The 62973-nt window shown below is 32.1% G+C and overlaps 5 protein-coding genes across 6 annotated transcripts; 4 read left to right on the forward strand and 1 right to left on the reverse strand.

Moving 5' to 3' along the window:
• Positions 1-6007: 6007 nt before the first annotated feature.
• LOC129305223 (NAC domain-containing protein 35) lies at positions 6008-11220 on the forward strand. Its single transcript, XM_054945210.1, has 3 exons — positions 6008-6431; positions 6533-6804; positions 10476-11220. The coding sequence occupies exons 1-3, from the start codon at positions 6095-6097 to the stop codon at positions 11079-11081; spliced, it is 1215 nt and encodes a 404-aa protein (XP_054801185.1). The 5' UTR covers positions 6008-6094; the 3' UTR covers positions 11082-11220.
• A 5883-nt stretch (positions 11221-17103) lies between these two features.
• Positions 17104-22733, forward strand: LOC129305802 (pentatricopeptide repeat-containing protein At3g62890-like). Of its 2 annotated transcripts, none has more exons than XM_054945901.1 (3): positions 17104-17266; positions 18401-18490; positions 19477-22733. In XM_054945901.1, exon 3 carries the CDS (start codon positions 19519-19521, stop codon positions 21871-21873), a length of 2355 nt encoding a protein of 784 aa, XP_054801876.1. In that variant the 5' UTR covers positions 17104-17266; positions 18401-18490; positions 19477-19518; the 3' UTR covers positions 21874-22733. The 2 variants fall into 2 exon arrangements, with proteins under 2 accessions (XP_054801876.1, XP_054801878.1); XM_054945903.1 differs by having other exon boundaries at positions 17105-17229.
• Positions 22734-27245: 4512 nt separating this feature from the next.
• Positions 27246-31534, forward strand: LOC129305804 (bifunctional UDP-glucose 4-epimerase and UDP-xylose 4-epimerase 1-like). The gene is made up of 9 exons (XM_054945905.1): positions 27246-27606; positions 27837-27886; positions 27996-28131; positions 28438-28539; positions 28659-28886; positions 29554-29635; positions 30302-30384; positions 30462-30553; positions 31283-31534. Exons 1-9 carry the CDS (start codon positions 27409-27411, stop codon positions 31368-31370), a joined length of 1059 nt encoding a protein of 352 aa, XP_054801880.1. The 5' UTR covers positions 27246-27408; the 3' UTR covers positions 31371-31534.
• Positions 31535-32306: 772 nt separating this feature from the next.
• On the forward strand, positions 32307-35126 carry LOC129305803 (pentatricopeptide repeat-containing protein At1g14470-like). The gene is given in 2 exon segments (XM_054945904.1): positions 32307-33670; positions 33673-35126. Coding segments are annotated over 2 exon segments (2289 nt in total). The 5' UTR covers positions 32307-32718; the 3' UTR covers positions 35010-35126.
• A 1718-nt stretch (positions 35127-36844) lies between these two features.
• Positions 36845-42558, reverse strand: LOC129305805 (PHD finger protein Alfin1). Its single transcript, XM_054945906.1, is given in 6 exon segments — positions 36845-37335; positions 37429-37555; positions 40794-41022; positions 41895-41927; positions 42029-42080; positions 42082-42558. Coding segments are annotated over 6 exon segments (759 nt in total). The 5' UTR covers positions 42127-42558; the 3' UTR covers positions 36845-37062.
• Positions 42559-62973: the final 20415 nt, after the last annotated feature.

The raw sequence follows: 62973 nt of genomic DNA on the forward strand, positions 1-62973 counted from the left end.
TAAATTTTTAGAATGTAAGGATTCATAGCAAGTACATATAGAAAAAATAATTATCATTATCGATCACTTAAGAACCAATTTTTCATTCAAAATTCCATAATATTAAAAATAAAGCCATTAAATTTTTTTTTGGTAACACACGTGAACGATCATTTTAAGCACAAAATAAAGCACAGACGTACACACACCATCTAGAGAACTCGGATTTTGACATGAGATAAAAATATATTAACTCATGATTCACAAGTGAAGAAAAAAGCATGAAAGTGATACTAAAGAAATTACAAAATACAAATTGGACCGTTGTCATTTTCTCGAGCGGTCACGGGTTTCCCTTGACTCTTTTAAATATTATAATATAATATTATATATATATATATATATTCAATTTCCTAACCAATCACTTCAATACACACATAAAGATGGATGCACCCAATTTTGTTTTAAGTGATCACAATAAATTTTTTCGTCTTAACTTAAAACATGCATTATTGTTATTGATATATATAGGACTGAATTACAATAGATTTTTATTTGATTACTTTAAAGTAAAAGGTCCACTTTATAGTGTAATCCCGCTATTCATAAATGTTGTAAGTAGTTTTTCTTAGATAATTAATTGTTGCATTAATTCCCTTCTAAATAGCTTTTTTTTTATTGATTTTTATGAGAAGATTCCATCTAAGTACCCCATCTTGTTTTAGAATAAATATTTTTATAAAGATTATAATTATTTTCAATGTCTAAAATTACTATTTAGTTTTATAAAACACACACACACATTAATTAATGAAAACTAGTCACACAAGATAAACTATGTCATATAATGTCCCCTGATATTAAAAAAAATATTACTTCCGTAGTAAAATATTCCAAAGCACGATTTCACAATTTAGTAGTTATACTCATCCTCACACGTGTTAGTGATAAGCTATATCACTGGTCAATATTTATCAATTTTTGTATTAAAAAAACATGAGATCTTGGTTTAAGTTAATGTGAATAGGAGTGAGCAAAATTAAATCAAAATCACAGATCAAATCAAATTAAATTTGGTCTATTTGATTATACAATTTGATTTGATTTTTTTAATAAAAATTTTGATTGATCGATTCGATTCAATCTAAAAATTCTTGTGTTAAATAAACTGAACCAACTCAATTATATATATTTTTCTTTTTATATTTTTAAAAAGGTAAATAAATTTTCATGTAGGTAAGTAAGAAACATCTTTTTACCACTTGCAATAGTAGTATTTTTTTTAATGTGATGTTCTGTTTTTTACTTCTATAATTTAATTTTTAATACAATAGTATTGAGTTTTATTGCTATATTTTTGTTGGGCCTTCAACATCAAGGAAAAAATGGATAAAAATATATATAAATAATTAGACTTCAAGACCCAAATTAAAGTCTATAAATTGAATAGACCAATTAAATCAAACCATTACAATTTAATTTAATTTTAATTCAGTTTGATCAACTATTTCAATTCGATCTGATTCAAATTTTTTGTATAATTCAATCGATTGGTTTTGAAGAAATTAAAACTGAATCAATCGAATGCTCACTCTTAAATGTGAATGCAAAAAAAAAAAAAGGCTTTGGAAGAGTTATCCTCTTCGAGACAGACAAGGGTTGAGTCTGATATTTATTTTTATAAATATATAATTTTTACATCCAAGAAGATTTCATTAATTGGTTTTGTAATTTTTAGATCCAAGAAGACTTGGAGTCTCCCACTTTGAATTTTCAATCACTTAAAGCCACCCTAATTGTCCTAATGCTAGGCCACTAATGACTTAGTAGGCACCAGCTATGTAATTTTCATGCAGCACACGTTACGTTAAATTTATTTTTATTTTATTATACATAATTAAAAATTTACATGGCCATTTATTATATTCTGTGTTATTATTACAAGTCTTGATTATTTTGCACATTCTTGAAATTGTATAGGGAGAATTAAATTATTTTATTTAGATTGTGTTGTTCGAAATTGATTTTCATGACGTTATTAGTTTTTTTAAATATACTTGTAAATATATTTTTTATTTCATTTTTGATTTTATTATATTTTCCTCGAAAAAAGTTTGGATCAAAATCATCTGTATTCATCGTACCAAAAAAAAAATTGATATATATATATATATATATATATATGATATGCATGCAAATTTTTCAACGCAAGTTGTTATCTGTATTTGTTTTATTATTACAACTAGCACGCGTATTTATATATCAATCACATATCTAAGGCTGTCAATCAATCTTGCTTGATAAAAAAAATATTATATAACAAGGAAAAATTGAAATCAGAGGTTATATTTGTATCATTGATAATGATCATAATTAATAGGGATGGTTTCACACACACACACACACACACACACAAAGGCATATTGTAGCTATGAGTTAAGATTTCAATATCACATAACATGATCCTTAATTTAATTTCTTCGAATGTGCGCTAAAATATATATTCCTTTTTTTTTCAAAAAGCAAAAAAAAAAAATCTTGGAAATCAAATGATCATCATCATCATGAGTTTGTTAATTCACTAGACCGTGAAAGAAAAATATGGATTAAATAACATAATTTGATGAATAAGTCCACTAATTATATTGGTCTAAGGTTTCATATAGGAAGTAGAAGAAGAATCCCACAGTGACATGTTATTAACAAATTGATAGTCTTGCCCAATATTTTGATGAACATTGGACTTTATTCAATTTTCCCAACCACTGGTATGATAATAGGGTATTTTTGCTGTTAGACTATATAGTCAGTAACATCTGGAATCATAATTTTTTTATATGTGATTTTATCTTTCAATATTTAAAAACATTGCAATATGTTCCCTCCCTTAATTACAAGAACATTGCGTCAAGTCATCATATATGAGAGAAAATATAAGCCCCACAACACTAAACTAACGGACCTTATATTGTAATTAATGGGAGGGGGGTTATATTGTGATTAATTTTTTTTTTAATGTTGAGGGACAAAATTGCGTAAAAAAGTTCATGATCCTAAATTGGATCTATAATTTTATGATAAAATTATTCTTTTACCCAAAAAACTATCTACTCCAGGTTCTTAACATTGCTTCAAAAACAACCAATATACAAAGTAGAACTGGTTATATATTTTTGTAAATAAGTTGTATAATAAAATGATTTTCAACACCGGTCATAAAAGTTTTAGAATAGTCTATGAAAGTCCTAAATTATCAAGTAACTAGTGGCGTGTGGGCGTACATAGGTTCCCCACCCTACTTATAAATTATTGTTAGAGAATAAAGGCATATAGTAATTACTTTTTGGTTAATGAGTCGATTTTGTAGGCCTAAGATATCAATAGAAAGGAGATGAAGATTACCACCATTATATATATATATATATATATCTCATCAATAACTATGTTATATTAGTTTTATCAAATAAAATGTTATGTGTCATTATTTTTTAATGATTTTAATTAAGTTTATATTTAATTTAAATTTATAAGCAAACTGATACGGTTTTATAAGTTAAAGATATAAAAATGATAAACTTAAATAATTAACTAATGAATTTAGTTTGAATATATGAGTAAATCGATATGATTTTAAAGGTTTTGTAAGTGAAATCGTGAGTTTGACAAAAATAGATAACTATGATGACATTAATAATTTTATAATCAGAATGACCACACTCCCGGGAGCATAACTTTCTTCTTATACAAGTATTATTATTATACGAGTGCACATCGTGTGAACACACATCATTTTTAAATGTAAAACGAAAATATGAAAGGAAAATTGAATAAAAAAACAAAATTAAAGTCTTTTTGTTTCTTATTCATTTGTTTGGAAGAGAAAAATGGATCGATGATTGAATAACGGTCCAAAGCCACCGCTATACCCTGTCCCATACATCGTTGGATCACCGTCGCTACCTCATACATGGTCGTTTGGTCATTGTCGCTTCATAAAATAACCTCAAGGCATCTTAATCCCATGTAGGGCATGAAAGCCATGTACATCCTTCTATTAATTCTACTATTTTTTTAATTTATTAAAATACTCAATTTTATAAATTTTTAATAAAAGTTTTAATGTATATAATTAATTTTTGAAATAAAAATTAATGTTAATTTTTGAGATATTTATTGTAACTTTTGACAAAAATTATTACTGAATTTAATAAAAAAATATAAATATTAATTTACTAAACTAGATGAAAATAGTAAAATTTAAACTACTAATACCATAGTTGTGTAAAAAATATTGAGTAAATCCTTTCTAAAATATAGCAAAAATATATATTTAAATTAACTATAACCTAATTAAAACTCGATTACTTTCACATCGAGAAACAATTATTATTTTAAAATAAAAGATATAAAATCCGGGTCTTAGATGCTGCCTATGGTCTATAATATAAAATATTTTTTCCAAGTTATTATCGGTATAAAAATAACAAAGATATTTTTTTTTTATTTTTACCTTGTGTTGCTTAACGAGCGTTGATTAGTTTTTGCATGGGAAACTATGGATGTTAGTTGTGGGCAAGAAAAAACTGAAAAAATAAATAAACTTTTAACAATACTCAGAAAAAAAATTATTTTCTTATATATATATATATCTGTATCTGTAATACATATATTTTGGCCGAAAGCTGTAATATATATATATATATATATATATATTCAAAGTATCGTGGACCCAATGTTATATGATTTTTTTCTCTCATCTCATCTCTATCCCTCTCACGCTAACTGCAACTTGGGAGAAAAATTTACTGTCATTGAATGTTACCAAAAGTGATAATTATACACAACTTATCAATATATACTTAAAAAGACTGTTTAAGGATCAAAATAATCTACACTAAAGAAACCCATAAACTTAATTTTCAAGTCATATACACATACTCCCTCCGCAATGAATGAAATATTATACTCTTATTAAATTAAAAAGAAAAAAAGATAAATACTCTCATTAATTTACTTTAAAAAAAGATTTATTTTTTATTTACAATAATTAGGGATAAATTTAAAATATTACTATGCTTTTAATTAAATAATATACTTTTATTAGTTTTCATAATTCACTTAAAAATGTTTTATATATAGGGATGGAGGAAGTATGTTTACTCCCTCCAAATCACAATACTCCATCAATTCTAAATTATAACATACTTTTAGGGAGATTTGGTATACCAAAATATAAAATATTTTAAGAAGATTAAAATTTTATTAAATTAAATAAATTTATTTCAATATTATCACTTCTTTATCTATTTAATTTTCATTCTCTCTTTTTAATATATTAAATAAAAGGTATTTTTAAAATTTTATATTTTTATTTTAAAAAAATAAGGTTATTAAAGTATATTTAATGAGATTTATTTATCCAAAAGTATTTTATAATTTATGAGGGAGAAAGTACAATTAATTATTAATTAATAATTTATATATTTTTAAAAAAATTGGTTAGAATGTTGATTTTCCAAAAAAAAATTTGTATCATTATGATCTTACCTTGAGTAGAATAAATATGATAATTAACTTAATTAGTCAAAACACCATCTCTTTAATTACTACTTTAGTGGAGTATAATAAATTAAAGGTATAATATTTGAAAAAATATACTCTCTCCATTCAAAAATGTAAGATATTTTTTAAAGAGTTAGATATTAAAAAATATAAGTTATTTTTAATCTTTCAAAATATAATCATGGCCTTTTTTTAAAAAGTATTCTTATTGATGAATGACTTTATATTTATTGTAAAGTATTTAATAAGAATAAATATAAAAAAATAGGGTTAATTAAAAAATAAATAACTATTTTATTAAAAAATAAAATTTAGTTAAAAATATAAATGAAAAAAGTATTATATATTTAGAATTAAACAGGACTTCAAGAAAACGCACAACATGTACGACTTACAGCGGTGCAGAGGAGTAATTTTAACCACGTATATCTCTCTCCCCCTCTCTTATCAATTTATAAAGAGGGAAAGAGAAGATAGGCCAGAGGCAACACCAAAAAGAGTAGTTGAATTCTTTATAGTGACAATTCACTGATATAACTTGGTCTCTTAGCTTATGGCAATTGCAGCAACCTCTTCATCCCCCACCATGAGCCTCATCAGCCACAGCCACAGCCACGACGACACGACCACAACCGCCGCCACCTCCTCTGCCACTAATGACTGCGGCGGTGCCCTCAGGCATCCCGACGACGATGAAGACGAAGATGAAAACGGCATCAACAACGACGACCACCACCAGCAAGATATGGTCATGCCGGGCTTCCGCTTCCACCCAACGGAAGAAGAACTGGTCGAGTTCTACCTCCGCCGGAAAGTCGAAGGCAAGCGTTTCAACGTCGAGCTCATCACCTTCCTCGATCTCTATCGTTACGATCCATGGGAGCTTCCTGGTACGTATCAATCAATCTATTGATAGCTAGCTTCAATCAATTGACGAATTGGCTGGAATATGTGAGTGAGAATGTAAGTGATAGTGATGAGTGATGATCAGCTATGGCGGCGATCGGAGAGAAGGAGTGGTACTTCTACGTCCCGAGAGACAGGAAGTATCGGAACGGAGATAGGCCGAACAGGGTGACGACGTCGGGGTACTGGAAGGCGACAGGAGCTGATAGAATGATTCGAGCGGCGGAGAGTTCAAGGTCGATCGGGTTGAAGAAAACCCTAGTTTTCTACTCTGGAAAAGCTCCCAAAGGGATTCGAACCAGTTGGATTATGAATGAGTATCGCTTGCCTCACCATGAAACCCAACGCTTGCAAAAGGTACCATTTATTATTATTATTAAAAAACTCTGCAGCTAATTATAAGTGTCACTGTTTACTTAACTCACAGACACAGCTTAATTGTATGAGGAAGAAATTAAAACCAGTGGGGCAGAGAAGGGGATTGTAGTTGGCCATGACTCTCACCAAAGGTTTCATTTTGTTTTGGATAAAAGGAAAAATTCAGTCACAAATTATTTCTTAAGAATTACCAAATATCCTATACTTCTCGCGTGAAGAGGGAGAAAAATGTTTTATGGGTCCTCTCCCTCCTCCCTCCCTCTCTCCTACCCATCTTGCTCCTCCACCTCTACTTTTATATCCTAGCTTTTCACCTTCGATCTCATCACCATCGCTGCCAACCTCTCCCTGATCTCCCACCAGATCACCCATGTTTTTTGGGTCACCTTCTAGATCCGAGACAACGAAGAAACCTTCATCTAGTGGCTGCAATGTGCCTGGGTCAGGTTTCATGGGGTCCAGGATGCACAGCCTAAAGCTGATAAAATTTGGGTAGTTTCTTAGCTATCATTATGAGGGCAGCATTAGTCATCTATTGGCAGAAGTAAAGCGATGAGTGAAGCTTGGGGCAACCCGTTGATATGTATAGCAATAAGTCTGTTTTTCGTTACAAACCCAGACCCAGCCCTAAAGGGATCACTTGGAAAAACTCTCAATTCTTGCAAATCTTTGCAGGTAGCAGCTAGAACACCTAGACCTTTGTCTTCAATGCAATCCAGTCCCTGTATACAGAAATCATTGGCATTCACTGAAAGAGTTTAGTTAACAAAAGGAAAAAGATTTTGTAGCTTATTAGATTCACCCATAATCACTGACGTTTTCCGCTGTGGTGGATTATTGGTTTTCTCAGATCTTGACCCCCAATCCCTGCTGCATAGCTCAGATTCAAGGATGTTAAGTTCGAGTGAATAGGATACATAGTAGGCAGGCAGCAAGGGTGTTTAAAATTGATCCAAATTGAAAGGATCGAACCAAACCAATCCAAACTGAAAGAAACCGACCAAATTAAAACCGAACAACAATCAAGTCTGCTTTGATTTTTATGAGATGGGAACTGACTGGTTTGATTCAAGTTTCGGTTTTGAATACTAGAAACCAAACCGAACCAAACCAGAGTTGGTTAAAAAAGATACTATTTATTTAGTTATAAATATAAAACCATTTATATTCAAGAAGCATTTTGTTTTGAATTTTTTATAGCAATAGATGAACATTTTTAAAGGACTTGAATGGAAATGCATAATGTTAAATAATTATAATAATCATGCTATGACCATCATGTAATTATTTAAAACTTGAAAGCCTCACGTACTCAATTTATCTACAATAAGTATTTTGTTTTGAATTTTATATAATAATTTTTTCATTATTATTAAAATATAGATACATAGAGAAATATTTTTAAAGGACTTGAATGAAAATACATAATATTAAATAATTTTAATCTTATAAAATGATATGAATTTTTATGATTAATTATTGTTAACTCATTGAAATTTTATTATATTTTTATATCTCTATTTATAAAAAAAGAGCCAAAAAGAATTAGATTTAATCTTAATACATTGCACTATTATGAAGATGGAAAAAATAAAAAAAAATCAAATAAGTGCGTCGAAACTTGATCCAAACCTTAACCAAATTGAATCAAACTGAAAATAAAATTGAATCATACCAGGTTTCATAAAAACTGATCAGGTTCTAGATATGTGTAAATCGAATGGTTCGGTTCAGTTTGATTTTTGCCCAAAACCAAACTAAATTGAGCCTATAAACACCCTTAATGAGGAGCAATCTCCAAAACCCCTTGACAAAATGGTTATTGATGTACAAGTAATAGAAAAGCAACTTAGCGGATTAGAGGGAGAAGTTGAAGAGTTGAGATTGAAGATAAGGTTAGAGAGAGAAGATGAAATCTAGGAAGAGTGTGTGTATGTGCGAAGTAGATGGAAGGTGTTGGATGTTTGAATGGGTCTTACTAGTTTGAAAATAAACACCCATTTGTGGAAAATAAATGAGAGATACTAGATGCTTCATTTTTCATAATTGATGATTTTCTTTGCACCATTTTATAGTATAGTATATTCAATGGTCTTTGTAAAATAATTCATGATTGAATTTGTACTTTTATCCTATTTTTTATTTTTATTTGTATTTTTATATACATATTTGGCTTGCCAAAATCCTTGCCATTCCATTGATTCCTACCCTCCCCTTGACCCAACTCTTGTTGAGGTTATACCTTCTTCTTTCTTATTTATAAGTTATCTCCCACTAATTTGTACGAATTATTAAAAATTAGTTAAAAGTATTGTTCAATAATTTTTTTAGCATTCTCTTTCGTATTCCTCTTCTCCTTTTCAATGGATTCAAGACTATTTATTTCACCCTCTTCAGTGTTACTTTCTCATGACCTACTATACATGTCTAAATTATCTTAAATAATTTTTTATCATTTTCTTCTCAATAGATGTTATATGCCCACTCTTCTCTCATTTTAAATCTTTTAAATAAATGTGCCCACATGTGTCCACACATCTATCTTCATATCCTCATATCTGCTATTCTAACTTTACATTCTTATTATTTCTTTAAAGCCCAACATTTATCATCATATATGACATAACTTGTTTTATAGCAATTCAATGGAACTTTTCATTTATGCTTATAAGATATTTTTTTTATCATAAATAATTTCTGTAGCCTTCCTCTATTTGAACCACCCAAATTTGGTTGTTGATAGAGTATAATAACATTATACAATTTATGTAATTGAACTGGTCTAATAGGATAAGACTTGTTGTTTAGTTTATATATTGTTAAAATTAGTCTATCTTTGCAAAAATATTCTCTTTTTTTCCAATATAGTCTCTCTAGAGTCTCATTTGCTTTATAAATTTTGTTCGTTGACATGAAAAGTTTGTAAAATTAATGTAACTTACAAATAAAAATGGAGGGAGTATTTGTTTTAATAAGCTACTGTTCAATGGTAAATAATGTGCCTTTTAGTATTGCACATATCCCAAGTTATAATTTTGAGTAATGATCAGGGAATGCGATACATATATGTTCTATTTTTCTCCTAATTTGCCTTATGTTAGCCGCTCGTTTTTATGTGGGTTTTTTATGTCCCCATCTCCTTTCAAAATAAATTAAAAAATAATTGTAATATCTTAATGAATTATCCTTTAATAAATCTAAAAATTTATCAACTTCATATATATTTCTATTGTGTAAGAGATACAAGATAGGATTTTTCTTTAAAACCTCCTAAAATCCTAACCAAATTATAATTCAAATAAGACGGGACAATATTCATTACTCACATATAGATCATCATTACATGTGTCTATCTCTTTTCTTATAACACCATATTGTGAGAGATAAATCCAATGCTCAGATCAAGTCTAAAATTTGCAATCTTTATTGAAAAGAACTGTTATATATCACCTAGGCATGCGCATTGAAGCAATTTGTTGATTAAATTTTAAGAGGAGAAAATGTTAACTATGAGCGGAGTCTACTCCTTATACTAATTTTTTTTAATTAGCTTCTTTATATATATATATATATATATATAATATTCCTCAAAGTTTATCAAATGATTGTTTAATTTAGCTTGAAATTTATCTGTGTATATTGTTGTACAGGCTGAGATATCTCTGTGTCGAGTGTACAAGAGACCAGGTGTAGAAGACCACCCTTCTCTTCCTCGCAGTCTTCCAACCAGACTGTCCACTTCATCACCATCAAAACCTTCTTCAGAGAAGAATTATCATAAGCACAACAACGTTGTTCCAGAGATGTTTCATCATCATCATCATGAAAACATGGGATTATTTCTGGAACAACCTCATCATCATCATCATCATCAAGATCAGCAAATTACCAACGAAACTGATCAGGGAAGCAGTAGCAGTACTGCTGCTACAACTACCACCACCACCACTAACAACAACAACAACAGTTCAGTATTAATGATGGATGATCTGAATAGGATAGTGACTTATAATAATAATAACCAACAATATTTACAATACTATAATAGTGGTATGATTAATCCTCCTCCTTCTGAGAATCATCATCATCTTCAGTTCTCTAACCTGCTATTGCAGCAGCAGCCCCAAGTTCAGCAACCAATGGTGGCTCTGAATGCTTCTCTTCCAATTACCTCTTTCTCTGACAGATTGTGGGAGTGGAATCCATTAATCCCTGAAGCTGCAAACCGGGAGTTCAGTAATATGTCCTTCAAGTAATTAATCTTGGTTTATATATATATATATATAAATCCATGTTCAATGTAGCTGATCCTTAATTTTGCTTTCATACTCTGGCATGTAGCGTTTGATTTGAATTATTTAATTACCTAGACTGTTTCTCATGGATTGAAATGTTGATTGTTGGCGCACATGGTGGAGTGTGTGTGTGTGTGTGTGTGTTGCAGAATTTGACATTCACTTGAAAAATCAAAAGGTTTCGCCATTGGTTATTTTGTGATAATTTTGTTATTGTTTAATTTCATATTAAGCTTAAATTAATTATGTCGTTAAATTTTATCATTTTTAGAAATAAATTCAACTTTTAAAATATAATAAAATGAAAGATAATATCTTCATTGTATTAAAAAGAAAGATATTTTTCGCTTACACCCAAAATTCTGTTAAAAAACCAAATTGGTATTTTTTTTTCATGGGGCTTATTTCCCCCTTTCTTGATCAAGATTCATGGGAATGTTAGACATTATCCTGTAAAAGAAACTCTATTTTTCAGCAGAAATTTTAAGTACTTAATCTTATTTACTGTATTCATTTTCAATAAATCAAAGAACAGGATGTTAAGTTTAAATATAAATTAAAAATAATTGGTATAAATATCACATGTTATGATTTGATTGGGAAAAATATAATATTTTTGTGCTGTAAATTTTGGTGTTTTTGGTATAACACGAGAATTAAATTTTTATATAACTTTATATATAACTATTTTCCATTAAGTTGAGGGTGTTAAAAGATATGGAACTTTTTAGTATATTTTTAATTTTAATGTTAAAAAATTAAAAATAAATTTAATAAAGTTAAATAACTAAATTAAATTTAATATGAAATTAAATGATTTAAAAATATATTTTTATCGTTTTAAACAATCAATAATAAAATACTCAAATTAAAGGCTCTATCAAAAGAATGGCAAATAAAATGAAAATCAACAATTAACCCCTTAGGATTATCTCAAATTCAAGCAGCTAGAGAAGAGTTAAATATTAGTTTAGATTCAAACATTTTTTTCACATAATAAAAAATTAATAATCGAAACAAAACATAGGGTCATTTTTGGTTTTTGCATATTCTCACTTTTAGAGTCGGGAATTCAGGCGGGCTGGGCTTATTCGGGCTCGGCCCGAATAGGCCCAGCCCGAATAAGCCCGAACCCAAACAAGCTCGATTTCTCGAAAAGCCCGAATAGTCAAGCCCGGCCCGAATTCCTTCGGGCTTCGGGCGGCCCGAATACCCGAATTTAATTTTTAAAATTATTTTTAATTATTATTTTTTACTTTAAAATTAATTATTTTATTTTATAAAAAATATAAAATATATTTTTTTAATACTTAAATGATGTTTAGGACTCAAATATATGGTATTTTAGTATAAAATGATCTAAAACTTAAATAATTAATTAATATTTATTATATTATATATATTTTTTAAAAATATAATTTTTTTATTCGAGTATTCGGGCCAAGCCCGATCGGGTTCGGGCTTGGCCCGAATAAGCCCGAACATAAAAAAATACCTTTTTTTTAAGCTCGGCCCTAAAATTTTTTAGGTCAATTCGAGCTAGCCCGTCAGGCTTGACCCGAATTACCGGCTCTACTCAGTTTGACAAGGTGCATTTGGCCTCTCAATCTTGTGAAGCCGCATAATCAAGTTATAGTATTTTTTTTTTTTGTCCTTTTGTGGATAGTTTTCAAGTAAGTCTTTGTCATTACTCATACTACTAGGTGTGTTCCAACTAAAGCTGTTAGATTTGCATGCATTTTTCAAATGCTGGGGGCCTTTTCCAGAAGTCTGACTCGAGTATCAGTGAAGTTTAGGTGTAAATCAAAATAATTAGAACAGAAATTTACTTAATGTCATTTTTTTCATATGCAAATATTCACATGTTTTTTTTAATACTTAAGTTAAATTATGGAATTTGGAAAATGACCACCCACACTATACATACATATTCTTTTTCTTTTTTCTTTTTAATTTCTGATGGGGATAACTAATCCATCCCAAGACCAATTATTTTGCATCTCTCTTTTATTTAAATTTTTTATTGTAATTATTTTCTAATTCTTTATTGAAAGTTTATTTTTGTGGTGTTTTATGTTCTTGTCGGTGGATTTCTTCAATTCTTTTTATAAGGTACTTTGAAGAAGATACTTTTGGTCCTCTTTTTTATTAGACAACATGTAGGATGTTTATAGTACATTTTTCTCATATTATCCTTATTCAATGTTGGTTTATATTTTGTAAATTTGGCTCTTTGTTTGTCAAAGGATGGGTTTAATAAGGGTAACATTAGAAACTTCATTAGTTTTTATACAAAAATAATGAGTTCCAAGCCTCTTCTTAATTTTAATGAAATTGTCAGAAATGACTTATAAAATAAAAGAACAAAGTACTTCATATGCATGAAAGAATTCTTGCATTGATCTGGTGCATCACATTATTCATAATTTATCCAATAAAAATATGACATTCTAGCACCAATTAAATCAAATAAAATTTTATGTGTTATTATTTTTATTGAATAAACTATAAATAATGTGATGTATCGGATTTATATAAAATTTTTTTACAAATATAATTCTAAAATCCAAGCTGATTAAATTCTTTTAAATTTAATGTGAAGTCTAAGAAGTTAAATAGTCAAATCTTTTAAAAGAAGAAGTTCAAACATGCATTAAATCCATTGTAAGGTAGAAAGCCCACGTTTAAGATTATAGGTGTGGAGAGAAGGCCCAAGAAAAAAATGGGATATGTTTACCCAAAAATGGAAAAAAAAAAAACACGTGGGATGAAGCTGTGGGTCAATCATCAGAAATAGATTTTTAATTTGTTTTAAGTGATTTTCCTATTTTATTTACTTTAAATAAAACTTGTTAGTCAATAATTTTATCTTGAAGACTAAATTTCGTGTTACTTTCCTATTTCTATTGTAGATAATGATTGGCTAATTCATTTTCTTATGTAATAATGACATTATAGATTAAACTTTAACTTCTTAAGATTTACTGCCTTCAATTTTATTTATAAGGCGGATAGAGAAATTTTTTTATCATATTTAAAATTCACATAATCAATTTTTATTATAATTTCTGATTTACGCTTCATTAAATGTTGGTGAAAGAGAACATGTTATTAAAGAATATATATTTAATAAGAATAAAATTAAAAATTTATTAAATTTTTAGACGAGATAAGATTAATAAGTTTTAAGAGATTTTTTAATTCTAGTAAAATATATTAAAAATAATTTATAAATAAGATCAGGTGAAAACTATTTAATCATTAATAATAAGGCTTTACAGTATTCAATATTTGCTTATTTATAAGCCAACTTTATAAACTGAGGACCGAGTATTTTTTGGTTGAATAGGAACTTGAGTATTTTACTATTAAAAAAAAAGAAGGAATTTGAGTTCTTTTTTTGTAAGTGTTGTTGCGTGCATTGTGGTTACTCTGAATACAAATATGACTTGCCATCAAGAGAAATTAGCCATGTAATTTTTTTTTGCAATAACTTTTGTTTAGTAGTGGCGCCAAACGAGAACAACCAATGGTGATAATTTACGATAATTGTTATTAGCTGGTTAATGGTGACTAATAATGATGATCGGTGGGGGTGGATAGCTAACAATAGCTAATGGTGTTTGGCTAATGGCAATTGATGGTGGTGACATCAGTAATGGCAGCGGAGATAATAGACAATGACCAAATTACCAAAAACTATAAGATAAAACTCAACTGAGCTCATAACACCGATGGTATATATCTTGTATTGATTCAAATTACCGAAAACTATAAGGCAAAACTGCTGTATAAAATATTGTAGTCACCAACCAAAAGTTAAACTATAAATAAGTGGGATCAAGTTATGGATAATATGAAATTGAAAACGGAGTTGTCACCTTAATAATAATTCAAAGGTAACATGAAAGGAATAGTAGAATTAACATCTCGACATAACAAAAGTTTAGAAAAAGTTTGAGAAGTAAATAATGGCGAAAATGACAGAACAATTCTACTAAAATATGTAAATGATAATAAAATATTATGAAATATCTTATTTTTCTCAAGTCTTTAAAGATTCCTACGACGTTAATTATTTTTGGTTAAATAATTAAAATATCCTAATGTTATGTTTGGATGCATGTGGATTTGAATTTGAACCAAATCCAATGTTTGAGTAATTAAAAACATATGGAGTTGGATTTATTTCAAATTTAAATTTAAATCCTACCTCAATTTCTTTTATAATTTTAAATCGTTTTTAAACCTTTATTATTTTAAATTTTAATGGAAGTATCTCTCTTCCTTCATGCTCATTTATCAACTTCGCTACTTTTCTAACTTTAACATCACTGCCTCCAGCTAACTTCTTTTGGGATTAAACTATTGGTGTCGACTTGGATCGAACTATTGGCGTCAACAGGAACCTGACAGCAATGCTGAAACAGACATAATAGGTGACATAGACTAAAATCCAACTACAGGCACCGACTTGGGCCAGACCATGGGCAACAATTGAGTTTAGGAATTTCAAATTTCAATTCACTTTTAACCACTCTTTTCCACCACCAGGTGCCAACTCATAATCATTGTTGTCATTTGATACCAGTCTATTACAGTCATCTAATGTTGGTACGCTACATCTTTCGATGCTGGTCTATCGCATCCAATTGGTGTCAGTCTGCTGCTGCCATCTCTGTCCACGACTCCTATGTGGTCACCATCTTTGATCCGTCCACCTTCGTCATTCAACGCCAAATATCATTGTTAATAGGGAATGGTTTGATGTCATCTTTCAAGTCCAATTTGTAGTCCTCAAATTGTTGTAATTATCTCATGCTAATCCATAAGCGTTGTTTGGGATTGGATTGTCAATGTCGACGAGGCCGAACCCTGGGTTTGGATAGCCATAGTCAACCAAGACTAGGTCACCACCCTTGATTTGGATTGGATCGTCGACTTTTATTAGGATTGAATTGTCAATATCATATGAGTTGCTTTTGAATTCAAACATATAATTTGAAAATTTAAATTTTATTTAAGATCCAAACAAAAAATATTTATATTATAATTTGAAATTGTTTATATCGTCCAAATAAAAAATTTAAAATTTATGAATTTCAAATGTAATATTTTAATTATAAGATTTCAAATTCAAATTTTTAATTTAAATTCACCTATCCAAACACAACCTTAGTTTAAATTAAAGCAATAATTACTTGTTACGTTGTAGTTATTGCTAGAAGAAAAATAATTATTACTTAACCTAAAATAGGCACGGATAGTTATAAGACTTAGATTTCAGTGAACATAAAATTTGCATATGTGAAGTTGTGATTGTTTTTTCCATCTAATTATCACTAAAAAAATAGTTATTATTCATACTAAAGTAATTATAGATATTTGCAACATTTGAACTTTAGTAAATAAAAAAATTTACACAAAAATATTGTAATTACTTATTTCATTTTAGTTATTACTAAAAAAAATAGCAATCATTAATTAAACTAAATGGCTGTTTGGTTGGAGAGAGGAGAAGGGAAAACCTCCCCTCCAAATTGGGGGGATCCATTTCTCTCCTCCCCCTCCCTCCCCTCCTCTTCCCTCACCTTTCTTTCTCTCTATTTCCTCCATTTTTCTTGAACTAAATGCATCCTACGATAGTCACAAATATTTACAATATTTAAATTGCATAGGAAAAGTTGTAACTTGTTGCATTCTAGTCATTATCAATAAAAAAAATTATTACTTAAACTTAGAATAGTGACAAATATTTATCTTTTTTATTTGGCATAAAGATGTTACTTCTTTTTAATTTTAAAATTGAGTATTTTAATCATTTTATTAAAAATTTTTAATGTGATTTTTTTTAGAAACTGGAAAAGAATTATGTCATTTTACTGTGTCATTGATATTTGGATACTTCAACATATTTTTATGTCATGTTCCCATTTTCTTCCGTCCTATGCCAAATTTTTCCTAAAATTAATTATAAACCCGCTAAAACACGTTGTCGTGAGTAGCGGTCCCATTCCTCTTCGTCGACGAACGAGCATTCCACACTCCATCGGACGCCTTCAACCGTTGTCAGTCCTGCGTGGTTGTTCTCGGGCAAGCAGTGAAGAAGGTTCGAACCCTAGGACATTTTCTTTTCCCAGAATCCGGTGAGATTGATTTGTTCAATCTGGCTTTGAATCTTTCTCCGCGTCATCTGTTCCCTGCGTGGCTGTTCTTGCTTCTATTTTAAGCTTTAAATTTTAAATTTTAATTTGGCTTTGAATCTGGTCATGTAATCGTTTGAATATTTTTACATATTGAGTTTATTTTTTGTACTGGTTTTAGCTTGAATGGTGTGTACTTAGCTATCATACTTCTTCCCTCTTCATTTTGATTACTAGCGACTTGTATGATTTGGATTGTGTTTTCTTGCAATGTCGGATTTGTTGTGTATTGGCATTATGTTTATTAATCTTTGTATATTTCATCAATTTTGGAAAATACTTAAGGTATTTGTGATGTATGATCTTGTAAATGGCTTGGCTCGAGCTGTGTCAAAGTGTCTGGAACAAAAATTAAAAGGGTATTATATCAACTATGCATATTTCAAAGATTTCAATGAGTGTAGTATGGGTCCGCCTATGTTTGGCCATAAAAGTTGTTACCACATAACTTTTTGTAAAACCTATGGTTCTATGGTTAGACAAATGGAAGATAATGAAATTTTAGGTTATGATATGGGATAAAATCTATGTTAAATATTTTCTAAGACTGGTGAAAATATGATGCTAAGGGGATAATGCACTTTGATGCTTTGTGCAAGTCTTAAGGATTGAGAGTTGGGGTTAATTATGTTATGTAACAGCTAGTGTGCTATTTTGTGTGAAATTGGTGGCTGTACAAATGGGTTATGTCTCATGATTGTAATGTTATGTCCCATTGTTGTAATGTTGTCCAAATGTTAAGTCTTTGTTAGTTGCTAAATGAGATGGCACCCTAAGTATTGGCATTTGGTGACTGAGTCTGCTTCTTGCTAATATATGGATATTTGGGATACTCATTCATAGACCCATAGATTAGACAAAGTGAGGGAAAATGTGTTTAAAGGAAACTTGAAAAGTCATAGTTTGAAGGTGCAGCAAGTTAGGCTTGGGATTGCTTTGGCACCATTTCTCCATGTGATTTATCACAACATTTTTTTAATTAGGTTTGAACAATTGCATTTAAGTCAAGCTTGGTATTGTCTTTATATAATATTTGTGGGATATTTTTGCTTGATCATTTTGGTGTTTATCTCTCAGGCTTCATTGAGTCATCCTTTTCATCTTGGACATTAATGTCGCCTTCAAAATACCTCAGAGTTATCATTCCTTTCATTGGCAGAAATAAAGGTGTGATCTTCTTCTATCATGATGTCTACTTGACAGATTTGTTGTGTCACATTTTTTGCCCCCTCTTTTATAATGGGTTAAGGCTTTGAATTTGATTTTGTTGTTAACAATTGGATAAGCGTTTTTACTCCCAAGTTCTTGAATTTTTATCTATTTGATGGAAGAAGTATGATAGAATTTTCTGGTTCTTCGTTATTCACTTTTTTTAGGTATTCGTGAATGTTCTGTTTTCTGAATTCCATTCTTTCTTGGATTCCTAATGCTTTTGTCCTCAATTTAAGTTTTAACATCAACTTTTTAGAAATTGTCTCACTATTTGATGCTAGCTTTGGCTAAGGGATTATGTGCTTGTTTTACCTTCTTGTTTGGCTTAATAGAATGGGAAGTTGTTCATATTTTGCATGAGAAATGATGAATTTGAGAGTTAGTGTGTCAATTTCTATTTGAAATTTTTGCAGATAGTAACAACCATTTCATTCGGCATACGTATTCCTAATTCATGGATCTCTCGGTTCAAGAAATCAAAATAAGATGATCAAACCATTTCTCCTGACTCTTTTTCAAGTATTTCGTTACTTTAAAGAAAAAGAAAAAGAACTTCTTTTCTTCTTCCTATCACAGCAAATCCAACAAACCCCTTTAACCTAATAAAAATAAGCAGCTAAATTTGCAAAGAATGATTATTGTTTGAAGTATGTTTTACACACTATTATGTGTGAATACAGAATACATCAAATTATGGGGCATTCAACATATTCTTAGATGTAAGGAAGATATTTACTTGGGAATTTAGGTGGGTGAGGTAATGATAGCAATGAAGATAATTGTAATGTCTGGTCTGACTCATGCATGCTTCTAAATTGTCTGAAGTTCCTTTTGACTTTTTAACTAATGAATTCCGTTTGAACAATGCTAGCATTATTCAGTATTGAGCATTTGAGCATAAATTGTAAGATATGAAAAGCTAATAATGTGTTTTCTTTCAGGCTTCTTATCTGTGGTTCTCTATGAGCTATATTTGATCAGCTATGAAATCGAGTGTGAATCCTGGATTAATGTTCAGGCCAACCATGAACCTCTCTATCTTAGAGACAGTTTTGCACAAATGCCAATTTCTAAAGCAATTGAATCAAATCTTGTCCCAGATGGTACTGACCGGATTTATCAAAGATACATATGCTGCTAGCAGAATCATCACGTTTTCAACGAACTCAAATTTCATTGGCATTGATTACTCTCTCAAAATTTTTAATCACATTGAGAACCCTAATGGGTATATTTGGAACACTATGATGCGCGCATACTTGGAAAGGAACTCTCCTCATGAGGCCTTAACTTTGTACAAATTGTTCCTCATTAATGATCCCATTCCAGATAACTACACCTACCCAATTCTTCTTCAGTCTTGCACTGCTCGGTCTTCAGAATTTGAAGGAAAACAATTGCATAATCACATTTTGAAATTGGGTTTCAATTCAGATATTTATGCTAGGAATACATTGATCAATATGTATGCAGTTTGTGGGAGCATGAGTAGTGCGCGTAAGATTTTTGATGAAAGTCCTGTGTTGGATCAAATTTCTTGGAATTCAATTTTGGCAGGGTACGTTCAGATGGGCGATGTAAAGGAGGCAATATATATATATGATCGGATGCCGGAAAGAAATATTATTGCATCTAATTCTATGATTGTGTTGTTTGGAAAAACTGGTCATGCTGTTGAGGCTTGTCAACTATTTAATGAAATCCCCCAAAAAGATATGGTTTCATGGAGTGCAATGATTTCTTGTTATGAACAAAATGCAATGTATGAGGAGGCATTGGTTTTCTTCACGAAGATGAATAAAAATGAAGTTACAGTGGATGAGGTGGTGGTGGTAAGTGTTCTTTCTGCTTGCACACACTTATCAATTGTCCAGACAGGAAAATCAATGCACGGCTTGGCTGTGAAAATTGGAATTCAATCCTATGTTAACCTTCAAAATGCTTTGATACATTTGTACTCAAGTTGTGGGGAAATATTGGATGCAAAAAAGCTTTTCAATGATGGCATCCACTTGGACAGGATTTCTTGGAACTCTATGATATCCGGGTACCTGAAATGTGATTTAGTTGAAGATGCTGAGTCATTATTCAACTCCATGCCAGAGAAGGATATTGTGTCTTGGAGTGCCATGATATCAGGGTATGCTCAACATGAACGTTTCTCAGAGGCTCTAGCATTGTTTCGAGAAATGCAGTTTCATGGAATCCCACCAGATGAGATCACATTAGTGAGTGTAATCTTGGCATGCACCCATCTCGCTGCATTAGACTTGGGAAAATGGATTCATGCTTATATTAGTAAAAATAATTTAAAGGTTAATGTTGTATTGGGTACAACTCTTATAAGTATGTATGTGAAATGTGGATGTGTGGAAAATGCTTTTGAGATTTTCAATGTGATGGAGGAAAAGGGAGTTTCAACTTGGAATGCTCTTATCCTTGGGCTGGCAATGAATGGTATGGTAGAGAAGGCCCTTGGCATGTTTGCAGATATGAAAACAGTAGGGTTGCTTCCGAATGAGATAACTTTTATTGGAGTTCTTGGTGCATGTCGGCACATGGGCCTAGTGGATGAGGGGCGCCACCACTTTCATTCTATGATTGAAGAACACAAAATAGAGCCAAATGTTAAGCATTACGGATGCATGGTTGATCTCTTAGCACGTGCTGGTATGCTTAAAGAAGCAGAGAAACTTATTGAAAGTATGCCAATGGCACCAGATGTTGCTACTTGGGGTGCTTTGCTTGGGGCTTGTAAGAAATATGGTAACAAGGAAATGGGGGAGAGGGTGGGAAAAAAGCTCATTCAACTTCAACCTGACCATGATGGTTTCCATGTTTTACTATCAAATATATATGCTTCCAAAGGAAATTGGAATGAGGCTCTTGAAATTAGGGGGAAGATGATGGAACATGGGGTGGTGAAGACGCCTGGTTGTAGCATAATTGAAGCAAATGGAGTGGTTCATGAATTCTTTGCTGGAGACAAGACACATTCTAGAATAAATGATATTGAGAATATGTTGGATGTTGTGGCGTTGAAGTTAAAGGATGAAGGATATTCACCAGATACAAATGAGGTTTCACTTGACATTGATGAAGAAGAGAAGGAAACTGCCCTTTTTAGACACAGTGAGAAACTTGCAATAGCATTTGGACTTCTCACCGTTGCCCCATCTACACCAATTAGAATTATCAAGAACTTGAGAATTTGTAATGATTGCCACATTGCAGCAAAATTGATTAGCAAAGCATTTGATCGTGTTATTGTGATTAGGGATCGCCATCGCTTTCACCACTTCAAGCATGGATCTTGTTCTTGCATGGATTTTTGGTAACGTTATTGTTCTTGAAAGTAAAGTGGTGGGGGACATGGGTACATCATTCTTGTCATTGTGTTCTGGAACTTTTTTTTTTGGGGCCAAATTGTGCTCTGGAACTTAAGTTCAACCATTGATGGAGAATTGGAGATTCACAAAAACACGAATTTTGTGCGTGCCCTAACTCCCCAACAATCGAAGTTGAGATTAATGCCTTGCATGCCAAGAGGGCTTAGCGTGTTTCATTTGGCCTTTTCGGCTGGCAATCAGTCAGAATGGAAATATTTTGCTACTAACTACTGGGGACTGGTGGCAAGGCAGTTGAAATAACTTTTAAGTGCATTTTCATTTGTCGAACTTGGGAAGTTTCGACTGAAAGGATTATATGCAGATATCTTAAACTCCATACCATTGTTAGTTACCGGCATAATATTGGATTTGAATTTGCTGAGTGGCTTAAGTCTAGTCACTTAATGAGTGTGTTATATGACACAATAACAGTTATTCAATTTAATTGAATGGTTGTAAGAGATTTTATTATATAATTTTAAAAAGAAAATCAAACATTACATTTTTGGAGAGAACAATGTATGTGAGGTGTGCTTTAATTGTTAGGATTGTTTTAAATTTTTGGAGGGAAATGTATTTTTATAATTTTTAAGTATTAATAAAATTTAATAATCGTAATTGAGACACTTATTAAGTGAGTAAATTTAAGCCATTCATCGAATCTAAATCTCACAATATTTATATGTTGGTGGTACGACTACTCACTAATTGGATTGTCTAGAATGCCAGAAATGAGGTAGGAAATAGGTAGCAGTAGACTACCATGGCAAAAGATCTTTCCTAATACTTGCAGGCTTTTTAAAGTGTTGGGTTGTTCAAACGCGAGTAGATTTAAGATGATAGAGGTTATCCCATATCAAATAAAGTTGTGTTTAATAATTAATATATAATAAAGAGGAATGATTTATAAACTTGAGGTTTTGAGTTAAAATGTAATGTCTTTTTACTATTATTGCTTGTTTCTTCTTTTCTCTTGTTCTTGAACAGTTGCTCCCCATTCCTAACATAAAGAAAATTAGGATGTGTATAACCTATAGAGAACAACAAAACCCAAACAAGGATATCACATTCGTGAGCACAAAGAAGGTACTATAATTCATGGAAATTTTACTATCTTAAGATTTCCTATAATTAGATAAGCTAAGAGATTAATAGATGTTTGGTACATGAAAAATTATTCTCTAGAAAAGAAATGAAGAATCTATCTAGAAAGAACATAGGATAGATGTATTTTCTATTTTTTTAAAAGTATTTTTTTTTTTGCTTACCAAACATTGCATTTAATTGTAATTTCAAAATGATGGGTTGGTGGTTTTTAGAATATTATAAAATGGGTAGTGTTATAATATCTCTCGTTCCTATATGCTATCTCATTTCTCTTGTTTGTTTACTTTATTTTTGCAATTTTTGGCGATGTTTGTTGGGTGCCTAGGGCAGTTTGCTTGTCTCTTGGCATCGAAGATGTTTTCTTCCTGTGCAGTTCTCGCATATTGTTGCTCCTCTTTGGCCTTTGGTTCTTTTGTCTATACCTTTTTGACACCAAATCATGTAAATACAAAGGTATTTTTTTTTTTGGCTTTGTATCCTAAAATGTTTGGATTTGTTGGGTTGATTGCGTATTCAATTCACTCCAGACAAAGCTATTTACCTATTCATGCAGTTATTGCATTGTTGGATTGTGGATTTCATTACATCAAGATGGTAGTGAGTTTTTTTGATCAGATGACAACTTGGATTTCTCCCTCATGCATGTTTTTTTATGTTTCCTTCTTTTTTGTTTGTGGGCCAATCTACTCTAGAAATGGGTCTAAAAAAATAAGCTTTCTCGTTCCTTTTTGCATTGGGGCCACCTGCTTGATCTGAATCCTTGTCTTTTATATACATCTCATTTAACTTGCATCACCTCTTCATCTTTTTCTTCCACCGCTTCTTTTCCTCTTTATTTTTTAATTAAACAATGTTAAGGATTAGGTGTCAAGCCCACAATTAATAGTGGCATTGAGACGAATACGTGGCATATTTTCCTCACATCCACCGATTACTCAGCCCATTTCTCTCTCCTCAATTTATTTGGTCACTCTCTTCATTTCTTCCAGAACCATCACTAGGCTTTCTTTGATCACCATACTTTCTCCACAAGAATTAATATGCTCTTCTAGGGCTATCATATGATGGTATTGGTTTTTTTTCCTTACTTTCAACTTGAGTGCTGGATAGTAGGAGAAAGTGAGGGATTTTGAGAAAAAAGAAATTAATTAAAAGCAAGAGATTTTTAAGGCTGAGAAATAATATCTAGTTCTCTTTGAGAGTCAAAAGATTCAGGTAGCAGCAACACTACCTATTCTTTATATGCATGTCTAATTGTTTGAGTATATTTATATTTGTACTGTTCCTATTTTATAAAAGAACCTTGTTTCAATGTATTAATTGGTATTTTGAATGTGATTGTGCACATGTGCACTTGCACAATTTGATATATCTTTGTAAGGATTGACTCCCAACGCTTGTTTTTTTTTTTTTTCAATTGATGTTGAAAAGATATATATAAAAAATATGGAAGAAGATATATATCTATATATATATATATATTGTATAGATGTTCTTGAGTGATAACGTGTATACATTGAATGACTATGTTTACTATTGATATTTTCCCACCCCTCAAAATCTCGCCCCTTTTAGGTAAAGGTACAAGTGAAGCAAGAACGACATTGATTAAAGTAAGAAATGAAATAGAATAATTACATAATTATAAAAGAATATTGCCATGTAATGTGAGGATTCTTGAGACACGTGATGTTCATAGTATGTCTCAAGAAAATTTATTCAAGGATTTCTATGAATGTAAGATAGATTTTGAGAAATAGGATAAATTGGCTTTTAAATTATAGGTTTAAATGTATTTTAGACCCTAAACTCATCTTCTATGCAATGTTCATATTAATTTTTAAAAATGGTGCAATATGATTTTTATTTTTAATAAAAGTTAATTTTGATTATTAGTTGAATCAAAAATGACAAAAAAAATTTCAAAAATTATAAAGAAACAATAAAGGACTCAAACAATTACAAAAAGAGCCAAAATTTTCTTAGCTTTCTTGATATTATTTTCTATCATTTTTTATTTAACTAATGGTTTAAGTTAGCTCTTATTAATAGTATGAGTTGAATTACACTATTTTCAAAAATTAAAAAAAATATTATACAAAAGATAAGTTTAAAATTTCAAACATTTTTAAACTTATAATTTAATCATTAATTTGCTCATTTACCCTTGAGAACTATAAATTAAAGTCATGGTATGGTTTTTAAAAATTTAATATTTTTTATACTGTCTTTAGAATAAAGAGAAAGTGATATGGTTAGAATTTCAAATATTTTTAAACTTATAATTTAATTGTCAATTTGTGCATTTACCCTTGAGAACTATAAATTAAAGTCATGGTATGGTTTTTAAAAATTTAATATTTTTTATACTGTCTTTGGAATAAAGAGAAAGTGATATGGTTAGTAAGAGTGTCTCAGATCGGATGTGAGATGTTTAAATAGTGTGAATTATTTAAGTTTTATATAAATGTCAAAGTCCAACAACTCTTGTTAATAAATGAATTAACTTAATCAATTTCCTTTAAGTGTTTTTTTCCTGTTGAATAAAAATCTCCGCTAAATAATTAGTGGGTGATAGAGAAGATGAAGTCTTTGACTAAGTTTTTAAAAATTAATTAAAATTTCAAATAAAATTTAAACACCAAATTAAAACTTAATATGTAATTAGAAGGTTAAATTAAAAGCATATGTTTCTCAATTCATTTTGACTATACAGATACGCGAGATATCCAAATCATGTACCGCCTCTTTCGAATATAAAACATTATTAACTAAAACACACCAATTAAGAAAAATAATTAGGTAATTCAAATATAAAACTTTTTTGTACTGTAATGTTCCTCTTTTACAATTAAAAATAGTGTAATGTCACTTATCCCATGAACAAAGATTAATTTAACCATCGGCTAACTCAAAATTATAAACAAGAACTTAAAAATTAAAAAGAAGAGCCAAACAATATAAGCGACGATCATATAAGAAATTTAATACTTATTGAGTCTCATGATTTGCAAATAAATATCTAGAGATAAATATTATTTTTTATGATATAAAAGATCAAAATATCACTTTGATCAATCACTTTGATAGTTTGATAGGCTATAGGATGATTATCATATTATCATTGTTGACAACACTTGTAATCAATTAAAAATATATTTGTTGTAATAATATCTTATTAAAATATTAACATTTTAATAATTTCTTCTGGTATTATTGCTAACAATGATAATTGGATAATCATATGATAATTGGTAAAAGTGGCGGGTCAAAATGATATTTTAATCTTTTATATTAAAAGTAATATCAGTATATTGGATTTTACCCAAAGAAAATATTAGTATAGTAGCATTCATTTATAATTAAAACAAGTTAATTGATATTAATTTTTATATAGGATCCTTTAATGAAATTTTTGATATCACTTTTTTTCAATTAACTAATGATCAAACTCAACCTATTTAACAATGAGAGCAAATTTGCTTCCTTTTCAAAGGTTGAAAAGAAAAATTATACCACCAAAATGTTTAAGATACAATTTTTGTATTAAATTATAAAATATTTTTTAAAAATTTTTTTTATTTTAAAATATAAGACACTTTAAATAGATTAAAATTTTATTAAATGCATTAATTTTAACATTATTCTTCCACTTTTTATAATTAATTTGTATTCTTTTTTTTTATTATATTAAATTATGGATATTTTAAAAAAGTTTATATTTTTATTTTAAGAATATAAAATTGTTAAGTATATTTAATGAATTTCATTGATATATAAAATTTTATTTAAAAATATATTATAATTTAATATGAAAGGAGTATTAAATATTTCTATAGAAATAGTTAACGGACAAAAATGTGTTTAAATCCTTACTTGTTTCATAATAAATTATTATTATTAATATTAGTAATATATTAAAATTTATTTTTTTTATTTGATTGGATAAAAATATATTAAATATATAAAATTAACAGTTTTGATATACCCCTAAAAGTATTTAAAGTGGAAAATTATTAATTATTTTTAAAAATTTAATTTATATATTATAATTTAGAATTTTATAAAAACCCCTTATATTCGAAGCATTTATCTATTAGCTGAGATCACCACGTAGAAACCGAGGATTATGAATATTGAAAGGGCGCGCAAACGAACTAACGATAACTAAATCCAAACTATAAAAATTAAAACTTGCTAACAATCTCCTTCACTTCCTCTTAACAGTTTGTGAGTTGTCTTCAACAATCACTCTTTTCTCTCTTTTTCTTTTTCCAAAATTTATTTATTTATTTCGCTTCTAATCGCTTCAGTCTCTCATCTTTTCTGCTTCAATCCTCAAAATTTATCCAAGCTTGACGGCGAGCGTCGAGGGAAATGGCCTCGTTCGCCGGACAAACGATTCTCGTGACTGGTGGGGCAGGGTTCATCGGGTCTCATACAGTGGTTCAGCTTCTCAAAGAGGGATTTAGGGTTTCCATAATCGACAATTTTGATAATTCCGTGATGGAAGCAGTAAATCGGGTTCGGGACTTGGTGGGTCCTCTGCTTTCTCAGAAGCTTGAGTTCACTCAGGTATGAGACGGGTTTGTTTCAAGAATTTGGTGTGAGCTTGATCTTTTTTGAGATTAAGAAGAACCATTTTCTCATGAATACTCTAATTCTGTATCTATAAGAACCATTTTCTCATGACTACTCTAATTCTGTATCTATCTTTTCCGTTCTTTTTTTAAGGCGTGAGGGAACTCATTTTTTGTCTTTTTGTTTTTGGGTACTTTCACTAGATTGCCTTTGTTTGTTTGTAGGGTGATCTCAGGAATAGGGAAGATTTGGAGAAACTGTTCTCTAAGACGAAGTATGCAAATTAAATTGATTTTGAATGTTTCTAGCTTATTGCAATTGCAAATAGATATGATTCTTTTTAAAAAAATTGGTAATTTCAACTGGGCATCATGATGAGGCAGATTTGATGCTGTGATCCATTTTGCTGGTCTAAAAGCTGTTGGAGAAAGTGTTGTAAAGCCCCGTCGATATTTTGATAATAATTTGATCGGCACCATCAATCTTTATGAAGTTATGGCAAAATATAACTGTAAAAAGGTAGGTTCATACTTCTATTGCTTCAGCCTTTCGGTCTTGTTCTTGCAATCAATGGAAAGCAAGGGGCATAGTATGTCTTCTCCAGGTTCCTAGAATCAATGCATAATCATTCCAATATGCAGATGGTTCGGTTGTGTTATAATGGTGCTCAATTATATTTATAGCTACACAATGTGGCTTCCTATATCATCTGATCACTTAGCAGTGGATCTCATTTTTTGTTCTTCACACATAAAATACTGCCTAGAATTTATCTCAACTCATGATTCAGATAATCTGACCCCCCCCCCTGTTGGGGGGTTGCAGATCGTTTTTTCATCATCGGCAACAGTATATGGTCAACCTGATAAGATACCCTGTGTTGAGGACTTCAAGCTACAAGCCATGAATCCTTACGGAAGAACCAAGGTAAGCACCATTATTTTCTATGCTTTTGTCCTTTTTTTTGTTTCTCTCTCCTTTTTTAGGCTGTTTTTGGATCTTGTGGGTGGTCTATGTTTGCTATCTGATGCATTCATTTTTTACAGCTTTTTCTTGAAGAAATTGCTAGAGACATTCAAAAGGCTGAGCCAGAATGGAGAATCATCTTACTGAGATACTTCAATCCAGTTGGGGCCCATGAAAGTGGTAAAATTGGTGAAGATCCTCGGGGCATCCCAAATAACCTCATGCCTTACATCCAGCAAGTAGCTGTTGGCAGATTGCCAGAGCTTAATGTATATGGTTTTGATTATCCCACAAAGGACGGCACTGCGGTTTGTAAAAAAATCCATATTTTCTGTACTTTATTTTTGCATTAGAGAAACCCTTATCATGAGAAATTTGGTGGTCTCATATGATAACTGTGCCCTGAATAAACCGAAACAGCAAACTAGTTTATAGATGGAATCTAGGAAGCATCAATATGTGTACCGAATATTCCACTTGATATGTGATTTATATTTTAGCATTCATATTATTGTTTTCCTTCAATACTTTTTGAAACAAGAAATAATCCAGTATATTTCAGAATATGTCAAAACAACTTCAAAACAGCTAAAGATCTCACAAGAGATCTTAGTGATGTGAGCAGAGATGAAGATTGATATTTAAACTTCATTTATTTTATGCTTTTAGTAGTAATTTGTGATATGAGCATCTTTTTAAATTTGCAAGTTCTGTTTAGCACTCAGGTTTGTTTGTCATGTTTAGTTTTGTTTTCCTGTTTATTTAATTTCTTTTGTTTGTGCACATACCATCAATAACCAGATCTTAGCGTTTAAAAATTGTCATCTATTACATGACAGAAACTTCGCAAGACAGAATTTTCTGGATCATATTTCATTAAAAGGACATAGAGAAAGACATTAGCACAGATTTATTTCTTTTCCATTCAAGAATGTTACCTTTTCTTCATCTCTCTTCTATGGTTATGTGAAACAGATTCGGGACTATATCCATGTAATGGATTTGGCAGATGGTCACATTGCTGCCCTGCGAAAACTTTTTGCAGCTGAGAACATTGGTGCGTAATTCTTGTTTTCTACGTATATATTAATCTTCTGAGTATTAAACTGTAAAAGGGATCAACATATCCTATAACTAGGAATGGCAATGGGGTAGAGTTTTCCAATACACATCCTCTCGCTCCATTCTTCTATACTTTTTTGCCCTTTCTCACTTATAACCAAACTTGTGAGTATTCTATCATCTGATACCATCTCCATCACGTCCCACCACAAAATATATCAGAACAAGCAACAACTTCTGTTTTCTAGTACAATATCTTTTGAATAAATATATTTTTCCATATATTATAATATTAGATCAGCAAGTTCATATGAAATTAAAACAAACATCTTCATTCTTTGGTTTGACTATTATCATTAATAATTTTGTAGCTTTATTTTGTTTATGGATACAACACAGGTTTGGGTCAGGACTACTCTGCCCTGACCTTGCACCCAAAAACTACAAAGATTGGGTTTTCTCCAAACTCATCTTTAAACTCTGATAAAACATTGACTTAACTGGTTCAAACGGAGAAAAATTTATTTTGCTTTTAGATCATGCCTAACTTGCCATCCTTACCTCTAACTTCAATAGGAGTTCTATTTTTGGCATTTAGGTAGTTACTATTATTGCTTAAACATGTTTGTACACAAGTAATTTTGGCAACTTGTGTTTTTAGGTTGTACTGCTTACAACTTGGGAACTGGCTGTGGTACATCTGTTCTTGAAATGGTTGCAGCATTTGAAAAGGCCTCTGGAAAGGTTATTGCACATCCTGCTCACATGAGCAAATTTATATTATAAGGCTCAAATATGAATTCAGTTCTTTCATTTTACAGAAAATTCCATTAAAAATGTGTCCAAGGAGGCCTGGAGATGCTACTGCTGTATATGCATCTACAGAGAAGGCTGAAAAAGAACTTGGTTGGAGGTAAGTATATGAACAAAACTTTTGAACCCAGAAGTCAGGTTTAACAAACAATTTTTCAAAATTTTTATAAAGCTTTTTTTGACCAATAGATTGATACTCTAAACTCACTTCTTTTACACTTAGTTAATGGTGTAAAATACATCTCACACCCTAACCTAACCTGTATTCTCTACCATGCTGGAGAACGCAATACCTTATGCTGTAACTCCAACTAGGGTTTTCTCCGTTTAGGGAATAAAATCTTGAATTGTTGTATCATGTATGCCTCACCTGTGAAATAGAGTTTAGAAGTGCAGAAATGACTCGTCATTTGGACTTGGATTCAATTTGAATGACGAGTCACTATAATGTTAACTAACTAAACAATTTATAATGTGTATTATTATTATTATTATTATTATTATTATTATTTTGGAGGGAGGGTTTTTCTCAATTTCAAAGTTTATGCACAGAAGTTATAATTAAACTTTACTACTGGGGGTAAAATGTATTTTCTCCAATATGCTGACTTAAGAGAAATCCTTGTATTACTTTCATCTCAAATTATAAGACAACTTTGGAAGTAATTTGATATCTCAAAATAAAAGACAATTTGACAAAAATAAAGTTTTATTAAATGTACTTTTCCAATATTACCCACCCTCCTCATTACTCTCTCTCTCTCATCATTTAACTCCTGTATATTGTTATCTCAGGTTTTAATTGTAGAATATACTTTGATTTCTTCAGGGCCAAATATGGCATAGAGGAGATGTGCAGGGACCAATGGAATTGGGCAAGCAACAATCCTTGGGGTTATCAAGAGAAGAAGCTTTGAATTGGCATGAGAATGAAGATTCTCAACCCGAACACATGGCTAGTTACATTACCTTTTTATACCTTGATTTTCTTTTTCTTCTTGTTTTTTTTTTTATTATCTTGGGACTCTTCAACGTATGACAGTGAGAAATTTAAAATATAAGTTACTTTGTTCTTGATTGATACAGTTAATTCTTGGTCTCTGTTGAAGAGCCTAGTTGTGTGACTGAGCAACGTCGACATTGTAGAATAATCACTTGAAGAAAAGTGAATATGAGAATTAGGCGAAGTAGTTTTAGTAGTTTTTCAGTGAAATTATTTTTTCAGGTCATAAATGAAATTAGCAAAATAACCCCTTAATGCATCTAAATTGTCCAAAAAAAAAAAAAGCCGTTTGGTGGATTTCTTCTTATTTGGTTGGTATATGTAAAAGGATTTATTTCTCTTGTATACAAAATCAACATAACTAATATTTATTATATTATTAATTACTTAAAATTACTTAACATTGAGTCTTTGTACATGATGTCAAATCTTATATGCGATATTTGCTATAGACTCTAGCTAGATAAAATTACTAATGAAATCAAAAAAAGAACAAAGAAGATTTTTATTTGCCTAAGTAAATAAATAAATTCATATATGCGATATTGCTTCGCTAAACGGCTCGCTTGAAACCAAATGAGAGCGATTGGACTTACGAGCGGACCACCCTTCTTACTACGTAGAAGAATATTTGCTCCAAGTGGATATCATATTGGATGTGGATGGTTTCGCGGACTCAAATGAGTCTACTGCTTGTGAGGTTGTCATTTGGGAATTTCATGGAGAATGAGAAAAGAGATTCACAAAATATCTAGGTTACATCTGATTACTGCCGCCGCAGAACTCTTAGGTATTCTGAAAGTCTCAATCTCTGTTCAGAAGAAAATTACTTGCATGTCAATGTTTATTATAATTTTAAAGAAGCAACTCAACTCATACAAAGTGAATATGTATAAAATTATCTTTTGATCAATACCATCAAAAAGGTTACAAATTTTTTCATGTGGAATAGGCGAGTTTCCATCAACCAAATTTTCAGAGAAACCAATTAGTCAACTGACTCGCACATTAAGTTGATAAGATAGTTTTGAGGATTTTTAATGAACTGTCCACTAGGAGGAGTTTTCTTGATTTGGGTACATCATGATTTGTTTGTAATGGCATGACTTTGACTGTGATCTTGTCTCGATAAATGTGTGACGTGGCCTCTTTCTATCAATTGGTTGCGCGAATGGCCACCGCTCTTACTTCATAGAACTTTGAGGCTTGCCATACTAGAGCGTATTTTTTTGTTGCATGTACCTGTACGTACGTGTTTTGGCATGTCACTTTTGAACAGCATAGCCACCAAAGTAGCCCATCTCAGTCATCTAAGACAGCTTCATGCCCACCTCGTTCACCACTCTCTTCATCACCAAAACCACTGGGTGGTTCTATTGCTTTCTCACTGCACACACCTTCTCGCACCATTCACCTATGCTCGTTCTGTTTTCTCTGCAGCAACTGAACCAGACCTTCATGTCTTCACTTCCATGCTCAAATACTATTCTCAAGTCGGATCTCAATCTGAAATAGTTTTGCTCTACAAACATATGCAATCACATGGTATAAAGCCTCCTGGAATACCCTTTTTCCCAGTTTTGGTAAAAGTTTCAGGAAAGGCCAGCATCATTATGTTCCATGCTCATGCAGTGAAATTGGGTCATGCTGATGAGCGTTATGTGAAGAATGCGATTATGGGTGCGTATGCGAAACATGGAGCTATGGAACTTGCTTGGAAGCTGTTTGATGAAATGCCTGAGAGAAGTGTGGTGGATTGGAATGTGATGATTGGTGGGTGCTGGAAGTGGGGGAATGAGGAGGAAGCGAGGAGGATTTTTCATTTGATGGCTGATTCTGAGAGGAATGTTGTTACTTGGACCACCATGGTTACTGGGTATGCAAAGATGAGAGATTTGGGTAGTGCAAGGATGTACTTTGATAAGATGCCAGAGAGAACTGTGGTGTCTTGGAATGCAATGCTGTCAGGGTATGCTCAAAGTGGAGCTCCAGAAGAGACTTTAAGATTGTTCAACAACATGCTTGATTCTGAAATTGAACCAGATGAAACAACATGGGTTACTGTTATATCATCTTGTTCATCTCTTGGTGATCCCTGTATTGCTGAGTCACTGGTCAGAAGGCTATACAGAAAGAACAATTATTCAAATTATTATGTGAAGACGGCTCTGCTTGATATGCATGCAAAATGTGGGAACCTTGAGGCTGCTCGGAACATTTTGACCAACTGGGTATGTACAGAAACATTATCTCATGGAATGCCATGATTTCTGCATATGCAAGAGTAGGAGATTTATCTTCGGCGCGGTACCTCTTTGATAAGATGCTGGAAAAGAATACCGTCTCATGGAATTCAATGATTGCCGGTTATTCTCAAAACGGCGAGTCACTCGCAGCACTTGACCTGTTCAAAGAAATGATCTCAAGTAAAGATTCAAGACCTGATGAGGTGACTATGGTTAATGTTATCTCTGCTTGTGGACATCTTGGAGCACTAGAGTTAGGCAATTGGGCTGTGAGCATCCTGAAGGAAAATCAAATCAATCTCAGCATCTCAGGATACAACTCTATGATTTTCATGTACTCAAGAAGTGGGAGCATGGAAGATGCCACAAGAACATTTCAAGAGATGGAAACCAGAGATGTAGTTTCCTACAACACATTGATTTCAGGGTATGCAGCTCATGGCCATGGACTGAAAGCTGTAAATCTACTGTCAAAAATGAAAGAAGAAGGGATCAAACCAGACCGGATAACCTATATAGGAGCACTGACAGCATGTAGTCATGAAGGATTATTAGAAGGAGGACAGAAGGTTTTTGAGTCAATTGAAATTCCTGATGTAGATCACTATGCATGCTTGATTGATCTGTTAGGCAGAGTTGGTAAACTAGAAGAAGCAACCAAGTTGATTTTAACCATGCCAATGGAACCCCATGCTGGAATCTATGGCTCCCTTCTAAGTGCTTGCCGGATTCATAAACGAATCAAACTCGGGGAGCTTGCTGCAGCGAAACTGTTCAAGCTTGAGCCATATAACTCGGGCAATTATGTGTTACTATCAAACATATATGCTTCAGCTGGTAGGTGGGAAGATGTTGAAAAAGTTAGGAAAACAATGACAAAACAAGGACTGAAAAAGTCAACTGGGTGGAGTTGGGTTGAGCATAAGGGTCAAATGAACAAGTTCATAATAGGAGACAGATCACATGAAAGATCAGATGATATCTATAAGCTACTGATAGATCTAAGAGTTAAGATAAGAAATGCAGGATATGTAGCAGATAGAAGCTGTGTGTTGAGGGATGTTGAAGAAGAAGAGAAGGAAGAAATGGTGGGAGTTCATAGTGAGAAATTGGCTATCTGTTTTGGTCTTCTAGTTAGTGAGATGGGGACGGTAATAAGGATTGTGAAAAACTTGAGGATATGTGCGGACTGTCATACAAGCATCAAGATGATATCTAAACTGGAGTGTAGGAAGATAATTGTAAGGGACAATAACAGGTTTCACTGCTTTAGTGATGGGCTTTGTTCTTGCAAAGATTATTGGTAGGAAAATTATACTTGTTTTTATCGTTTGGTTCAATTTTTGGAATTTGATTCTGATAATTTTAAAATTTGTGATTTGATCATTGTAATTCAAATAATTTTTATTTAATCTTTGTCATTATATTTTTCTTTTCAATATTATGCTGTATATATGTGTGAAATAATTTTTTATCATCTTTATTTTAATATCTTTATTACCATTAATCAGGACTACTTGAATAATCTAGATAATGTTTTATGTTCATGTATATTTATATCAGTAATTTTTTTTCCAGAAAATCTTGTGAACGTTATAACGATTTAATTATATAACTTTTTAAACTATGAGGATCAAATTGAAAATTAAATGGAACTACAAAATTTATTAAAAAATATGTTCTTATTAGTAAATCTATAAAAAAAAAATCTAATAAACAATAGTACTATCTGAGTCATAAACAATATGTTTTATTCTTTAAATTTTGTGCAACACACATGATCTATACTAGTTCAGAAGAAATAATTGCCTGAATATGAACAATCTATAACTTCGGCGAAGAACAAGAAATTAGAAATTCCATGTCAGGTTTTTCTTTTTTATTTGGAAGTGAAATCAATTCATTAGGTTTTAATTATTAGATTTTTTCTTGATTTTTAATTCATTCTTGATAACTTAAAAACAGTATATTATTCAAAATTTTGTAAATAATTTATTATTAAATGTACATATTTTCGACTAACTTAGTGTATTGACATGTGAGGAAATTATCCCACCAAGTTCCTTTACCTTCCGTCGGCAGTTTAAATGGCCATCAAATATGTGAATCATACACACACATCCGTGCGAATAGTTTACTTTTTTTAAAATTTTAAATTTGCAATTAAAAAGTTGAGATCATTTTATCTTTTTTTTAATTAAAAAAAAAGAAACTTTCCAAAATTTTTAATAAAAAAAAAAAAGAAACTTTCCAAAATTAAATTCATAAAATGAAGATAATATCTTGAACTAATAAAGAAGTAAAAATTCCATCTTGAGCACGGATTCAAATATAAAATATCTGAGTATCATACCACAATAACACAATTATCAAATTTTAAATAAAAAAATTAACACTGAGCACTTAAAAGTTCCTTCATAAGCTAAAAATTTAAAAAAATAAAATAAAAGATCATGAAATCACTAGAACATTGTAACACAATAAGCACAACATGGAGTATGAAACGTTCTGGTCACAACTCAAGATTTTTCGTTGTTTCGGTGCTCAAAAGAGACAATAAATTGGGTGGGGCATGCAAGTGAATAGCATGTCCAACATTTGAATTCTTTTTCTCTCTTTTTCAGTAATCAGTCCAATCGCACATTCCATATAACCAACCTCACCTAATAAAATTTGTTCAATGGTCAGTCCAGAAAACTGTAAATTTTGCTGCAACCATGAGACTCCAGAATTTAAAATCAACTTGTAAAAAGGAGAAAGTTTCTAGCTGATCTGGCCACAACTTGAGATTTATGTTCATCAGAAAGAAAACCACAAAATGGGAGAATGAAATTAAAAAAAAAAAAAAAAGATCCTACTTCATCTCAGTACAGTAGATGAATCCTGGGCATCTTCATGATTAGGTGCATCTAAGCATGCTCAAAGTTGGACCCTTTTAGAATACCAAAGCCACGTGTCCCCACAAGATTTCTTCAAAGAATCTTCATGCTTGAAAAGGTGACATGCATTTGTGACTGATATCATCTGTCTGGCGTCAGCATCCTGTTTTTTCATTTCTAAACTTTCAAGTCTTATAATATATTATATGCATAAAAATTAAGAAGGTGCCTAATGATCCATACGCAGGCATTGCTAACTAGGATGATCATCATAAGTTCAGAATATATTGATGACAACATCTTTTTAGACAAGTTATACTTCAACAGACCATTCTCAAAAAGATTAGACAGAGTAGGAATTAACATTAGCAAAACTTGACATTCTGTCTGTATAGTCATTAATTAAAGTTCACTTTTAGGTAAATTTGTTATCAAACATTCTGAACCTTGTCTGTTTTGTTGAATCGGTGATTGACAGCTTCTAGGCTCTAGCCCTTTTGTTGCTGCAGCTCGGGCACTTGTATTGCTTAATGTGCTCAGCCTTAGCAGGAGTGATTTTTACACATTTGCCATGGAACCATCTCTCGCACACATCACAACAGATCCAGAATTCATCATTAGCATAATTATCGCCACAAGCCCCACATGTTGCACCTTGTTCGTCGTCCTCTTCATCTTCTTCTCCACTCTCATCCTCTTCTTTGGGTGGTGGTGACATCTTCACTCCCTTGGCCTGTGACTCAGATTGGCGGGACTGTTGGGAAGGAGCGCACAAACAGACAAGTAAAGTATATCACCACAAATGGAAACATAAACTAAGAAAATGTAATTGAAAACTGCTAGCCACCTTTCCACTTGATTTGCTTTTGCTACCATTCGCATGAGCAGCTGATTGATCCTTTGATTGCTTGGCACTTCCTGTCACAACTTCAAATATGGTTGGGAGATCATTTATCATTTGAAAAAGCCTTTTCCTGTACATACCAATTGAACCAAAATTAGAAGCATATCCTTTATATATTATAAAAACATATAATTAATTATATTCATATTTTGCACTCCACATTTAGTCATTTTCTGCTAAGCAAAAGATGCCTGATGTGAAATATGTCAACTGATTTTTGCATAGGATATTTTTAACTTGGATCAAAGTTCAAAATTTGATTGACTGAAATTTTTGGTTTGCAAACCATGACATTTTGGTGGTGACATTACCGATAGCTACATTGCCACAAGTTTTACGAATTAAGACTTTAAGCAAACCTTTAGGAGGTCATATGTTGACATATAAATAACCCAACGTTAACAAGATAAGAATATTCATTCCACAGCCCAGACTTAGACCAACAGAAGAACCTAGGACGTGTTTGGTTCAATTACATACCCTCGCTACAATACAAACCAATGTAATGCAATTTCAATTACCATGAGTCTGTTTGGTTTACTTTGGTGTGCGTTTAAGAGGATATACATAAAAAATTATTTTTTAAATATGCAAAAAAGTGAGAAGATAAAAATATCCTTCACAAATTGAGAAAATCCCTCCTCCCTCTATTGTCTCTTCGCAGTGTCCATCACATCTGCACTCACTAGACATCACAGAAACAAAGAGAAAGTTCAGGTGGGTGAGAAAAAAATCTGGGTTTCTCAACAAGGAAAAAATGCAGAGAAGGAAAAGTTCTGGAATGTGCGAAGCTTCAGATTGCAAACCACATTAACGAAGAAATGCATGATGTTTCAGATCATGAACCAGATTGGGAACAATGCATCTGCCAACTTCGTTAATGCCACCACAGAACATTAGATCTGGTATGTGTGGAGCAAGGGAGTGGTAATGGATGGTAATCAGGATTCATAGCCCCAACCCTATGAATTCTCATTACCATTTTTTGGCGATCATGATTACCATGATCACTGTCACCTGTCAACCAGATACCTACTTCTAATGTAATATGATCCAAATTGCCATTGATTATCATTGCAAGGCTACAATGGGCTTGAACCAGACGGGCCCTTAGTGTATCCCAAAAGATGTGATGTAGGTTTGTAATTGAAAGAGGGAACAAGGGAGAGAAAGACAGAGATAGGAAACAGAGAGGGAAATAAGATTTGAGAGAGAGCTTGCTGAATATTTCACTAATGATCAGAAACACTTACACAGCCTTGTGTCTTCCTATTTATAGACATTCCCTATTCTTCATAACTAACTAATCCCAACAGCTAAGTCCATCATTTACAAAATTCCAATTATATAACAAGATGCTTCAACAACAAAGTGATAGAAGATTAAAAGGAAAAAAAATCAGTCGCAGTGACAAGCACAATCAATACGGATCCAGACGTAATCATAACATGGGCCATGCTTGACAATATGCCATGATGGATGTTGAGTTCGTGAAGGAGTAGGCATTACTTTAGGTGCTTAGATGATCAGGATTATCTATTTATCTTTATTTCCTTATGTTTAGGAAATTAGTTAGGTTCTGTTTAGACTTGTTTCCATTTAAAAGCCTACCGATATGCTACACAGGATGTCAAGTTTGACTTTTAAGAAAATAGTTCAGTTGATTTTGCCTAAAAGCAAAATCTCATCCCCTTAATTCCCCAAAACCCTAATTGGAACTAGCACGTAAAAAGAAAGGAGGTTGACAGATCACTACACCTTAGAGTGAAATATAATCATGTTCTTTACACTCTTGCTTTTCATGCATATAACAGGGCATTTAGTTACAACTTAGAGTCATATATTTTACATTACAATATTTTACTCAAAAAGAAATCTCAGATAATTTTACTTAGAAGTTAGAAATTTGAAATTGGACTGATTGCTTCAACAGTGCTACATCACCATCACACCATAATTATAACTCCAAAGCACACTCAAAATATAAGTTTATCTCTATTCCAAAAGAAAGTGTCTAGAACATAACCAACTGCCTAAAGCTAATGATTAAAAACTTTCAAATGCGATGTGAGCCTCAAAAATTCCGAGCCCTATGTGGCCAAATGATGTTAGTGAAGAAAACTATAACATGAACAGTGTCAACAAAATAGAAGCTAAAGTTATTCTTGCAATTGGTAAAAGTAGGCATGAAAAAAGTCTTGTATGATTCATTATTTTACAATTACATGAAGCAAAAATCACTTTAACAAGGTATCTGATAGAGCCGGAAAATATATCAAGACATATGAGAGGAAATTGAGGGGGAGACAAGGGACAGAGAGGAAAGACCCAGCAGTTTAAGGTTATTGTACTAAGGGTCCTGATAATAGGGAGAAGTCATGATGCTTGTAGAGTGGCTATAGGCTCAGCATAGTAGCTAGAGTTACTTTTGGGTTGCTTTAATATTGTACTTTGTTTTGGGAAGGACTCATCAAGAATGTTTTAGAGAAGAGATACAAGTGAGGTGAGTCCTGATCTCTCGAAAAACCAACGAGGGGCTGTTTCAGCATTTGTTCTTGTAATCTTGGTACTGATTAGGGAATAGGGTTTTGGCCAGAATCAGTGAAAGTCATTTTGTGACATTGATTCGGTTATCCAATCATTAATAGCAAAACCTCAGCATTTCCCTCATTTATTGCTTGTTTTATAGTTTTTGTTGTTGTGCATTTAAGTTTAGAGTTGGGTTCTATCAGTATCTAAGTGCAAGTACTCAAAAGTAAGAACTAGGGATGAACAAGGGACAAGCAGGCATGAGAAAGGACGTGCTATGCATAGGAATGTCCAACTTCTTATTTTCTGCTCTTAGTAAAATATACATATATGTTAGTTAAAAAGAAACCAAAACTTGAATTAGCTCAATCATGCATCATCTCAATCATTCCATGAGTTATGCTCTCCCATGCTAATATTTATCTGTGCATATAAGAGTCTTATTGATATTTACACAGAATAAAATATTTAAGATATTGAAAATATAACAAGAGATAAGCTGACTGCAAAACATTCCTCCAAAATAATTAATAAATATAGTATATAATTTGTTTTCTTTACATAGGTTCCACATTGCCTGAAATGAAAGGATTTTAAACAACTAAGATGTGCAAAAGAAGTTCTGGACATTAAAAAAAAAAAAACATGTACAAAAGAAATCCAGAATTAGTAGGATAGGACCACCACACAAACCAAAATATACATAGGAAAATAACTTTTTAAGGCTTCCAAAGAATAAGAATTTTACAGAGGTATACAAGAGGAGATAGGGTACTTACCTCTCATTCTTACCAAAGCCAAATCGAGCTCCAAAATAGAAAGCAACAGCAAGCAGCCATGAGTCACTGTGTACTGCAACAAGTGATAACCAGTCCTTCTCTTGCATCCCATCCCTAGCAAAGTTTATACCTAGAGCTGGCTCTGGAAGTTCAGGAGGCACTTCCTCAACTGGCAAATTCACTTGCCATGTTTCATTGGGAAATCCATATAGACACAGGTTCTCCTTCTCTGCCAAAAGAACAATTTAGGATTAAGAAATAACGCACTGTAGCCAACAAACACTAAGAGTATCAAACACCAATTTATCCACAAGGGACTGATGGTATCACGGGGAAGTAAATATTGAATAGCCACTAGAATCATCTAAAGCAGAATCTAAGGCATCAACAATGCTACGAACATAAAGACACAGGGGTCTTCAGCTGCCAAATAGACAGCAAGCTCCCTGGATAAAATGAACATAATATCGATGGTATGTCATGCACACATTTCTTGTTGCATTGCATTTAAAAAGAAAATTTCTTTGCATTGCTTATAGCAACTGAAAAGACTACCCCCTGCAGTGCCTGAGGGTCTTCCAAAACAAAACCAAGTCCAAAATATTCTTGACCAATCTGGCAGGTCGATTCAGCTATAATTTTTTTTTTTTTAATTTATCACAAGAACATATCCACTCCCATCTGGAAACACTAAAACTTGATTCATAAAAGATTAAATGGCAGTCAGGAGTTTATAAACAATAACTGAATCATAGACAAGTTAAACCTTACGTTAACCCAAAATTGGATCAAGAATTTCCGGAGAGAGATCCCACAAGCATACGGAAAAGTACATAGTAAGCGAATTGTGCAGTCAATGCTGTGAGCTTGTAACAGAGTAACACATACAAGTACCAAAGCTTAAAACTACGAATGAATAACTTAAAATTTTCACATGCTACACATACAAGTAGTAGATATACTTACCGCAGTTAAACAAACAAATGTGAAACACGTGTTCTAAAAAATTTACCTAAAACCAATGGAGGATGAAATCCCGGGGGTAAAAAAGAAAAACAAAAAAGGCAAAAAAAAAAAAAAAAAAAAAAAAAGGAAACCCACCAGGGTCGCACTGCTGGTAGAACTTTTCAACATCTGCAAGAACACAACAAAAATTCCAGAAGAACAATTAAGTAAACATATACACTGTACAATTTTTTTTCTTGATTATCGAAACCCAAAAGAAGAGAGCAAACCCGCAGTGAGGGCCTTAATCATTCCAGCTCTCCTGCCCTTAAAGTCGCTAAAAAACCTCCTCCACTGTTCGAGGTATTGGATGCGATAAGCCTTCCATAGTCACTCAGAAAAACGAACCCCAAAAATTTTCGAATTCAACTATTATATATCCCGAACCCAAGAACCCAGTTCAAATTCAAGTAAAGGACTACAAAATGTTCCTTCTGTCGCAGAATCCCTGAATAATTCAAGCGGAAAAAGTAAAATTAAATAAGATTTCTTTTGCTAGCAATAGTTTTAGCCTAGGGTTTTTCTCTTCTTCACTATATCTTATGCAGATTTGGGGAAACGGGACTGTGCAGAGCAAAAAAGGATCTAGAGGAAGTGAGATGTGGAGTGATTGAAGTGGAAAACGAGCATTGCAGAGACATAAATGTTGGATGGATGAGTTTGGATGGAGAAGCTTGCGAAGGGAACGGAAGCTCAGCACCGTGACTGTGATGGGACAATCTAGTTTCGCTCCTACTGACTTGATGGATTCGAACATGCTATAATCCACGACGCTAATCCAACTTAAATACTTGACTAAAAAAATTTTAAATAACTTTTATTACATCAAAATCTTAAACACCATCAATCAATTACAAGTGAAAAATATAAAGCCAAAAAAATAATATAAATAAATTTATTCTTGTACTGGCACTAATTGCCTATTCTTATAATTATAAAATTTTAAAAACTTGATTTATAAATAAAAAAAGATTTATATAATTAGTTTTATATACTTAATGTACTTGAATTTAATCAAATTAAAACAAGTAAATTTTAATGTGTTAATGATATTAATAATAAAAATTTATTGCAAATAAATAATATATAAATGATTCATATAAAAAAAAATATAAATGATATACATATCTTGATTTAAGGTTTGTTTATTTAAAATAAAAAATAAATAATTTTTCAGTAATTTAAAAAATGAGATTTATTTTATATAAATTATATAAAAAGCAGACAGTATTTTATATTTAGTTACAATAATAACAAATGATTATTTAGTTACAATATTTTATATAAATTTTTTTTATAAAATAAGCTAAAACAAATGAGCATTTAATTGAAAACAAGCACTTTAAGTATATAAAAATAAGTATATAAGTTTTTTCCTTATAAATATTAAATATAAAAATGTAATTAATATTAAAGTAAATTTGAGAAAAAAATTTATTATCCTTGTTTTTTACTAGTAGATCATAAGGTTTTATAGATCATGATCTATTAAATTGAGTCATGACTGATAACAAATTCCTAAGATAATGAATCAATACCACAATAACATAACCATTGCCAAGTCATCACATTATTTTTTTTTTTAAGTAGAAAATGAATCATTCATAAAGATGATAAAGCAAATTACAAAACCTAGCTAAGTTAGAGATCATTCATCAATCTCCTCCTTCAACAAGCCAAGGAAGAGGTTGATTAGAGATGCAATAATAACCCTTTAAAATATGAGCTTTAGAAGCTAACAAATGCATACTACTAATGACATATCTAAAAGCAAAATTAATAAAAATAGTCCAGTCCCTGTTAATCACCTTATAAGCATTAACAATAATATCATGAAAAGGATGATCAGGGCTACATCCTCTAGTGATGAGATTAATAGCTTCAATGAAATCAGAGTATACTTCAATCTTCCTAAATCCTTTAGTCTAATATAGCTCGAGTCCTTCTATTATTCCTATTAAATCAGCCATTGTAAGGGATATCTCCCAAGTTTACAAGTAAACCATGAAATCTAATGTCCTTATGAATTCTTGATATTGCCTCCACAAGTTGCAAAATCATTAATTATTAAACCATCCACATCAACTCTAACAAACCCTTGGGTTAGTGGTTTCTAAGGGTTTGCCCAAATGAAAGGTGGTTTCTCAAAGGAAATCTTCTATAACAAACTTGAGTCTATTACCACTTTTAAAATGCACTTGGAAGGGTCAATTTGTAGATTAGGTTCCTCGTTCTCAAAAAGAGTCTTACATCTAGTGTCTAAAGTTCCCAATACAAGTAGGTAAAGGTAGTAGACCAAGGTACCTTTTAGTGGACGCACATCTTGGATTTGTTTTACTATTCCAATGTATCCATTCCAAACAGTCATGTTGCATAAAATCTGGCCAATTTGCTTTACTGATAACCTATTTCCAAGCTTATTGATCAATCTCACAATCATAAACAATGTGCATTGTCATTTCCCCCCATCGCAGCCATAAGACATTGATTTGAGTCTAATAGTCCTCGTTGTTCCCTTAACCAAGCACTATGCACTATGTTTCTTCCTATAAGCTAAAGAAATGTTTTAATCTTTTTTGGAATAGACCATTTCCAGACTTTTAACCATGGGCAATCATCGTTGCCACCATTATTTGCAAAAGAAAATCATACACAGAGTTTATACTAAGGTCACCATCAATAGATGGCTTCCATATGTATTTAGCTCTCTCTCTCTCTCAACTTAGTAGGGGGACTAGTGATAGTAATTTAATAGTGGAGCAATAGAGTCAATTTGCCATCTTTAGAGTATCCCAAGTACCATTGGGGGTAAGAAACTACTCAATACTATCATTTAAGTCTACCAAATCTCTATTAAATCTGACAAGATTAATGAGTGGCTCATTCATAATGGACTGGTATGCACTCTAGAATCGAGTAGATTTTCTAGGGTTACACCTTAATTTGACACCTTCTAAAAAGTTATCCCAGACTGTTACAATGCTTTTCCATGTTTCTGAGGAATGAGTCTTCTTACACATTATAGGTAAATCAAAGCCACTAATTTATACTTATCTTTAAGAATCTAGACCTAAAGAGCCTCGTCATCATGCAACAACTTCTAACAGAGCTTGAAAATGAAGGCTTCATTTTGGCATAATAAATCTTTGACACCAAGACCCTTGCTCCTCGTTTCCTTTTAACATCATCCCAGGAGACTAAATATAGCTTTCGTTGCTCCTCATAACTCCCCCAAAGGAAAGTTCTGCATATAGTAATTAAGCTATAAGGACATATCTAATAAGCATTGTTCTACCTAATAGAGTAAGGAGTTTCCCTTTCCAACTTGTCAACTTTTTTCTAAACCTTCCCCAAGATTAGCTTAAACTCAAAGTAGGATGCTCTATTATGAAAAAGTGGGATGCCTAGATATTTTCCTAGGTCTCCAGTGAGCCCCACCCCTGACTAATTGCTAAGATGAAGTGATTTGAAAAGTAAACTCCCTTAGACACAAATAGACGTGTTTTTCTTTAGTTAACCAATTGGCTTGAGCCTTTATAAAATGAGTCAAGACAATTGTTAATAATATCAATTTGGGTAGATGTAGCTTCACCAAAGAAGAATAAATCATTAATAAAGAAAAGGTGGGAAATTATTAGGCCATTTTTAACAATTTTCATTAACTTCCAATTACCTTCTTTAACATCATCTTCAATGATATGACTGAGCTTCTCCATGTATCACATAAATATGTAGGGGAAAATTAGATTGATCCCTCTTGATGGCTTAAACTCTTTAGTAGGCATCCCATTCCAAATAATTTTCATTTTGGAAGTAATAATATAGCTCATGATTAGCTCCAGAAGTTTAACTTCAAATCCTATTTCTTGAAGACAATTCTTAATAAAATTCCATTCTAATCTGTTATAAGCTTTTTCAAGATCTACTTTGATTGCGATTAGTCCAATTTTTGATTTCTTGTATCTCATACTAAGAACAACATCTTGTGCAACTATGACATTTTCACTTCCTTGACAACCTTTACTAAAGATACTTTAGTGATAGCCTACGAGCTTGCTAATGATCCCTTTGATCTTGCTAGTCAGCATCTTAGAAATTATTTTATAGCTAACATTACATAAGAAAATGGGACAAAAATCCCTCCTGTACTTAGGTTTGTCCATCTTCAGAATTAAAGCAACATTTGCTTGATTTATTTTGCTCACTTCGTTAGGATTATTGAACCCCTTTTTCACAAGCTTGATAATAGAGGTGCCTAATAAAATCCAAACTGTTGGTAGACAAAATCTTGAATTTTGTTTGGACTAAGAGCTTTCATTGGGTCCATCCCAATAGTGGCATTTTTTATCTCTTCCACAAAAGCTTTAGCATGTAGCATGCCCTTTCTTCACTAGTAAGCTTGAGGTAGAAGTAGTAGTTTTTAATAGTGGCTCAGTTCAATGAGAAGAAGTAAATAGTTCTTAGAAAAAGACATTAGCCATCATCATGAGATCCTCTTGGCTTTCAATCTATTCCCCTTCTTTATTTTTTAGTGCATTGATCCTATTCCTTTTCCGTCTCATCTTAATAGTGGTATGGAAAAATTTGGTGTTTTTATCCTCCCATTGAAGCTAGTTGTACTTTCATTTTTGGTACCATAAAAGCTCCTTTCAAGGGTTTTATTGTATTTTTTTGATATATCTGCTTCTATTTTTTTGGAGATATTGGCTATCTTTCTTACTCCTAGCTTTATCAACACCCTCTAGTCTCTTGAGAAGTGAATATTTTTTCTATGGAATATTTCCTACTCTATGTTTATTCCATGATCCAACCTCCTCTTAGAAATTCTAGACATTTCCAATTGTATTTTGACCATGCTCTTCCCAAGATATTAAGAAAAATCTTCTTTAAGTAACCATGCCACTTAAACGCTAAAACTGCTTGTTCTTTAAGTGCTATAATAGGAATCTAGTTGGAGAATCCAGTTAGAGAATCCCATCCGTCTAGATATTTTTATGCTTTTGACCCACTTATTCTAGCCTCCAATAGTACCAAAATCTTAACTATCCTATTTCGAACATGATCATGAACTTAAAAGGGAAAATTATCTGAGGTAAAACCTCTATAATTCTATACTATAATATCATAAATAATGAGTTAAAGAAAGCCAAGGAAAACTTGAATTATCAGTTAAGATTCGACAATAGAGTCTCAAGCACTCCATTGCTCTCTTCATCTCTATCATCACATTCTAATTCGTAGAAGTGGTAAAGGGTTTCACTATAATCCCCTTCATTAGGCTTCCTATCTTTCCCAAATGCTCTTAGTAACGGTAGGTCATTTAAGTGAGGTTGGGGGTTCTCCTTTCCCAATAAAGGATTTGAATGCATTTCGATAGTAGAGGCTGACTCGAAAGGAGGTTGGATGTGATTAGCTAGGCCAGTCTCCTGTCTCTCCCTCATGAAATTTTGATTAGGCTAGGCAAGATGTAAAGGTCTTTTAACAGCTGAGTTACCAAAGGTCATATTGTGCACTCGAGAGGATTGCTTCCTCTTCTATTTTAGAGATAAGATCTTAGGCCTAGTAGCATGATTCCTCTTGGAGCCCACTAATTAAGTTTAGTATTTTCCATATCAGACCCATTTGATTGGGTTCTCTCTTTTTTATTAGCCCTTTTCCCTTGCATCTCCTTTGGTTTTTCCATTAAAAATGAGAATATCTTTTCAATATCCCTTAGTTTGACTTCATCTTGTCATTTTGACACATGTTGAAAGGATTGGACTAGCTACCTTTTTTTGACCTACCACATCTCCTTTTTTACCTGTCTCCTCTTCAGTCTCATTTACTTTTTTGCTTTCAATTGTCCTATCAGTAATTTCTTTTACTCTCCAAATAGCAGAAGGGTCTTTCTAGCATTAATTTTGTCATTCTCTTACCTAGGTTCAAAAGCCATATCCTCTGATGGCACTGTGAATCTAGACCATGATGTGATATTCAGTAATTTCCTTTGCTTGCGCTCATATGACCAGTACTACCTCTATACCTCATTTTTCTTAGCTTAGTATTCCACATTCTTGATCTAAACAAATTCTTTGTGAGTGTCTAACCCCCTGTAATGTTCCACCATCCAAATATTCTCTAAGTCCATCAAAGAACTTACTGTCGTCATGTTTTTCTGACTAAGGTTTTCACTTGCACCACCTGTGCTTGTAACATTCTCTCCTTAATTGTCTTCCACCATCTTTAAAAGAAAATTTTCACTCTTTTAGCCAACTTTGCCATAGTTGAAATAAATAACACTAATCCTTTTATACATTATAATGAAAATATTCCTTTTAATGAAAATACTGTGTTTGGTCAGATCTACTTCCATACTTGCTCAAGTATATCGGCCCTTTTCCATCATGTTTCTCTTATTTACTTAAGCAAGTGTGTTCATGTCTACTTTGAGAGCTTTCCCAATCATATTCCCAATTTCCCACATAAATTCTTCGTTGTAACAATGTATGGGAAGTACAGGAATTCTAACCCATAGCACAAGCTTTTCAAGTTGGTTAGTAAAGGGGTTGAAATTCTAGTTCCAACATTGTATAGCCAAGTAATGACCCGATATTACCTAAGGACCATAACTAATAACTTTTTGATAAAGATTCTTGCTATCTATCTTGAAAGTAAACTAATTGTTTTCAAATTTAGTTAGCTGAAAGTTACAGGTACCCCATATTTTGGCCACTTTCTCTTTCAACTCAGGCAGTCTCTGTAATGTCCATATTGATATTATCAAAACAATACTCTAAACACACCATTGTAATAACCAAGAATAATAAAATTCCCTAAGTAAGATTATCACAACATAAGGGTTTAAGAAAAGTAGTTTAAAATTGGGATCCCATAAAAAAATCCTTTTTGAAAGATTGTTTAAGTTTAAACTATGGTTTAAAACAAATTAAATAAGGTAGCAGAAACATAAAAACCAAAATCATCACTTAATTGCAATAAAGGACAATCTGAAAAATTTCTAGAAAAGGCCCTATCCATCACAACATAATGTCACTTGCTGTGGTGGATGGCACAGAGGAACCTCATTCCCCTCTACGTAGTGCTGCTGTCATGACAGCAAACATCTATCATGATAGCACTTCGAGATAAATTTCTAGAGTATACCGTTTCACTATCTGACATCCGATTTGAGTAGTTCAAGTGTCCACATGTAACTCTTTGAGCCCTCTAGCTATTGGTATAGGTCTCACACCCAAATACTCAACCATTTAAAAGTTGGATATTCAAAATCAATTTGGTTTGTTTTCAAATCATAACACACATAAAGGTGTCAAAAACACACAAACTAGTGCCAATAGTTTTAGAAACACTTGAACTGACTCAAATAGACCATAAACTACCTGATAGACTAATTATAGCACATCAACAACAATCCAAATACAAATTGACCACTCAAATTGCAATTCCACAATGAATTCAAAGGGTGTTTATAATTTACCATAATTATCATTTTGGCCAATCTAACACATAAACAACACAAACATGTTACTTACACTAATATCTCAACCTCTCACACCATTTTCACTACAGATAAATTAATCTAGGTTGAGATATATACGCATACACCAAAATTCTCATGTAAGTGAATGCAAACACAAAGAGTGACCCTAAGTTGGCATAGATTTCATAAGATATTCATTACAATACCAAAACATAGAAGTAAAGAGCTATACAAATAAAGCTCTTCAATCCTCAATAGTCCCTTCCTTCCTTTTGCCCTTATCAGAGCCCTTACCTATAAATATAACCACGAGGTGAGATAAACATCTCAATAATAGAATAATTCACAACTATCAATTAACATGCACAACTCTAAGTAAGTAAAGCTTGTATATGTAAAAATACCTGTTTAGTATATTTAAACATAAACATTTCCATAATCATAGGTCCTTTCCACTCTAACATGATCATTCTACCATCCAAGCTTTCATATTACCCCGACTGAAACCAAAAGCTCTATTGGACCAAGTGCATATATACAATGGCTTAAACTCACCTTTAGTGGTAGGATCACCCAACTAAAGATGTCCTATCCCACCTTCAGACTATAGTTTCCCCTTTTCACACACAATTCAGGGTATTGTTACTCCAATACCACATCACACTGATGCTAAGAAGCATAATTTTCCATTATTGTACCCTACATGGATACTAAAGAGAAAATCTCTAATGCCGCACCTTACTAGGCACTAAGGAAATAAATGTCATATGAACTTCTACTACTCCTTCCTATGGGTGAATTCCTACCCCCTATCACCACCATGCTCACTCTTTCATGAAATTTATATATTGGCACTCAAACTATGAATTACACATATAACTACTTTCATAAATTTATTATTTTTTAAAAGTAATTTTCCATGCACAAAATCCTTATTTCATAATATGTAATACTTTCAAACACAGGTATGCAAAATTATACATTTACTTATAAACAGTTAAATACTTAATCAAATAAAGTACATTATTCCATTACTTCAATCCTTTTGCTACAAAAAGGGTTACTGTGGTCTAAATATGTGCTCCATAAGGTCCATACGTGTAACAACACTCGAGTAGTATATAATCTACACGATTTAATGATAACCATAAATTATCACTCTAATCAAACTCCCAAATCACTAAATTTTGGATACTATTATACCTAAAATCCCATTTAATACCATCAATACCTCCAACACACTCCATTTATGCCATTTGACAACTAAACACACTAATAACACTAATCCTCTACCTATATTGTTCCAAAACTTCTAAATTTTACTTAAGGTTCGTCTAAACTCTAACCAAAAAATTTTAAATTACTAACAATCCATAAACCTAGGTTTAAAAACTTGATTTAACTCCTTAAGTCCTTAACTAAGCCAATAGGTTTGGTCAAAACCTAAGGAAAACACAAAATCCATCCCATTACACTCAAAACTCAAAAATTTTGCATAAAAGAGGAAGGAGAGGAATAGGAAGCTTACCGAATAATGATTATTGCTTAAAATGCTCTTGAAATGCTCATAAGAAGAAGCCTTAGCAAATCCTAAGTCTTCCTCCTTTGTCTCTCTCCCGTTTCCTTCTTTTTTTCCTCTCTAAATCAGATATGTTTTGCAACTGATTTAACCCAAAAAGTGGCTGTGCATCGTGATGCAATGTGCGTATGTCACAACATATGGCACATCAAGTGCCATATGTTGCTTAAACCTTCTACTCGAGCCTAGTTAATCTATGCACCATCTTAGCTCCTTTCCAAGGCTATCTAAAGGTCCAAAAACCTTATTAGTGTTCCATAAACATAACTAATCTCATAAATCTCTTATTTTGACTAATTTACCCTTCTTAAACACTCAAAGTTTTAAGTTAAAGACTTAGGATGTTACAGTCTCATTCTCTTTCTAAGGAGTAAGGATAAGAGAACCCTTCCAAGGTTTGCAAAATTCTTTTAGCTTCTCATCGAGCACTTCCAAAGTCAAGAGGCTATTAATGATCATCTATTATTTTGAAGTCCATTTTTAGTACATTCCTAGGTTCCTCTTGCAACCATTATTTGAATTGATCATCAAATCCATTCCACTTTAATCCCTTCTTTACCTAAAAATTTGGCTTTGTATGAGATTTGCTTGGGACACTCAGGTTTTGTCTCTTCCTTATCATTTTTTTCTTCAGTGCTTTCTTCCACACAGTCCCCCAAAGGAAACCAATGACATTAAGCATTGTGCCCAACCATGCCACCTCTTAACATTAGACTCTTAAGAATATGTGCATGATACAAAATACATATAATCATGTATATACCCTTATTCCTCTCCTTATGTCTCTTGACTGAATTCATGAACTACTAATTTGCATCAGAGTAGCTTGTATGACGAAATTAGTCTCGCTCTCCTATCATAAAAGGTTACATGGCTAAAGGTTCCTACACGTACTCTTAAATTATGGATTCTCCCTTATTGAATTACAGGGCCATCATAATTGCTTATCTCATACCATTTGTAAAGTCTTAAAAATTTAACTTTAATTAATTAAGCTAAATGAGGATAATTCATTAAATTAATATGGTCTATAGTCAGACAGGGTTAAGGAATGTATTGGATTATGGTTTCAGCTTTAGGTTCAAGTCCGAAACAAAGTCAAGTCACCTAAAAGGTGAAAAATAAGGAAGAGTGACTCTGTACTAGATGTTGCGATGTATACATTGTGCATCACAGTGTAATAGGTTAGAATCACATGGGGAAGCTCTTTGTGCCATATGCTATTATGTATGTATCGTGTGCCACAGTGTAATGTCTGCCTAGACATTACCAAAACACACCACACAACATCATTATGATAGCTGGATTAATTAATTCCTTATATTATGTTATCATACTACAATGATTTAAAATTAAGTTTAAAAGTTAGGATCTTAAGAAATCTTTTTTAAAAAGATGTTTGAGTTCAAGTAATAGTGAAAAAACATGCAAAATAGAATAATGAAAGTATGGACACAATTAACGTCACATACAAGCATTAAATAAGGTAATTTGGACATTACCCAAAATGCACCGTCCCGCCATGGTGGATTGCACAGAGAGGGAAGCCCTCTCATAATGCATTGCGCCTTGATGCATAAGCCCTACACCTCGACACATTGCTGTTGTCCTGATAGAACCACTAAGCTAACTTCCAGAGCATGTTGTTTCGCCATCTAATGTCTGATTTGAGTGATTCAAGTGTTTACACGTGGCTTTTTGAGCCACCTAGCTATTAGTACCTTTTTTACAACAAAATTACCCTTTTTTCTTTTCAAAACATACCCAAGGGTGTCTAAACCCATCAACCAAGTGCCAATAGCCTTAAGGCTACTTGAACTAGCTCAAATAGGCCATAATATACCTAACTGAATAGTCATATACTATTACACACATTTAGGACATAATTTGGCCATTAAAACCTTGATTTCACAATAATCAAGGGCATAAGCATAATCACTCTCAACTATAACATATTCATCCATACACATATAAATACCACAATAATGTTACTTGCACTAGTATCTCAACCTCTTATAAAAATTTCGTTATAATTATATTATCCTCAACTAACATACCCACAAATCACCTATTCTCATGTAAGTATATCAAAATGATGCATAATCCTAAATTGGCATAATTTACAAATAATTCGTTACATAAAAATAAAAGGGAGATAGAGTGAGAAAGAGCTATACAACAGAAGCTTCTCAGAACCTAGTAGAGTCCTCCTTTCTTTTACCCTTATTAGAGTCTTCACCTGTAAAATATAACTATGAGGATGAGTCAAGGACTCAGTAACTAAATAATCTAATCTATTCACGAGTATACAAGAATATTGTAGTGTCATCCCTAGCATTACCAAATGCACAAGACACCAAACACAAAATACTATTATGATAGCTGGGATTATTCTAATCCCAAGAAAATGGTCATCATAACACAAGGGTTAGAAAGAAGTTTAGGAAATTGGAATCTCGATAAAACCCTTTTTAATAGATCGGTTGAACTCAAATTATAGTTTAAAACCACTAAAATAAGACAATAAAAGCATAAGAACCCATAATATAAAATAATGAATAGAAAAGAAAGATTTTCAACAACAGGAGCATAGTGCGCCGCGGAAGACTACACAGAGGGACACATCCCTTTTTGTGCCTCCAGCCACAGCACAATAGACAATGCATCACGATGTGTGACCACTGTTATGATAGCAAATTACAACCACTTCCAAAGCATACCATTTTGTTGTCTAACATTCAATTTGAATGATTCAAGTGTCCAAACGTAACTCTTAAAGCCATCTAGCTATTAGCATCACTCTCACACCAACATACTAATCCAAATGAGATTTAGATACCTAAACCTAAAATGATATTTTTCTTTCAAAACCACTACCAAAGCGTCCAAACTCCTAAACCAAATGTCAATAGTCGTGGAATTACTTGAACTAACTCAAATAGACCATAAACAACCTGTACAAATATTCAAACCATAACAACAATAGTCTAAACAAGATTTGACCATCAAAACCTTAATTTTAACATAAATTCCATAAGGGTTAAATACACCTAACCATTCTAATGGCCAATCAAGCATACAGACTAACATAAAATTAATACTTGTACCAGTATCTCAACCTCTCACAACCATTACAACACAAATACAACATCCTAGATCAAGATACCCATAGTTTACAATAGGAATCATGCAAATGCATCACAAAATAATATATGTTCTAAGTTGGCATATGCATACAGCATTTGTTACAAACTAAAATAAATGAAAAGGACTATACAATTATTGGCTAGCCCCCTTGATACTCAGTTGCACTTTCTTTTCCCTTGCCTATATCGAAGCCTTCACTTGTAAAATATAATTACGGGATGAGCTGAGTACTCAGTAACCAAATAGTCTAATCAAACTATTCGTGTGTGAGAACAGTTTGTGCATATGTGAAGTGGTACTTAAAATATATGATAAATAATCTATCCATACATATGATTATGGTGTGATATGCATTATCAACACTCCACCTTATATCTTTCTTATGTCTTTCAATTGAATCTATGGGCTGACAACTTAATAGGACTAAGTCTATGTGATGGAATTGGCCCAAGCTTACTAGAAGTAGAAAGCAGCCCTGGCCAAAAATGCCTTCACCCACTATGGACCATAAATTTCGCTTGTCTTTAAATACTAGAGGCGTCGATGCCCAATCTACCTCACGTAGTACTGAGACTTCTAAACATATAATACTAGACACTGAGGCCTCTATAGTGCCAGTGTACCATATGAATTTTCAAACAATGTCCCCAACAACATACTAGGGTGAACTCCTACCCTTTTATAATGATCATGCCAGCATGTTTGATGCTTTAACACATTATCAAACATATAACTTCCACTAAACATTCACTTTTATTCAAACATAGTTTCAAAAATAATTATACATAAAGATAGAATTTAGCCTTCAAATAACCATAACACTAAAATATAAATTTTTCATTACACTTCACATAATTTCTAAATCATAAACATTGTATATTAATACTATACTAATACTAAACAAGAACATTAGTTTTAAGCAAACAATCATATAACCATCCAAACATACAATTAGGAAGATTAGACAATCTGGTTACCTTAACTATTTTGTCACTAAAAAGGTTACTATAGTTAACCAACAGCTCCACATGTGTTCACTACCACCACAACGCTTGATCAATAGCTAATATACAAGATTAAACCCTTAATTGTCAATTCACACACTAATCACCTCATTTATAACACAAATTTAAATGCTCATAATACCCAAAACCTTAATTTAGCCCTAACAATTCTCCCAACACACTTTATTAATTTTATTTAACTCTTAAACATGTAAACAACACTATCACATTACCTACACTATCCTCAATCTTCCCATTCTTACTTAAGGTTCGTCTAACTTATAGCCAAAAACTTTAAATCATTATATAATCCATAAATCTAGGTTTAAAGGCTTGATTTAACTCTCCAAAGCTTTAACTAAGGAAATGGGTTCAGCCATTACCCAAGAAAACATGAAATCATAGCCCTACAATATTCTAATCCTTAGAAAATTTGAATATAGGAGAGGGAGAAGAGTATAAAGCTTACCTAAAGCTAAATCTTGCTCTAAATACTTTCAAAGTAATCCCAAGGTTGCGCCTTAGTACCCATCGATCGCTGCTCGTCATCTCCTCATGCTCTCTCTTTCCCTTTTTTTGAATTTCAGTCCGATTCCATGACTAATAAGTGCAAATTTCTACATATGTGCCGCTGTGCATTGGCTCACCTACCATGGCATATGGCACAAAAATCCTTCTCTTAGATTTACATCTCCTCCCATGCCATAGCTCGCTCGAACTTCAATCTAGCCCTTTTCTAAAGTTGTCCAATGATTCATTAGCTACATTAGTCTTCTAAAAATATCGTCAAACAATTATTTATCTAATTTGGCTAAATTACCCTTATAAATACTAGAAATTCCTAGAATAAAAATCTAAGATGTTACAAATATCATATGAGTGTGTAAAGTAGCAAACATTTATTGAATACATAACAAACATAAGATTATCATATACTAACTCATACAATGCATGATCAATACTCTCCCTGTTATATCCTACTTATTCTTTCAAACTGAATCTGTGAGCTAACAACATGATAGGATCCAATTCATATGATTGGACTGGTCCAAACTCACTAATCATGGGAAGTAGCCTTGGCCAAAGATGCCTTACCCATTTTGGACCACAAATTCCCCCTTTCTCAAATATTTCAGGTATTGTATGCCCAATTTATCTCCAAGATAGTATTAAGACTTTCAAACAATAACAATGGAGCACGGAGGCCTCTACGATCCTAGTTTACCATATGGATTTTATGTAATATCCCCTGACAACTCTACAGTGAACTCCTACTTATCTCACAATGATCATGCTACCATTTTAATAATACACATAATTTCTCATTAGGGATAATCATATAATATTTGCTAACATGTCAATTTGTATCCTATTTCACAATTGTTTACAAATACACATAAAAAGGGTTTTAAACATAGAATAATACTTTAGATCAATACTACTTCACATAAATTTTTCCAAATCATACTTAAATTAAAATTTTCATAATGGATTAAATATATATTTTTGCAAGCTCATAACTACTCAAATACAAAAGTAAAAGGATTAAATTATTCAGTTATCTCAACCCTTTTATCACAAAAGGATTATTGTGGCAATTTGGTTACTCCACAAAGGTCTACTAGCTTAATGGGGTTCAATCAATATTTAATCTACAAGATTAAACACTAACAATCAATTATAACTCTAATTAAACCCCCTCTTTTGGCCTAATTTTGAGTACCCACTATACCTAAATTTTCTCTTTAGCAAAATTAACAATTTCAATACATAACATTAACTCTATTCAATACTCAAACACTTAGATAACATCAATTTTTCACCCACATTACTCCCCTAACCTTACATAACATTAATTCTATTCAACACTCAAACACTTAGATAATATTAATTCTTCACCCACATTCAATTATTCACCTATGGTTTATCTAAACCCTAACAAAAATGACAAATCACTATAAAATCCTCAAACCTAAGTTTATTTAACTCCCTAAGGCCCTAACTAAGCCAATGATTTTGGTCAAAACCTAAGGGAGAACGAGAACAACATCTAAATCTAGCCAACAACCTTAAAAATTTGAATATAGAGGAAAGAGAGAGAAAAGAATACTTATCCCAAGGTGTTGCTAACTTAGATTACTTTCCAAGAGCTCAAAAAGCGAAGCCCTAGTAGATCATAAACCTTCCTCTATCACCTTACTTACGTTCTTCTATTTTCTCCCTTTGTTTCTCGCGTGCATGTAATCTAATATATTTAGATTTTTGCACATCTATGTGTGGCACATGGCGCAACCGCCATGGTGGATGCCACAATGAGACTAGATTAAATTTTAGACCTTATTAACAATTTAAAAATACCATATTAATCACTTAATTTTTTTTATGAATTTACCCTTTTTAACACTTAAAATTCACAAATTTGAATTAAAAATGTTACACGCAGCGTATGGCTTGTATTTTAGTTAAATCAAAGCATGATTTATGTAACATCCTCAAACTTTAAACTTGAAATTTAAGTGTAAATTAAGGGGAAAATGATAAAATTGAGGACTTTTCAAGTTAAAGGTATTTTTAGAATACTAATAAGGTTATTAGATTTTTGGACAGCTCGAAAAGTGGGACCAAGACGTTGCGCTTAAGTAAAGCCTAAAATTTAGTTTAGGCTTTATTGTGCCATCCATTGCAATCTATGTGTGGAAATATGATTAAATTATAATGTCACACAAGCTAAAACAGAGGGAAAAAATAAGGAAGATGTGAAGGGCAATGAAGAAAGAGTTTTACTTTACTAGGCCTTTATTTTTAGAGCTATTTAGAGGTAATCTAAGCTAGAAACATTCTTAGGTAAGCTTCCCTTCCCCTCTCCTTCCTCGCTATGTGAATTTGCAGTTGTATAGGTATAGTAGGGTGTTGCTTTCATCTCTCCTTGGATATAACCAAACCTATTGGCTTAATTGGAGCCTTTGGGAGTTAAATTAGGTTTTTAAACCTAGGATTAATGATTTTATAGTGATTTAGAGTTTTGAGCTAAGGTTTGGATGAACCTTAAGTGAACATCTAAAAATTAGAAGCAATGTGGGTAGAAATTTGATATTATTTAAGTGTTGAATAGAATTAATGAAATGTGTTGAAAGTATTAATTTTGCTAAAGAGTGAAATTGGTGATGTAGGTACCCAAATTTAGGCTAAAAGAGGGTTATTTATAGTTAAAAAATTGATTATTAGTATTTAATCTTGTAGATTAAATATTGATCTAGTTTTGTTGAGCTAATGAACTCTTAGGAGTTGATAATTTGCCATAGTAACCCTTTTTATGATAAAAGGATTAAGGTAACCGGATAATCTAGTCCTTTTGCTTGTGTATTTGGATAGTTATAAGTTTTGCAAAAGTATTAAATATATATATATATATATATAATCTATTGTGAAAATTTGTAATTTATTTCTATGAGTGTTTAGCGTTTTAGAAATCTATATGAAGTGGTATTAAACTATAGCATTATTTCTATGTTTAAAACCTATTTATACTCATTAGTAGATAATTGTGAAATTGAATATAAGTTTAAAATGATAGAAATCATTGTATCTTTATCCCTAGTATATTTAATCCGTATGATTGGTATTGTATGGGCATGATCATTGTAAGAGGGTGAGAGTTCACCCTAGTGTTGTAGGGATATATTATGTGAAATCCATATGGTACATTGGCACTATAGAGGTTTTAATGCTCAGTCTTTCTTATTTGAAAGTTTTAGTACTTCTTGATAATATATTAGGTATATAACATCCTGAATATTCGAGAAAGGTGGAATTTGTAGTCCAAAAACGGGCAAAGGAGTCTTTAGCTGAGGCTACCTCCTATGATTGGTGAGCTTAGGTTAGTTCAGTCACATAGACTTGGTCACATTGTGTTGTTAGCCTACATATTTAGTCAAAGGAGATAAGGAGGATATAAGGCAAAGAGTGTTAATCATTTATTGTGTGAATGTGATTTGATAATCATGTGTATGATATGTATCTAATAAATTTATTTTATATTGCCACTTCACACACTCATAAACTAATATAGTATACATGTGGATAGATTAGATTATTTGGTTATTGAGATATCGTCTCATCCCCATTGTTATATTTTTATAGGTAAAGACTCTAATAAAGGTAAAGGAAAGGAGGACACTACTAAGAAGAGGTTGTAATAGGATAGCTTTGTATTCTTTTGGGAAATTTTGTAACTTAATATATATATATATTCTTGTAATAGTATAGCTCTATATTTGTTTGGAAAATTTTGTAACTATATATATATGTTATGCCAACTATAGAACATATATTGTTGATGCACTTGCATGATGATATCAGGTCATTTTGGTGTATTTCAGCCTAGGTTGTTGTATACGTGATAGAAATTATTGTTAGAAGTTAAAATAATAGTGCAAGTGTCATTATTGTGGTGAATGAATGTATATGGATAGTTATTGTATAGTTATGTTGATTTATGCCAATGCCCATTGTTTTGTGGAATCGGGGTTTTGATAGCTAAAATGAGCTCAAGATATATATGTATGTAATTGTCTATTCAATTAGGTGCATTATGGTTTGTTTGAGTCAATTTAAGTGGTCCTAAGGTTATTAGTACTTAGTTGGTAGACTTAGACACCTTTGGGTATGCTTGAAACTAGAAAAGTGTCTTTTTGCACTCAATATCCAACTTTTAAATGGTAAAGTATTTTGATGTAAAATTAGTGTCAATAGATAGGCGACTTAAATGGGTTTATATGCATACTTGAGTCGCTTAAATTAGACATTAAATGGCAAAACCACATACTCCAAAAGTTAGTCTTGGAGTACTATCATGCCAGCAACAATGCCAAGTGGCACATTGCACAGCAAGGGGCTTCCCCCACTGTTCCATCCATCATAGAGGATGACACATGTGCTATAGCAGATGGTGCATTTTGACTTTATCCAAATTGCCCTCCATGATGCATGAATGTTTGTTTCCATGCTTCTATATTCTTTTCATTTTATGTTTTAAACCATTATCTAAGCTTAAACATATTTTTAAAGGGTTTCTTGGGATCCTAACTTTTGATGTTTTTGACTTTTAAAACCTATTATTTGTTATAGTGACCTCATTTAAGGATTTGTTTAATCTTCGTCATTATGATATAGTCTTTGTGGTATGTTCTGGTAATGTCAATACGAACATTACAATCTGTTATGAGAAACAAAAGAGAGAGTGGGAGAAATGTAGACAGCTCAAGTTAGCTGTGCTAGGGCTTGAAATCTTGGAGCATTTGAAGCAATCTTGGGATAAGTTCCTAAGCTCCTCTCTTCCTTTCCCTTTCTCATTTAAGAGTTGATTTAGGGTTAATGTTGGGATAGTACTTTTTAGCCTATAAAAATTATGAGTTTAAATCTATTAACTTAAATGCAGTTAATGAGAGTTGCTTGAGTTATTTAAACCTATTTTTATGGTTGAGGAGCATTTATGTTTGAATTTATGGCATTAAATGTACTATTAGGAGGTTGTTGAGGATCATTAATGGTGTGTAGGATGTTTAATGGAATGTGAGTTAATAAATCTAATGAGTAAGCTTAAATGTTAGAGATAAGGGCTTTGGGATATTTAAAGTATTGAAATCTAAGAAGCATCGATACGGGTATGAGTATCGCGTATGATACGATACGATACACGGACACGGCAATTTTCAAGAATTTTAAGATACGAATACGGCTATATAAATAATTAAATGTTATATACTTAAATGTCCAAAAGTACTTAAATATTAAATATTTAAATAAATATTAGATATTAAATATTAAAATATTAAAATAATCTATCCAAATAAAAAAAATTAAATTAGTCATGGACTCACAATCAACAAGCAGCCATTCTCAAAAAATAAGGAAACATGGCTTAGCAATGAAGCAAAAAAAAAAGAAGATGAAGAAGCATGGTTTAGCAATAATATAGCACTCACCAACCCAGAATTCTAGAACAACCTTAAAGAAGAAGATGAACTTACCACCGTGAGTTCGTGACTAATGCGATGCAAGTAGCTTGAAATCAGACCTCAAAGCGATTGAAGACTGAAGAGACAGAGCTTATCGCTCAGGACCCATAAGACTAAAGAAGTATTAACTCCTGACTGAAGATTAAAGGAGTAGGACGATGAGGGAGCGAGTGAGAGTGACAAAACGAAGTTCGCAAGAAAAGGGAAAGGTTAAGGCATTTGGTTTTTAGGAGTGAAAATGAGAAAAAAGAAGGCAAAAAACTCTAAGTTTTATATCTACCTATTCCATGCCATCTCCTCCCATGTTCACTTGTCTTTACCCACATCTACCCAAAACTAGAAAAAAGGATACGCCGCTTTCACGTCCTGAATGCACGTCTATGTCAGATACATATTCGACACGAACACACAAGGAATTTGCACGTGTCCATGTTGAAGAAGTTGAAATAAAGATTTTAAATTGTGTAAATTGGGATATTAATGATTATGGGCTTGATAAATTGTAAATTAATCACTTCATGTGCCACTTTGGCGTAAGAGCAAGTTTGGAAGCAATTATTTAAGGGATAAATCTTTAACCATTCAAAGATTTAAGGTAATTGAGGGAATATATTCTTTTGTAATTGCATGTTAATTGATATAAGTTTTCAAAGAACAATTATGTTGAGTATATAGAAAGATGAACCTCATAATTTTTTATTTTGAAAAAGGAATGAATTGAGATTGTGGTAGTGATGTAATATATGTATGTTTTGATAAAATGATTATGACTTTATGCATTGTCATGAAATTCAAGCAATGCATTGTCATGAAGGACTGGTTATGAGATGATTAAAATATATGTGATGATATATTAGTAAATAGGATGAAATAATGATGTGGATACACATGTGGTGCATGTGAAATCATGTGTGCTTTGGAAATTATGTATTGAAATGAAGTAAATGATTATGGCATTTTTAGATGCACATAAGTAGCTGGGCACATTAATATGTTTGATAACATGCTATATGTGTAAGCATGGTGCACTGCTTGATCATATTGGCAAGAGTTCACCTAGGAAGAGGAGTAGATAAAATCCACATGGTGATTCAAGAATGGTACATAGGATGAAGGCCAGCTCTTGTCCTATTGTTTATCAAGGGACTATCCCATTATTTGTCAAGGAATTATTCCATTGTTTGTTGAAGAGACTAGCTTAAGATGTATGAGACCCTAAGCATTTGAGAATTGGAGAAACCATAGTCTGAGAGTGAGTATAGCAATATTTGGCCAGGTTACTCCTCATAATTGGTGAGCTCCGTAATTGAGTGTTTCAAGTGTCACTCTAGAGGCCATATAACATCTAGGTGCCCTCAATGTGCTTTGCTCCTCAAATCCCAAGAAGAAGGTTTACTAGCTGAGTACATGCCTAATATTGTAGTGGACCCTATTAAGAGCCCTTCTGATATGGATGAAGAAATTATTGCAAATGAAGTTCCTTCAAAGCATGTTAGGGAAATGTGATGTTTACTAGCTATTCTATCACCTAACGACTCATGGAAAATGACTAGTATTTTCCACACGTTTGTAAAGTAAGGTGACAAGTCATATAAGATAGTCATAGATTATAAGAGTAATAGGAATGTGATCTCCAGCCATGGTATTTCTTGTCTTAGACTTAAGATAGAGCCCCTTCCTAATCCTTTTTGCATCACTTGGATTATTAACCTCTTTGCCCATTACACAATAGTGCTGAGTACCCTTTCATTTAAGTGACTATAGAGAAGATGTTCTTTATATTGTTCCTATAGATGTCTCGCATATCTTATTAGGATTACCTTAGACCTATGATCATGATGCCATTGTTCATAGTAGAGTAAATACCCATCTATTTAAGCATAACAATAAGACTATTCTTTTGCACCCTTGCAAAACCAAAAACAAGATGAAAGAGTTCTCCCAACCT

Source organism: Prosopis cineraria, unplaced genomic scaffold (genome assembly GCF_029017545.1).
Source record: "Prosopis cineraria cultivar Desert tree isolate PC_DT_omini unplaced genomic scaffold, ASM2901754v1 PC3, whole genome shotgun sequence".
Lineage (NCBI taxonomy): Eukaryota > Viridiplantae > Streptophyta > Magnoliopsida > Fabales > Fabaceae > Prosopis > Prosopis cineraria.

Coding starts and splice junctions, on each gene's coding strand:
- LOC129305223 (XM_054945210.1), top strand. CDS start 6,095: ATGGCAATTGCAGCAACCTCTTCATCCCCCACCATGAGCCTCATCAGC. Junction 6,432..6,532: donor CGATCCATGGGAGCTTCCTG/GTACGTATCAAT, acceptor AGTGATGATCAG/CTATGGCGGCGATCGGAGAG. Junction 6,805..10,475: donor AAACCCAACGCTTGCAAAAG/GTACCATTTATT, acceptor ATTGTTGTACAG/GCTGAGATATCTCTGTGTCG.
- LOC129305802 (XM_054945901.1), top strand. CDS start 19,519: ATGAAATCGAGTGTGAATCCTGGATTAATGTTCAGGCCAACCATGAAC.
- LOC129305804 (XM_054945905.1), top strand. CDS start 27,409: ATGGCCTCGTTCGCCGGACAAACGATTCTCGTGACTGGTGGGGCAGGG. Junction 27,607..27,836: donor AGAAGCTTGAGTTCACTCAG/GTATGAGACGGG, acceptor GTTTGTTTGTAG/GGTGATCTCAGGAATAGGGA. Junction 28,887..29,553: donor CCACAAAGGACGGCACTGCG/GTTTGTAAAAAA, acceptor TATGTGAAACAG/ATTCGGGACTATATCCATGT.